The sequence below is a fragment of the Candoia aspera genome, chromosome 8 (assembly GCF_035149785.1).
Source record: "Candoia aspera isolate rCanAsp1 chromosome 8, rCanAsp1.hap2, whole genome shotgun sequence".
In the NCBI taxonomy this organism is placed as follows: domain Eukaryota; kingdom Metazoa; phylum Chordata; class Lepidosauria; order Squamata; family Boidae; genus Candoia; species Candoia aspera.
In genome coordinates this window covers 29852901-29918274 of record NC_086160.1, presented here as the reverse complement: position 1 = coordinate 29918274, position 65374 = coordinate 29852901, and the positions used below count along the sequence as shown (strand labels likewise).

At 40.6% G+C, this 65374-nt stretch overlaps 1 protein-coding gene across 2 annotated transcripts; it reads right to left on the bottom strand.

Moving 5' to 3' along the window:
• Nucleotides 1–4764: 4764 nt before the first annotated feature.
• Nucleotides 4765–49083, bottom strand: AADAT (aminoadipate aminotransferase). 2 transcript variants are annotated; one of them, XM_063310302.1, is made up of 14 exons: nucleotides 48798–49083; nucleotides 35893–36009; nucleotides 34618–34786; nucleotides 33387–33519; nucleotides 32483–32557; nucleotides 14398–14607; nucleotides 12648–12713; nucleotides 11887–11969; nucleotides 11322–11418; nucleotides 10425–10486; nucleotides 8606–8670; nucleotides 6992–7098; nucleotides 6779–6880; nucleotides 4765–5608 (listed from the first exon to the last, which is right to left on the bottom strand). In XM_063310302.1, exons 2-14 carry the CDS (start codon nucleotides 35957–35959, stop codon nucleotides 5567–5569), a joined length of 1278 nt encoding a protein of 425 aa, XP_063166372.1. In that variant the 5' UTR covers nucleotides 35960–36009; nucleotides 48798–49083; the 3' UTR covers nucleotides 4765–5566. The 2 variants fall into 2 exon arrangements, with proteins under 2 accessions (XP_063166372.1, XP_063166373.1); XM_063310303.1 differs by having other exon boundaries at nucleotides 4766–5608; nucleotides 48938–49083.
• Between the last annotated feature and the right edge of the window lie 16291 nt (nucleotides 49084–65374).

Below are 65374 nucleotides of genomic sequence, written 5' to 3'. Positions count from 1 at the left end.
CCTTAGTATGGCTTTAATGAGTTGTTAGTAGCTATGAAGCCTGTGTCCAAACATAACATTAAACAAAATCATATAGAAGCTGCTGTGGAAAAGAAGTAAGAATAGGGGAGGAACAGGTTGGGGCTCAGCCACAAGTTGGAGGTGCTTTGGATTTGGAACTATTCAATTCCAGGAATATTCCATCTTTTGTTCTGGACAGGGTCATACTCTCATGTATCAAACTGGTTTGTAATCTAGTGGACCTATGAAGAGATGGCAGCTGTGGCCAGGAGGACCTTTGCAGATTTAATGTATGAACCAGTTATGACCTTTCCTAGAGTGAAGCCAAACCAGTGTCACTCATGTCTAATGTAAATCATTTTTAATTAGATCCTTGATACCAGAGACATCAAGGTAATATTTGTATATCAAAGTTTTGACATGATTAACACATTTCTTCAAGATCTTAATGGACAACATAGCATAAATATCAATACCCCAAACAATCCTGTGGCTGAGATTCAGCTTATTAAAATTTGATAATCTTTGGTTAAAGGAAGCTACATAACTTATTTGTTAAATTACATCTCGCATGATAGAGCCTGGATATATGCTTCTCTACTGTACTTCGTATTCTAATAAGTGCCAAGTGAAAGAGTCTGGGTCCAGGTGCAGTACTCTGTACCAATGTGTCAGATGAAAAGGCTATTGAGTTATTCTGGTATAAATAGGAGCTCTCCAAAGGTGACAACACAGTTCATAACTCTTTAGAGATGAGGTGGCATTAGGAGTCAGTGGCATTCATCGTAGCACTGTTATGTCTCTGATGCTGCCTTGATCTAAAAAACTAATTGCCCAGGTTAAGCCTTGATTGCTTAACCTGGGAAATTAGTTTTTTAGATCGAGAGCAAATGAGTATGGGACTACTTCCCAGGCTGACAACTTCTCACCTTCTAATCAGGTGGTTCTCTGAACTAGGGATTTCTATGCTAGGGATATTTTTAAAATAGTAGTTGCAAATGACGTTAAGGAAAAACTTTGTATCAAAGTATCTATAGCTAGCAGCTAGTAGATGTGGTTCAAGTTGGTGAAAGAGCATAGTGAATCCTGTGGGTTTTACAGAAAAAAGCCCTGCTGAGTATATAGGGAAAGAGGATTACATAGGTTTTGGGACCTGGAGGTGAAATGGAAATACTTTGGTTTGCTGTAAAACCGAGGCAAGTTTGCTGGAAAATGATCCTATAAAATCACATTAAAAGAAGCAGGAACTTCTGCAAAAAAAACATTAAGAGCTGTAGAGCTTCACGAGTTTACCAAGTCAAGATTTACCATTGCTGCCTTCTCCATGTATTGGATAACTATCATAATCTCATATATTTCTCTGTTATAGTTGCCCCTTCTGTTCCTTCTCATTAGCTATGATCTCCCTGCTGTTGTTGAAATTTAAATAGTGATTTTCTTAATGAAGTACTTACCTTGTTTGCTTATGTTAACTCTAAATGTACACTGGCAGTGATGTTTCAGAAAATCTAACCTACTTTTCCAAGATCTCCTTTTATAACTACACTGTGAAATTGGATATGAGTTTTACCTTTATCTTGTATATATACTGATAGTGGAGAATTGGACAATTAAGTCCACTGCAGGGGTAGATATATTGCTGACTATCAAAGTGTCTGTTTAATTAAGACATAGAAGTCTTGATTAAATTGAAAGACTTTAGTAGGTGGCAATATATTAAATAAATAGATGATACATAAAATACCCAGAGCGGTAATAGGGATCATGAGGTTGAAACACAGTTGTGTAAGGCCAGAACCAAAAGATACAAGCATCCATTATCTGCTGACTTTTCCTCTTTCTCTGATGTATCTCCCTCTCATGGCCTTTCTGATATTTTTTTATTTTTAATTTTTTTGGGTGCCTTTGAGTCAGTCTTGACTCCTGGCAACTGCGTAGGCAAATCCCTGGCAAGATTTTCGAAGTGGTTTCCATTGCCTCCTTCCTAGGGCTGAGAGAGAGGAACTGGCCTAAGGTCACCCAACTGGCTTCGTGCCTAAGGTGTGACTAGAACTTATAGTCTCCTGGTTTCTAGCCTGATGGGTTAAATACTACACCAAACTGGCTCTTTTCTGAATATTATCCTTTCTCAAATAGCAAGCTGGAGACAGCTATTTCATATTAAATATGCATCGCTTGCTGAAATCTTTTAAAGGTCACAAAAAACCAGATTGCCTATTTATGGTTTACAGCAGGGATGTCCAACCTGCAGCCTCCAGGCCGCATGCGGCCCTGAACAGCTAGTAATGCGCCCCCCAAACATCATCCCGTTTTAATGTAAATGTCCGTTTTGTCCCATTTTTAAAAAAACTGCCTATCAGTGTGCACATTAGGCAGCCTATCAGAGTGCCAGCATGGAGGGCAGAAAAAACAGCCCAGGAGCATGAGAGGCGATTGGCTTCCGCCCGGAAGTGGCAGGAGATTTGAGGCAATGAAAGGCACTCAGAAGAGCTGGTTGTCACAGACAACCATTCTATCAAGCTCCCAGAACTGCCTCAAGCCTCTGCTCTGGAATCGCCTCAGAAGTCCTGCCCTGCCAATGTGATGGACCCCAGCCCTTCACCCTGCCTCATCACGCCAGTAACTGCTGCTGACCTGCACCTCGCTGCTGCCACCACCAAGCCTGTCACCAGGTCTAGTCTTGCTGTCACTGCCCCCCGGCTTGCTGCTGGTGCTTGCCTCACTGTCACCATCTCTGAGTCTGCTGCTAGCTTGTATCCTGCTGTTGCTGCCTCTGAGACTGCCGCTGTGTGGAGTTCCGCTTCGGAGCCCAGCTGTAATTCCATACCAGTCCTAGTGCCTGCCTCTTGCCCTGCTATGCCAGGGAAACTTGGCTGCTGTGAGGTATCAGCCTTCCAGATCAGCCTTGCTCTGTCTTGCCTTGCTGCTGTGAGATCCCAGCCTGACTGCCCCTCACATGGGGAAACAATGCCACAGGGACTGATACAGAATATTACATAAGTTTAACCCCGTCCCGTTTTTGCATCCCAATGTCCCATTTTTGTCTCAAGGAAATATGGTCAACCTAATTTAGGGCCAATCCCTTTTGGCTAGAAAGGGATCGGCCCTCCTTTCCAGTGCTGCCCGCGCTGCAGCTGTCCAGGGAGGCGAAACCAGGGTGGGGGGCTGCCTGCCCAGCCCTCTCCTCCCAAAGGAGGGGTTTGGGAGACGCGGCACTGGAGGTCCCCTTCGGGGAGAAAGTGTGCATATCAAAAGTAGAAAAATGGGGAACTAAGCCACATTGCACTTGACAAATTTAGCTCCCCTATGTCCCTGACATCTTGTTTGGTGCTAGAAAACAGCTTTTGCTGGATCTTTAGCAGTCCAAGTCAAGAAGTTTCAAGGGGACCCAATGATGTCAATACTATGGGTCTGATGTTGAAGAAGGGCAATTACACAATAAACATTTATCTGAGAGCAGCTGAAGTCTACATTAATAGCAATAGTCTGTTTCTTTCAGTTCTCTTCCTGTTTTCCTCTACATTTCTCACCAGGCCTAACCAATTAATAGCTAAGTAATTTATGATTTGGTTGCAACTAATAAATCCAAGATCCAAGATGGCATGGATCATCAGGGCCCCCAGACTATGTCCATGGATCTCCAAAATAAAATAGGACATTGGTTTTCTTTTTTAAAATATTATTAAGAGGGAAAAATACCCCAGAATTCATGAAACTACCAAATCTCACATTTTGTATTCTGATATGGGGTTTTTTGAGATCTACCATGGCAGCAGTGAAATATAAATTTACTCCAACACTTTTTTGCTCAGATGATGGTGTTTCAGCTACAACTCGTTTGGATTACTGCAATGTGTTCTACATGGGGCTGCCCTTAAGGACCACCCACAAGTTACAACTGGTCCAGATTGCAGTCATGCATGTAGTGTTGGGTGCCCCTAAGTTCACCCATTTTACACGCTTATTAAACTTTGCTTTATTTGCCTACCTAACAATTTATGATGGGCTTGTTATTTCTTAAAAATATTTATTTATTTATTATTTATATTTATTCCTAAATAAATTTATTCCAGCATGGCTTCGTAGTTTCAACAGAAAACAGAATCCAAAAAAGAAAAGAAAAAAAGAAAAATCGCGGATGAAGGAAGAGTATTCAACGAAAAATGGACAGATGAGTACTTTTTTGTTGAGACAAATACTAAGGCACTATCTTAATTTGTAGGGAAAATGTGTCAGTTTTCAAAGACTACAATTTGAAACGGCATTATACAGAAAAACATGCGCCAAATTCGACGCGTAGCAAGGAATTTGTCGTAAAGATAAAGTAGTGGAACTGAAAAAAAATCTGTCTTAATATTTTTTTTAAAAAAGTCACAACTCAAAAAAGGACTCTATTATAAAAGCTAGTTATTTGGTAGCAAATCTAATTGAAAAAAATTCTAAACCATTTACCGATGGTGAGTTTATTAAGCAATGTATGGAAAGTGTGGCAGATACGATTTGTCCTGATAAAAAATGTGACAACTTAGCCAAATTTCACTCCCACTGGAGTAATGGGTCCTAGATTTTGGATGCATTCTGTAAATTAGCCCATTTGAGGTACCTTGGTTCACAAACTGTTGCCCTAAGATGCAACAGTTTAGCCCAACTGAAGTTTATAAAGAAACAGACACAAGGGTTTTAGTAGTATACTGTATAGATGCAGCTGTTAGTTCTAAACTAGAGGATAGGAATCATATTTGACTGCACAGAAGGAAGTTCAATAAGTGATATCATTTTTAAAAGGTATGTAAAATCCTGCTTTTACACATTAAAATCTATCTCAAAGAAGGTCTGCTTTCTTAATCCAAAGCTTTAAGTATAGGTGATCAGGATTTCCATGGAAAACTTGCTCTGAAGGAATCCATATGATGGCATCAAATACAGCTTTTAATCTATAAGAGACACAGCATTCTAGACTAGAATATTTAATTAAACAGGCCAAAAAATAAAACTGCCCATATTAGAGAATCTATTCTCAAACCCGCTTCTTCTTACCTGTAAAAATGCTGTTTCCTTGAGCTCAAGTTTCCATTTGCAGAAAACTTTTTTCCATTTAAGTTTGTTTGCTTTAAAAGTCAAAACAATATATTAAAACATACACTAGCTAATTTAGAGAATTTCTGAATGGACCATGAGTAGTATAGAAGATACACAAAAACATTAAAAGGAATAGAAATTAAACCAACACAAATAAGCCCAACTCTGAAATGCATAATGCTTAATTTCAAGGAGAATAACAAGAGACAAAAAAAGAGCAGCACTGTGATGTCTGAAAAGAATTAAAAACATTGCTGGCAAAAGATTTCATCCTCACTGAGTGTTTTCATGGCAATATAATTAATAGGTAAATTCTGCACCTATTCTTACAACTTTTTGAGATGTTAATGTACAGTTTTAAAACAGCATATAAATTCTATATATTCTGTAAAATAGTATGTTCTGTACAGCTGGAAAAACACATTTTATTAAAAATTGGTTTATCCTGAAATCCTCTAGCTTCTTAAGGAATTTTCATTTAGTAAAATCATACAGCTTCTTTAATAAGTTCAGCCAACCTTTGGAAACCCTGTAACAACAACAAAAGCAGCTATTAATATGATAGTTATTAATATGATATGAATCAATAAACAGATGTAGTGTATATAAGGCTGGTTTGCAAAAATAAAAAGTTGGAAAGGTATAATGAATGGTGGTGGTACTGCAAAGTAGATTTAGCTATATTTCCTTTTCTCTTACCTCATCCATTTAATTTCTGTAGCTTACTATTTTGTACTCCTTTTTATGTTTTGTATAATACTGCTTACGCCAAAAGGTAATAGTGTAATAAGTGGGTATATAATTATAGTAAGAATAGTATTAAGGATTATTAATATAGTATAATATAATATGGTTTTGAACCTTATTATAGTGCCTCAAGGAGGGCACTAGGTGTGCTTGTGAAAGACCTGCACTTTCTGTTATCCAATCTTCCTTTCTTTCCAATGTAATTTCATGAATACAATGCAGAAACTAGAGTTGGAATTCCAAGGTATGAGATAATACACGTTGCATATCTTAACCCAACCTTCCTTCCATTTACTGTGCATTTTTCTCATGTTCCAATGCCATATACAAACAGGTTTCCACACTGAATATGCACTGAAATGTTCCATATACTGCCTGTACATGTTCCTGTACATTTAGATTAAGAGAAATCAGACATCCTCTATGCACTGGCACTATTCATGAGTTTGAGTGGAAAGAAACCTTTGTGCTTTAATCCTAAATTAACTATATTATATAGTTAAATTATAACTATATATTAACTATATAACAATATTCCTAGGCCAATTGACTTGATAACAAGATGTCATGCCTACATATTTTATGCATATATCTAAAAATATATGTAGTGGTCACAAACTCGTACCAATATTCCATGTTAAATGGAGATGATTCTAATATTACATACAAACAGGATCCTATAATTATCTGTACCAATCCTATACTGCATAGGACTGCAGCCTGAATTAATTTTCTAGTCCTTAAAACTTTCCAGCAAGTAACCAAATCATCCAATCAACACACACATTGAAAGTAATGTTATGTACATGAAAGTTCCAAATTTGATAGCCCAAATTCAGTGTGTTTCTCATAGAAAGACGGAAAGACCAAAACTGAATATGAAGTAGCTTATCAACTATCAAATAACAATAGACAAAATGGTAGATGTGGAGGCAAGCCAAACTGCACTCACCTGATCAATTTGATTTGGAGAAGACAGAGAGAAGGAGGCTCTGACATAAGAGCTGGGATCGGAACTGTTAATGTTAAATGAACATCCAGGAACCAGCAACACCTAAAGCAGAACCTTCCTCAGTCAGTCATAAGCTTCTTATATTAGAAACTTAAAGATTTTATTAGCCCTCTCTTCCCATTTTGATTTAGGTCCAGTATATATTTCTCATACCTGTTTCTCCAAAGCCTTTTTCATGATCAGTTCTTGGGTATCAGGAACTCCCTTAATATTAATCCATAGAAACATTCCAGCAGCAGGGATATGCCAGTCTGCCAGGCCTTAAATGAAAGAAATGGAGTAGCAGAGTGGAAAACAGAGCACAAGACATACATCCCTACCACCAACTAACCTAAGGAATAACTTTAGAAATGCACTGAAGTGTAAGTCATGATTTACGACTGAACTGTGTGCTGACTTTATCCTATCAGTGGGCAGGAAGTAGACTGGGATCTATTATCAGAACAGCAAAAGTTTCTCCTTTTGTTGTAAGAGAACAGCAGTAATGAAAAAGCTTTCTCCTCAGCTCTTCTGAGCCTACAAGTTACACTGTGAGAAAGAACTGTTGGAGGAAAACTAAGAGTGGAGATTTTTTTAATGAAAGAGATGTGTTCTGGTTTTGACTACAAAATCCTGGGCTGGGCACAGACTAAATAATAGCTTGGTATATGTATGCATTTCATTTTAAATTACTGCTGGTAAAGAAAATGCAACTTATTCTTTTCATTACAGGTGGCTATATTGCAACTTTACTTGAAAATCTGTTCAAATGAACAAAACAGGCTTTACTTCTGAGTAAACTTGCACATATGGGGCTGAGCTTTAGCCTGGCTACCAGAGAGTAAGGAAGATGGCCTTGACGGAGATCTGCAGGATCTGTTGCTTAGGCAACAGGGCCTGAAGCATTTTTAAGTCCAGTACTTTAAAATGTACTATGAGAGTACTATAAGAGAACATTTAGAAGTGGCTCAGGCAGGGGCCTCCCTAATTCATTGAACTGTAAGATGGAGAAGGCACAGCACAATCAGACCTGCAAAATTCTGTTATTATAGCCAATCTCAATAAAGGTAGTTTTAGCCTTCCTGTGCAATTGAATTCCTGGTCTGGTCTACCTAGTGGGGCTGACACAGTGACATGCACCAGACACAGTCTGGTGCAATGACTATCAGTTATAACGGTTAGCTCCAATACATGCTTTGTTAAATAAGCAGCTATAGACAATTAGCAACACCATTAGCAGAATGTAGTAACAGAATGTGGGAAATATTACTGACTTGACAAATGATACATATATCCAAGGACAGGGTTGAGTTTTCCTGGCTAGTAATGATGCCAGTAAATAAGTATACAACTGGTAGAGGACAGTTTCTTTACGAATAGCAACCACAATTGGAAGTGTATAGTCTGGAACAGTTGTAGGGGCATAGACAATAGCAGGGATGAAACACAGGGATGAAATGCAATGTAATAGTGGGGCAAAAGGCAAGCGAAAAGTACCATACTATATTTTCACAGGTAAATCTTTACTGAGCATTGAATAACCTCCAATAGGACAAAGAAGATGGATTTCACTGAAATGCTGTTTCATAAGAGCTACTTTTAACTGCCTGCTATGCTTGCTTGTTTATATGAATTGTTTTTATTAAAAGTAACTCTAAAGTGGGACATATTAACTTTTCACACACTTCTAAATACAAAGGAAAAAGCTATAAATTTCCTCTTATTATCTTTCTGGTAGTACACTTCAGTCATACATTAATAGTTCAAATGTTCATTAATGACTCCAACCTTTTAGCCATTTGTCTGCTGCATTAAGCATTACATCTCGCTGTTTCTTGTAAAAATTCACCACACTAGCAGAAGATGGGAAAAAGAAAAGGAAGCATAATAATGAGCAGACTCTTCAAAATTACAATTCTGATGTCTAAAACAAGGAAAGTTCATTTAGGGGAAGGCTTTATTATGGAAACAGCAATCTGATATATTTATTTTATTTTATTTTTTATTTATTTATTTGTCTATTCCGCCTTTATTATTTTTATAAATAACTCAAGGCTGGGAACATACCAAATACTCCTTCCTCCTCCTATTTTTCCCACAATAACAACCCTGTGAGGTGAGTTGGGCTGAGAGAAAGTGACTGGCCCAAGGTCACCCAGCCAGCTTTCATGCCTAAGGCGGGACTAGAACTCTCAGTCTCCTGGTTTCTAGCCTGTTGCCTTAAGCATTAGACCAAACTGGCTCTCCAGTTTAAATAAAGATTGCTGTGCCCTAAATGACAGTTGTGTGGAGACTGATTCTTTGCCATGCAGCAAATCATTCATGTACAGTATGATATTCTCCAAAATTGAGACAAATTTTCCATTGCTATAAGCATTTTTTTAAATGAAAATCTGTCAGGAAGAATACTGTACCTACAATCACTGTAGAAAGAACATTAAACAGCCTTCCTCCACATGGCTGTTTTGTGTATATCTTTTTTGATGCATCCAAACTGTATTGATTTCAGAAGCACTAACGAGCAAAAAAAATGGTGTATCATTATTAGGAACATTTATTGTTCAGATGACAATAACGATACAAATGTAAATGTATTAGGACTAGATTTTCAGTGATTGCAGCACAAACCTGTATATATCTCTGTTTCTCAGCTCTTTTCTAGCATAAAATGATATTAACAGATGTATGTATAACTGGTGGAAGGTATACATAAATTTGAACATTTATGTTCAAATAATGTGGTCTATGGTATTCTCATATAAAACAACAGTGCTAACACATATAATAGACTTGCAGGCTAGAACTAAAAACTGTGACCCAAAAGGAAAAAAAGATGTGGTAGGAGGGGGAAAAACCCTCCAAATCAGACAGAAGCTTAATTTACAGTTCTAGCAACCATCATGAACGGAAATGTTTAGGTAGCAGAAATTTAAACAGAGTTGTCCTCTGAAAAGAGTTCATGAGAATGTATTCCTTTTTTCATCTCTTCCTTTCAAATGTACACGACAGATTTCAACTGATGCCACTATGCTGATTATGTGTTCTAGCCACTGTATACTAATTTCTTATGAAAACTATCCATCTGATATACACTATCCTAGAGTTCCCAGCTTTGCTTGCAATTTTCCTCAGTTTCCCCAATTTGTAATTAACTACTCAATGAATGGCTATTTCCACAATTTCAAAAGCCAGCATATAAAATGCAGAATCCTGCAGAAAATGTACAATAAGTCATTTAAGGTACTGTCAGAAATAGAAATTTCATTCTAAATATATTTACTTAGAAGTTAGCACCACTATGTTTAACAGGATATAAATTCACTTACTGCAGTTCCCAGATGTTTTAGATTACAATTCCCAGAATTCCCAGCAAGTATTTCAATGGGTAGCTGTCTGGCAATTAAATCTAAATCCTATACATTCAAATGAATGGACTTCAGCACAATAAATTGTGTCTATTACTGTAGCCATTACATAAGTGTGTGTGTGTGTATGTAAAATTATTTGTGATAGTGACATTAAAAGCAATATATATTTAAAACATATACAAGGGTATAATAAAAAACACACAATATACCAATGATGGAATATATTAAATATATATTACCTGTCTACATGGTCCAGGAAACCCTTTAGTCCCCATTGTTGAAGAAGCTGGGTTATCATAAGCTAGAGAAATAGTGGGGCTACAATCAGTATGTTATTTGCTTATCAAGAGATATTAATAAATAATCTAAAATGGCTTAATAGAGAACCAAGGCCATGTAACACAATCCTATGGATGGGAAGATTATTCTATAGTAAGCTATAGTGAAAGAGCCAGTTTGGAGTAGTGGTTAAGGGCAATATGTTAGAAATCAGGAGATGGTGAGTTTTAGTCCAGCCTTAGGCACAAAGCCAGCAGGGTGACTCTGGGCCAGTTCCTCTTTCTCAGCCATAGGAAGAAGGCAATGGGAAATCACTTCTGAAAATGTTGCCTAGAAAACTGCAGGGCCTTGTTCAGGGGTCCAGACTGACTCAAAGGATTAAAAAAGCTATATAGAACTGTAGCCTTGTAAAGCTGATTTATAAACAATAGTGTTTATAAATAGATATGCCTGGCACTGATAGTGTTCTGCTAATAGAAGTATTAATAGTAGTAGTAGTTTGGTCCTGCATAATTTTGGGTGATGTTCAAAGCATTGCTTAATTCAGGCTTGTTCACAGCCTTATTAATATACAGCTACAGAAGTGGAATAGAGAAAGGGCTCGCTATAGAAAATCTAAAACACATCAGAGCTTTCAAACACTCACAATTGTAAACAAGTTATAAAGTAGTTTTAATGTGCTACTAAATAAAAGCTGTAAGGAGAGAGTTTTCTTTTTAAAATGGTCTATATTTTCACCTGATGGTACTTGTTTTCCATAGAAAAACCTTAATTTTTATTAAAATTATGTGTCAAAAAGTGTATAAAAGTTAAGATAATATATCTTTATATATAGTTGGAACCATGGAAATTCTTACCTGGGTGAAGGTACTGGTGTGCATTGTGGAAACCTGTATATGTAGAATAACTCTATCAATTAATGGCTTGGGACCAGTTAGAAATCCAATTCTTAGCCTGTGCAAGAAAAAAAAATCTTAAAATATTTAATTACATATACATAAAATGCCATGCCAGTATCATGGAAGACATATCTTTACTCCTATACTGATTTTGAGGCAACAAAAGAGGATTATGAAAGTGGTAGGAAGAGAAAAAAAACCTCAATTTTACAAGTTAAGGAAGTAGGAATCTAAGTAACTATAGTTATGGAACCTGGACAACTTTAGACAAAGGAAGTATCTGATACTGTTTCAGGAAAAAAGATTAAAGTGTCAAGAAATTGAAGGATATAAGATGGACACATGGAACAGTATTCAACTGTTAAATCATGTAAGTCAATTTCAAGGAAGACTACAATAAGAATGTCTTTTTTCAAATTAAATTTATACCAGTAGCTTTAGGGACTTTCAAAGTTTGTGCCTGGCCAGCCCCCACATAATTGAATGTCCAACTATGGTATCTTCAAGGTGCAGTTGAATTTACCCAGACGAGAGGATCTTAGAAAAGGAGTCAGTCCTGATAACTCGCCCATCAGTGTCCATTGAAAGAAAGGTTGGTGCCCAAGGCTTCAGGAAAGAATGCAAAGGTTTGCTGTTAGTAACTAATCCTTGCACATGATGACTCATGACACATTGTGGAACTTTTAAAAAAAAACTTGTGCGCACATTGTGAAACCTATTCATGCAACAAAACTGGGCTGCATCCAATATTTCCATTCATGCAGCAGGACTTCCCATTACACTCCCACTCATCTCAGTATCTGCCCCAGATCTGCTTTGGAAGGTCCACCAATTGTTTAAAGTATAAGTACGTGTGTACAAGGAGTGGAGCATCTGCCAATGGACAAGCAGTATTATAAATGCTGCCTCTTGACAGTCATATATTATCAAGATATAGAAAGTTACAATCAGCAGTAGACTAAATAGAGTGTTTTGGTCTAGTGTTTTTTCTTAAATTGAAATATGTGTGTAGATGAAATCACAGGCATGCTATTTTTAACAACTGATAAAAATGGTGAGATTGCTTGGCATATAACAATATAAACATAATGGTACGCTGTCAGGGGTACTGCTGTGGCCTGAAATGTGTATGTATCAGATGTCTATGGTATACCTTCATGTCTGCAGCTTTGAAAACAGCATCACAATTAATGGAAAAAATATTCTACTGAGTGTGGAAACAGTAGTGACAATCATAACACTTCTAGTTCAAAAATGTGTGATCAGCGACTGACAATAACTCACCTTGTTAAATTGAAGGAAATAATATGGATCATCTTCTATTATAAGGAAATCATATTGCCTTGCAAGCTGAAAGAAACACACACCCATGTACATACACACAAACAAAATAATAAAATCAGAAAAATATTTTGTTTCATAATCATGTATTATTGTTACCAATGAGCTCTTTTCTATTGGTGAAACATTCAGTTATTTTCTGTTGGGAGAATTTTGAACTCTCTGTTTCAGTTTCCTTACTGGGATCAATATGGTTCCAAAAGTCTCAGTCAAGCATGCAATGGAAATTCCATAGAGATTCATACTAATGGCAAAGCATATTATTGTACAAACTAGAAAGCAAATACAAGTCCAAATTTAAATCAATTCAAGAACTGTTGAACCTAAGAGCTTTTGGAAAAGAAAATAGTATCAAATTACAAAAAGAAAGTACATTCTAATTAATATCAGGAAATGCTCTTGAACAATAGAAAGATGATATATGGCAAAACTGATGCAGTTAGGCAATGTTAGGCATAAAACCTATGTCTTTTTTTTTAGCCATTTACAAAATGTATTTCACTTTGAAAATCATATTCAAATTGCTTTACTTTTTAAGATGCTATGATAAGATGAAGAATCATGGAAGGAAAAATTATTTGAAGTGTAGAAAATGTCAGACATTAAAATCTTATTGTTTAAACTGAGGTAGGAACCTATGGCTCTCTAGATAAACTTTTATCATCCCTAATCCCTGATTATCCTAACTACTGTGACTGATTGGAACAAGATCTAGAGGAATAGGTTTCCCAGGCCTGATTTAAAAAAGGTTCTTATATACAACCTCAACCTTCAAAATCAGAAAGGAACATTGAAAAAGCCAATCTACACAAACAAAATAAAGCATAGGCAAATTAAATTTCCCCAGAGAAATTAATTTGGATCTGGATATACAAAATCTAGAAACATTTATAGAATCTTGGGCCCAAAAGGCTGATGGAACAGAGTGTACGGTACCATATTACAATTATGTGTTTAATTAACAACTGTTTTAGTTCCAAGTTTTAAAAAGGACAAACTGAACAAATAAACGATCCTATGGAATAGATTTCTCCTCTCCTTGAATACACAAATATGGAAAGAAACATTATTTTATATTTAATATTGACATCACAGATTGCCTTTGCCTTCTGAAATGTGTATATTTTATTTTACAGATTTCTATTCTGACTTTCAGAGCAAGGCTTTCCCATGTGGCTGATAATAAACCTGTTAAAAACGAAACTAAGTAAATGGGTCAACAATAAAGTCAATATAAATATTGTCAGTTTTCAGAGGGCTTTCCACAAGAATGGAGCCACTATGGAAACAGTTATGTTCTTGGTAGCTACCAAGCTCAAAGACCTTAGCAGCAGAGCAGAAGCAGAGTCTTTGAAGTTAGTTTCAGTACTACAGCAGGCTTTAACAGATGCAGTGGTTCCTACAAATCAACTGGTCCAGACTATTCAGAGCTTTAAAGAGAACCTGTGAACAATCTTCATACATTACCTAATTTTGTCCATATTACTTTGCTGATGTTCTAAAAACATAGCTGAATCATACTGGATGGCTAATAGAGTTAATGTACTAGTAACACTATCAATTTTTTTTTATCAGAAATCATATTCAACAAAATTGGGACAGTCACTTATTTTAGACTGAAGTCTAATTTCAACTTAGATTAAATGCGATAAAATTGTTTGCAGAGGCTGTACCATTTATCTGATGGTTATACCTGATAGATCTCTTTCTTGCGTTCTGTTGTTAATGAGGCTCCAGTTGGATTGCCACCATTAGGAATTGTGTACAGAAATTTTGGGGTATCATTCTTGAGCTTTTTTACATCTTCTGAATTCCACCTGGAAAGAACTTCTTTCAAGGCTGTTGGAATCATGCCATGTTGGTCACTGGGCACATTGATGATGTTACAACCCAGTGGTCGGAGCTATTTTAATAAAAGATAAGACAAAAGCATTTATTGTACATATGCAATCTATTCAGCTTTTGATAAGTTAATTTCTAAACTTGCTGAAATGTGCTCATTTTCCTGCAAATCAACTGTTTTTATTTCCCACATCTTATTGGTCATCTTGTGAGCAAAATATGTCTTAAAATAATAAATTAATTCTTCTTAAAATATGTTAGAAAGATTGGTCAGCTTTGATGTATATTTTTCCTACTGTGATTTGTCTTTCTTTTCTGTTGGGTTTCTCAGGGCTGGTTCACAAGATAGATCACAAGACAATATAGTGGAGGATCTGGAGTCTGAGTGGTGATGGTCTTTATGCAGGATGCGATTTATGTGGAGCAGTTCAGTTTTTTGATTCTGAGAATTTCATTACATACATACAGTGGTGTCTGCAGGGGGAGGTCAAAACAAACAAGATGGAGGTTGCACCACTGCAACTGAAATCTCCCTGGTTTTACTGGTGTGCAATGTCAACGTGATCTAGTCACACCACAATATCTGCTACTATAAGGTAGCTATTAATGTGTTAAATGGGTTGTCCATTTCCTACATCATATTGTTAAGTGTATACCTACAAACTTAGGCATATATTAACAAGATGTAATTGTGTAAATTACACAATTATGTGTATTGTATGAGATCATTAGAGAACCAGGATTGGATGCAGATTCCCCTGAGATGCACATTCAAGTTTGCTGCTTTGAAATGTATAGGAGAGCTCCTAGTCCAACTTTTCCCAGTCTGGTACTCTCCTGATATGCTCAGACTACAACGCACAGAATTCTCAGTTAAAATTTAGCTATACTGGTTGGAAGTAGTGGTAGTAGTATTAGGAAAGGCTATAACAATCTTTCTCTCATCCCTGATTGAGTGAAACATTCCAGCAACATGAAGAATTTACCACAATGAAAGAAATGACATCTGCCTCATATATATGATATTCAGCAATAAGATTGTAATTTCAATAATATTAATGGAGTGACTAGAGAAAATAAAATGTGTAAACAATTATAGCAAAAGTTTAAAAGCTGTTTTTTCTCTTTCTGTACTAAGAGTTCTCCATTTATTAACTTATAAATGAATTTTATATAAATTCAAGTTTTATACAGCCACCTTCAAATGTATAATGAAAAAATATTTCCAGTAATACACTGTCATGTAATAACTTATCCAGAAATCCTATTCAGAGACAGAAAATACTGAACTATGATTGGTAATATTGACACATCTAAGATTTATTGCAGCATTTATCTGGATGTATGCATTAGCATATTTCACAGGGCACATAAACAACAAGGGAATACTTTATTGTAAACCGCCCAGAGTCCCCCATTGGGGGAGACAGGCAGTGATATAAATTTAAATAATAAATAATAAATATTGATCTCTGATTCACAAAATCAGTATCAATCAAAAAGGATCCATGTGAAATACCAACTTTTACAAATTCTTATAAAAGTGCAAGAATTTCATCTCATGATTCTGTATGCTGCAATAAACACCTGTAACCACGTTATAACCAACAGCTGCACCTTACAGCCCTCATGGTTGGCAAACAATGTTTTGAATGTGTTTTTGCCTAAAGATCCTGCACAGTAAGTACAATGGAAAAATACTTTCTTAATTGTATTATTGTATATATGGCCATGTTTTACTATGTAGGTTGTTATTTTATCTCAAGTCAGCAATAATACGCCACTGAGAAATAAACAAAATGCTTCTGACTTGGCTAGAATTCCTGGATAATTTCTACAATAAATTAGCCTGCTCTTCTGTTTGAAGCTATTTACATGGATGGGATATTTATAGTTTGATTTCATGCCCATTTCATGCAGGTTTGAAGGACTGCTTTTGAAAAAGACATGAGTGCAAGATAGAATAGAAAGCCTTTACAGAAATTAGAACTATCACTGCATCTGAGTATTTTTTCTTTTGCTATTATGAGTTCCAACCTTCCTCTTTGTGTAAATTTATGTACTGTAGAGGTTAGCTCTATTAAGTACTTACAGTTTTGTAAGAATTCGTGTATAGTACAAGCTGGCATTTCAGTCTGATCCCTTTTAATTGATATATGCATATATGTAACAATACAGAAAACAGAGCTGCTTTTTGTAAATTGGCTATTCACTACCTCTAAACAGTCCCTTGCAGATATAGGAATGAATAGAGAAAACTCCAGATGTTAATCAAGCCTTTGGGTAACATCTCCAGTGTTGTTTTGATATAACAGCTAGGAGTGCAGAGACATGGTCCCATTATGGCAGCAATAAGAGCTTGCTTTCTTTGTGCTAATAACATTCATAGGGGACAGGAAGAATATCTGGGGGGACCACGACCAGGACTTTTCTCTGTAAATCTCAATTATATTGAAAGCTGCACTGATTGCCAGTTTGTTTCCAAGTGCAATTCAAAGAGCTGTTTGTCACCTTTAAAGCCCTTTATGTATCAGGACCTGGGTATCTACAGGACTGTCTTCTTTTAGCTCTCTGTCTGTTGAGGTCTGAAAGAAAAGGCTCCCTCTGGGTCCTGTCTTTTAGGACATATCTGTTGTAGGGATCCTGTGGTCAGGCCTTAACAACTGCTGACCCTCTTCTCTTGAACAGTGTATCATACACGTCCCAATCATGTTAACTTTCCACACAGCCATCATGATCTGGCTGTTTCAGCATGCCTTTCGGGACTAAGAGAGTCATTTTAATCTCTCCTGATTAAAATGGTTAAAGTTATGATTGCTTCTCAGCTCACAGGATGTTTTTTATTACATGTTATTATATTGCTAGAATATCCCTAAATTTGTATGCAATATTTTCTAATTTTTCCATGCTCTTTCTTATTACTAAACTGTTTTCCTAGTGTACTGTCAGGAATCACGCTGAGACGAGGAGTAGGTCTCTAGTGTTTATTACTGCTACATAAGACAGATTCCTAACAAACTGAAGAAGCGTGGGAAAACCCAGACAGATAAACCCCAAAAGTTAAGGCGGGTCTGATCTGTGTCTCTTTGAATGGCTGCTTAATTCCTCAGTACTACGCATGCGTTTTCCCCCCTGGATAGAGGCCCCCTCCTGCTCGCCATTAGTACTCATGACATCACCCTCCCCTCCAGATTCACATTCCATTTCAGCCCCCTCCCTTCCAGAGGTTTGATAAGAGTCTATGTCTCCTTCTAAGCTCCCATGGGAACTGGGAAACGATGGAAAGTCTTCAAAGGAAAACTCCTCCAAGGACGAATCAGTGCTGCTCTCCAGGTCTGATAACTCTTCTGGCCCGGGTGGCTGCTGCTGGAAAATAGCTAGATAATTAGAAGAGTTGTCCCCCCTCCTCCCTGGGAAATTCAAGCCCAAGGTGGAGGGCTGCGGTTCCCTCCCCCCCCCCCGTTACTGGTGTCAAGGCTTCAGGCGGGGGTGGAAACTGCAAACTTACGAACCCCTCTGCTTGGGATTCCTCTGTTTGCTCAGCCAAGTGAGGAATCTCCGGTAGAGTGCGAGGCTTGGGTTTGTGAGGGAAAAGCTGATGGAATCGATGAACCAGCGTTGGTGCATGCACATCTCTGGCATTCTCTCACGTGCGCTCTTCCTCAGGGTACCCTTTCCAATGTATGAAATATTGGATGCCCCTTCCCTTCCTCCTAGAGTCCAGAATTTCCTCGACTTCATATTCTTCCTCCCCTTCCACAATTACTGGAGGGGAGGTAGTTGCGATCGCAAGGTACTTGGGGGAGGGTCTTTGGCTAGCAAGGCTCTGTGAAAGACTGGATGGATTTTCATGGATGCTGGCAGCTTTAAGCGATAAGCCACTGGATTTATCTGCTGTACCACAGTGAAAGGGCCCACAAACTTAAGAGTCCAACTTCTTGGAGGGTCTGGTAGAGGTCAAAAACTTGGTAGAGAGCCACACTTTGTCTCCTACTGCAATCGCTGGCCCCTCTTGTCTGTGAGCATCTGCAGCTCTCTTGTAAGCACTCTTTGCCCTGTTCAGCTGCTCCTTTTAACAACTCCTGTGCGGCTTGTTGCTCTTTAAGAAAATCAGCCGTGGCTGGAACAGCTCCCTGCTGGGAGGAGGTGGGCAACACCCTAGTGTTAACCCCGTAGAGTGCTTGGAAAGAAGACATCTTGGTAGAGGACTGCACAGAATTATTATATGTAAATTCGGCCATGGGGAGTAGGGCTGGCCAATTGTCTTGCTGATAAGTGGTGTAACACCTGAGATACTGCTGTAACCATTGGTTAATTTTATCAGCTTGCCCGTTACTAGCCGGATGATGTGATGATGACAGGTGGATCTGGACCCCTAATGACTGGAAAAGCACCCTCCAGAACCTGGAAGTGAACTGAGGGCCTCTGTCACTCACCAAGTGATTTACCATGCCTCTATACCTAAAAACATGGTCCATGAACAACTGCACTGTGGCTTGTGCAGATGGGAGGCCTTGCAAGGAATAAAATGCACCATTTTAGTGAAAAGGTCCACCACCACTAATATGGAAGTCAGCCCCTGGACCAGGGGTAAATCAGTGATGAAATCCATGGAGATTATATCCCAAGGCCCCCTGGGGGTGGGTAGGGGTTGCAAGAGTCCTGTGGGCTTCCCTGGGAGAGGCTTGGCTTGGCTCGTCTACAGGTATGACAAGAAGCCACGTAGCCCTTTATGCTGCAGTCATCTTAGGCCACCAGTAGTCTGAGCTCTATGGAGAGTTTTGAAAACACCTCCGTGGCCTGCCGTTTGATGGTCATGGCAAAGTCTCAGTACTTCTTCCCTCAACGAGGGGGGAATGTATAATCGCCCGCTATGCCAGAGAATTCCTGCCTCCACATTGAATGTCGAGGCAGTGTCTTGCGGGCCCCTCTGGAGGTCATCCATCCTGGCCCTGGCATACGGGTCTTGTTGCTGCTGAGCTCTGACTCTTGTAAATAGGTCCTCTGCTTGTCTGCCTGCTGCTAAAATCTCTGTTTGGTTCCCCCTCATAGACTGATCAAAGTTGTGAGGTTGTAATATAGTAGCCTGTACCTCCTGGTGAGTGGCGGGGGTTGCCTGAATGGATTGAGACAGGGCATCTGCCAAATGGTCCTGCGCCCCGGGAACATAAGAAATAACAAAATTGAAATGGGAGAAAAAACTGGCTCCATCTGATTTGGCATGGGGTGAGGGATCTGGCGTTTTGTAGAAGCTGTAAATTCTTGTGATCGGTGCAAACTTTCACAGGAAAGGCTGCACCTTCTAGCCAGTGCCTCCACTCTTGGAATGCTGCTTTAATTGCTAGCAACTCCTTGTTAAAAACATCATAGTTTCTTTCTGCTGGTGAGAGCATGCGTGAAAAAAAGGCACAAGGAAGCAATGTATTCTCGGTTTTGTTTGTATATTGCAATAACACCGCCCCAATGGCAATATCAGAAGCATCTGCATTATGAATTGCTTCATGGGATCAGGGTGTTTTAACAGCGGCTGGGATGCAAAGAGTTGCTTGAATTCTCGGAATGCTGCTTGCTCCCTCTCCCCCCAAATGAATTTTGATCCTTTCTTCAAAAGCTGTGTGAGGGGTTTAGCCCTGTCACTAAATTTTTTTATGAACCTCCTGTAAAAATTGCAGAACCCTAGGAACCTTTGTACATCTTTCACATTTTGGGGGGGTTGCCAAGAGAGAATTGCCTGGACCTTAGAAGGATCCATGGATATGCCTTCTGTTGATACTTTATAGTCCAGGAAATGTAATTCAGTTAAATCGAAGGCACATTTCTCTAGCTTGGTGAACAGCTTGTTCTCTCAGTCTTTGCAAGACATTACGTACATGGGTTACATGAGTTGTAGCATCGTCAGAGAAAATTAATATGTCATCTAGATAAATGACCAGATACTTACCTAGTAAATCAGAGAAAATTTGATTCATAAATCAGGAAAATATGGCTCCTGCATTAGACAAGATATTCATGCCCCTCTTTCATCCGGATCAGACTGTAGGCATTCCTGAGGTCCAACCTAGTAAAAATGCGTGCTTTCTGTAAGCGATCCAGCAGATCAGATATTATCGGCATGGGATAATTTTCTTTTTTTGTGAGTTTATTGAGGGAACTGAAATCGTGTACCACGCTCATGGGTGCCTCCTGGTTTGCCGGTGCCAACGGGTCAGGCTTCTTTGGTACGAAGAAGGTAGGAACAGACGCTGGGGAAGTAGATGGTCGGATGAAACCCTTTTGGAGATTAGAATCCAAGTAATCCTTTAAGGTGGCTAGTTCCTTGGGGGACATGGGGTATTGTTTCCTTGCTGGAATCTTGGCTCCTGGTATCAACTCAATGGTGCAATCACAGTCCCTATGGGGGGGGTAGTGCTGTGACCTCTTGTTCGCTGAAAACGTCTGCGAAGTCTGTGTCATGAGTAAGGATGGCGAGCAGGGGGCTCCCTTCCAGACTGTTAAGCGCATGCGTAGCACTGAGGAATTGGTGAGCCATTCCAAGAGGCACAGATTGGGACCGCCTTAACCTGCGGGATTTATATGGCTGGGTTTTCCCACGTTTGTTCAGTTTGTTAGGATTACTGTTGTGTATTATCAATAAAACATTAGAGACCAGTTCCCTCTCTGAGTGTTTCCTGGGAGTCAGGACATCAATCCTAACAAACTCACACTCCCATCAAAAGAGGGAGGAACAAGGAATTAAGGAGAGATTTTTAGAAATGTCTGCAGAAAACCAAGAAATGCGGCTCGCCATCCAGCAATTGGTAGCAGCCCTACAACACCACCACCACCAAGTAGATCTCCAGATCAACACATTACAAGCTGCCATGCTACAGCAGTTACAACAACCAGCTCCGATTAACCCACAACTAGCAGCAGCAGCAGCAGCTCCACCAGTAATGTTGAGATCCCAGGGCAGACTACCAGAGAAATTTGGAGGAGAAGCAGGACAGCTGAGAATCTTTCTCACACAGTGTACTATGTTCTTCGATAGCAGACCCGCAGAGTTTCCCACAGACAGAACCAGAGTCACTTTCATCCTAGGCCTGCTAAAGGGACCAGCTGCCAAATGGGCTATTCCCACGGTGGAGAACAACGACCTGATTCTCAACGACTACCAAAACTTTTTGGCAGGGTTCCGAGCACACTTTGACGACCCGATCAGAGAAGCCACGGCCAGCCGGGAAATTCGGAAGCTCAAGCAAGGTAACAAGAGGGTGGGAATCTACATTGCGGATTTCAAGTTATTAGCAGGAGATCTGGACTGGAATGAGAGTGCATTAAAAGACCAATTCAAACAGGGGCTGGATGAAGAGATTAAGAATGAATTAGTGCGCCAGGGAACACCAGCTACCCTAGAAGCCTTATATCAGTTATCGGTGGTCATAGATGCCAGGCTAGAAGAGCTCAGGCAGATGCAACCGGGGAGAAACAGGACCCTCAGAGTGTTTTCAGGATTTCCAGCTCTCTCCGTAGCATCCTCTCACTCAGCACAAGAGGAGCCAATGCAGATTGGGGCAAGCAGGAGACTGATTTCCGAAGCTGAGAGGCAGAGAAGGAGAGAGAGAGCCCTTTGTTTCTACTGCGGAGCCCAGGGGCACACGGTGAGAGCTTGCCCAGCGAGAGGCCAAGCAGCCTTAGTAAGACCCCCAGGGCAGGCAGCTGAAACAAGACCCAATCCCCACCTCTGTTTCCAATCAGGGAAACTCTGTCGGTCTCCCTCCACAGAGCTCAGCAGGGAGACCATCAATCAATTAAGAAGGGCTCATTCCGAGGATTCCAGACAAGCCTTTTACCAGTAATAATCCATGTCAACCCAGAGCACCAGGTCAAGCTAGAGGCCCTCATGGATTCTGGAGCTTCAACTAATTTTACTGATGCGCAGACCGTACAAGACTGCAACATCCCGACCAGAGAATTACCATCCCCCATAGAAGTGGAGACCATTGACGGCCAGCCCCTCAAGGCAGGGCCGATTAGAAGGCTCACAGAACCGGTGCAACTGACAACAGGAGACCACACTGAGTGGATCCAGCTTTATGTTACTGCATCGCTTAATGTGCCGGTAATCCTAGGCACACCTTGGCTGAGGATCCACAACCCCTTGCTGAACTGGACTACAGGAGCAATCTCCTTCCCAGCTGAGGAATGCCAGCACCACAAGATTCAAGCCGCCCCATGCTCTCCAGCAACCAACACAGTCACTGAAGCAGGGGGGGTCCAGTTGCCAGCCAAGTATGCGGATTTTGCAGACGTTTTCAGCTAACAGGAGGCCCACAGGCCTGTTGCAACCCCTACCCACCCCCAGTCAGCCTTGGGATACTGTCTCCATGGATTTCATCACTGATTTACCACCGGTCCAAGGGCTGACTTCCATATTGGTGGTAGTGGACCTTTTCACAAAGATGGCACATTTTATTCCTTGCAAGGGCCTCCCATCTGCACCAGCCACAGCACAGTTGTTTATGGACCATGTCTTCAGGTATAGAGGCATGGTTAATCATGTGATGAGCGACCGAGGCCCACAGTTCTCTTCCAGGTTCTGGAGGGCCCTTTTCCAGTCATTAGGGGTCCAGATCCACCTGTCATCAGCGCATCATCCTGCCAGTAATGGGCAAGCAGAGAAAATTAACCAATGGTTACAGCAGTATCTCAGGTGTTACACCACTTATCGGCAAGACAATTGGCCAGCCCTGCTACCTGTAACGATTGCCTAAACCCAAATACTCAGTCTCACAAGCTCGGGCTTAAAGATAACTGATTTATTAAAGGAATAGTATGCAAATACAGAGAAAGCTGAGAATGAGCAAAAGCGCGCCAAATACAAACTTAAAAGCCTTGCTTGTAAGCAGGTCCCGCCCCGTCGCTCGTCAGGACGCTCCCCCTCCCAGGTGCTGGAAGCCGTTAGACGCGCCTGGGAAAGTAACCTTGAACAGGAGCGCAAACCCAAACATGCATTCCAAGCCCTCAAAACAAGGGAGGGCGAAAGAATGGAAAAACCCCGGGTGAAAGAACACGGAACAGAGAATGACATGTGAAACGTTACAATGTTAACCATACATTAGAATGAGAACATGACATATTGCCCCCCCAAAAGAAATTAGGGAGCCGGTTTGTCAGGATAGGCAGAGTGAAATTGGGCTACGAGACGAGGAGAATGCACGTCTGGAGCAGCAACCCATTCAGGATGAGGGAAATGTTTCCAGCGGATGAGGTATTGTAGAGTGGAGCGCTGGCGTCTGGAATCGAGGATAGATGCCACCTCGAAGTGTTGCTGGTTGTCAATCATGAGGGGAGGTGGAGGAATGGGTTGTGGATGCCAACGGTCCGACGACAGGCAGGGTTTGAGTAAACTACAATGGAAAACAGGATGCAAACGTTTAAGGTTGTGAGGTAAATCAAGTTTAAACGTAACAGGGTTGAGTTGAGCAACAATTGGAAAAGGACCGACAAATTTAGGACCAAGTTTTTTAGAGGGTTGTGGGGACTTGATAAACTTAGTTGACAAGTAGACTTTATCTCCGACCGCAAAAGATGGTTCCGGGGAACGCTTTGCATCGGCATGGCGTTTGTAGGTAGCCTGGGCATGTTGGAGAGCGAGTAGAATATTAGACCATGAGTCTTTGAGAGAGTCTGCCCAGCCAGCGAGGGTGGCTGGGAGCGGTTGAGGATGAGGAAGTTCAGGAATCGGAACGAATTCACGTCCAAAAACTGTTTTAAAGGGAACTTGACCAGTGGTTTGATGAATGGAATTGTTGTAAGCGACCTCAGCAAATGGGAGTAAATCGACCCAGTTGTCTTGCTGGTAGTTAACAAAAGCTCTGAGGTATTGTTCCAATGTAGAATTAACCGCCTCTGTAGATCCGTCCGTTTCCGGATGCCAGGCGGTAGAAAGCGATTGTTTTGTACCCAAAAGTTTCAAAAATGCCCGCCAAAATTGTGACGTAAATTGTGTGCCTCTGTCACTCACCAAACGGGCGGGGATACCGTGGAGGCGGTAGACGTGGATGAGGAAGAGGCGTGCCAGCTGTTGTGCGGTGGGGATAGAAGCGCATGGGATAAAGTGGGCTTGTTTGGAGAAAAAGTCTTTGACGACCCAAATGACAGTTTTGCGTTGACTAGGGGGTAGATCAACGATAAAATCCATGGAGATATCCTGCCAAGGGACAGATGGAGTGGCCACAGGTTGAAGGAGACCTTGGGGCTTGCCCGGTTTGCGCTTTATCGCCGCACATACAGGGCACGCAGTGACATATTCCTTCAAGTCTTTGAGTAAAGTTGGCCACCAGAATTGGCGGCGAACGAGGTGCAAAGTTTTCACGTAGCCGAAATGTCCAGCTAGCTTGTCATCGTGGCAGCGCTGGAGTATGGTTTTTCGCATTTCTTCGGGTACATAGAGACGATCGTTGCGCCAGGCAAGATCATCGGTGAAAGTTAAAATGTGTCTATTGGCTTGCAACCAAGTATCTGTTTTAAGGTGGGAGAGCAACTGTTGTTGCAAATCGGAGGGAATTGACAAGGGAGGCGGGCGGCTGGAAGGCGGAGCGGCTGGAGGCGGAGTTGATTGCGCTCGGGTCTGGCTGCGAGTCACCGCTGCCAAACCTAATTGTTTGTCGGTCCAGACGGTGCCTTGGACCGTTGGCCCTGGGCCAGCATCTTGGGGTCTGCGCGAGAGTGCATCAGCTAAGAAATTTTTCTTGCCTGGTATAAATTTAAGGGTGAAGTCAAAGCGGTTGAAAAACTCAGCCCAGCGCAGCTGTTTGGGACTGAGTTTCCGACTGGTGCTTAAAGCTTCCAGATTTTTATGGTCAGTCCAGACTTCAAAAGGGTTTGAAGTGCCTTCCAATAGGTGTCGCCACGTCTCTAACGCTGTTTTTACAGCAAAAGCCTCCTTTTCCCAAACATGCCATCTTCTCTCTGTTTCCGTGAATTTGCGAGAGAGGTAGGCACAGGGTTTTAAAGCGCCAGATTGGTCAGCTTGTAAGAGAATTGCTCCTATGGAAAAATCAGAAGCATCGACTTGTACCACGAAGGGTTTAGAGGGGTTTGGATGCTGTAAAATCGGTTCTGTGGTAAAGATTTGTTTTAGCGCTTCAAACGCTTGCTGACAGGCGGGAGTCCATTTAAGGAGCGCGCCTGGGTTCTTTGAACGTCGCGTATCCCCCTGTCCTTTAGTTTTTAACAGTTCAGTAAGGGGGAGGGCGATTTCCGCAAAATTTTGGGCGAATGTTCGATAGAAATTAGAGAATCCAAGGAAACTCTGTAATTGTCTCCTGGTACGGGGAGGTTCCCATGCCACGATGGCTTCTACTTTTGCAGGGTCCATTTCAATGCCCTGAGCTGAAATCCGGTACCCTAGGTAATCAATTTGCGACTGATGAAAGGCACATTTTGACAGTTTTGCATACAGCTGTGCTTTTTGCAATTTAGCTAGTACCTGACGCACCAGGTGGATATGTTCTGACATGGTTTCAGTATAAATCAATACATCATCCAAATATACCAGTACCCCCTTAAATAGGTGGTCATGCAAGACCTCATTGATTAGTTGCATAAAAACCCCAGGTGCCCCAGATAACCCGAATGGTAAGACTTTATATTGGAAAGCCCCAAGAGGACAGTTGAACGCTGTCTTCCACTCATCCCCTTCCCTTATGCGAATGCGAAAGTAGGCTTCTCTCAAATCCAGTTTTGAAAAGATTTTGCCTCTGGCCAGATGTGATAACATATCTTTGATCAGGGGCAAAGGATATTTATTTAATATTGAGACCGCATTGAGCCCGCGGAAATCGGTACAAAGCCTTAATGACCCATCCTTTTTTGGCCTGAATAGGACAGGCGCTCCTACCGGGGAATTTGCCGGCTCAATGAAACCTCTAGCTAGATTTTTGTCAATGAACTCCCTTAGCGTGGTAAGCTCTTTGGGAGACATGGGGTATATTTTTGGGTGAGGCAATTTTACATTTGGTAAAAACTCAATGGCACAGTCCGTTTTTCGGTGGGGTGGCAAGCGATCTGCTTCCTTTTCCCCAAATACTTCAGCAAAATCTTGGTACTGATTGGGTAGCCCCTCAAGAGGTTGAAGCGTTTGCACAGTGGTATACGCTACCCCACCACCCTCCATGTCCTCCAGTAGGTCCTTTTCGGGTACTTTGTAAAATCCATCTGCAAACGTCACAGTTCTATGCAGCCAGTTGATAAAAGGGTTTTGCTTCACAAACCAAGGCATCCCTAAGATTACCAGAGGACCCCCCACTGGAGCTACCACAAATGGCAGCTTTTCCTGATGGGAGCCCATCTGCAAGGCGACCAGTCCCGTGGAAAGATTGACTGCTTTCCCTCCCGCCATAGTTCCATCCAATTGGGTGAAAATCATGGGTCTTGGCAAAGGGAACGTGGGCAGTTCCAGAGCCGCTACGACATCAGGGTGCATCAGGGAACGGGAGCAACCCGAGTCTAGCATGGCCCACACTTCCACCGTTTTGGTTTTTGAGCTTAGTTTAACTTTAACAGTCAGTGTGGGGAAGTTTCCACTCACCGAATCATGGTTACGCCCGGTTTCTTCCACCTGCCCTAGGGCGCCCTTCAGGGCAGGTGGTAGGCTTTTCCCGCCGGCTGCTCGAATTGCAACTCTTCCTCCTCTTCACCGAAGGGAAGGTCTGGGGGGTCCAGTTCCGCGAGGGCTGCCTTCAGTTTTCGCGGTGGAGCAGGAGCAGGCGTCTTTACCGTGGGTTTCGTCTGTCGTTCCTCTGGACGGCGTCTTGGGCACGAAGTGGCTCGATGTCCTTCTTTCCCACATCTGAGGCACTGACCCTTGGAGAACCGTTGCTCCCTCTCTTCTTCCCAGGTTTTTGGTTTGGGGCGGCTGGCAAGTCCAGATGTGCGCGCTCCTCTAGCGAGACGTGTTTGTCTAAGCTCCTTGGTATGGGCATAGGTTCGTAGGGCATTTTCTGCGCTTCCCGCCAACTGAATCCACCCATATAGCGTTTTAGGGTCATCTCTACCCAGAGCCCATCGAAGGATTTCGGGTTCAAGCCCCTGCTTGAACAATTCGATGATTGTTGGCTCAGACCAGTCTTCCACTTTTCCTGCCAAAGCTTTAAACTCCAACGCATATTTGGCAACTGGGAGGGACCCTTGGTAAAGTTTCCGCAGGTCATTTTTGGCCGTTTCTTGAGCTAGGGGGTCTTCGAAATGCTCTTTAAGTGCCCACAAAAAGTCATCGAAGTCCTCTAACTCAGTTGCCTCAGCTTGGCATAGTTGCACATACCAATCCGCTGCCTTTCCTCTCAGCTTGTTGGCAATGAAATTGACCTTGCCATGTTCAGACCGAAAATTTCGACCCCAATCCTCTATGTAGTGCTTGGCATTAGTAATAAAGAAGGAGAGCGTGGTGGGATCCCCATCGAACTTCACTCCAAATGGTGGGAAGGATCTTGCCGGCTCAGCTGGCTGTGGCGGTGCCGCTAATGTCAGCGTGCGCCGAGCCCCCATGGGTGGTCGATCCCTAGGAGGTCTTGCCTCTCGCTCCCCCCCTTGACGGGCTGATCGAGTCTTGCTTCTCCCCCGGGTCACCATGGTACTATGCCTGGGGTACTGTGACGGCTCTTCCTCCCAATCCTCCGGGGTGGGCTCTGCCTCTCCGGGTAGATCCTCTTTGGGTAGATCCTTGAGGATCGTCACAATTAAATCCATTTTATCTTCTAATGCCCTCATACGGGCCGGAGTGACCGGCTCCTCCGAGGGTTGGTTGGTTACCACCACCCTCGGTGACAAGGGGACTTCGTGCTCCCAGGTCAATTGGGGAGACCCCCTCCCCTGTGCTCTTTCCATGACAGTTCTATGTTCACTCCTGAGACTCTCCTGCATGGATATCAGCAGCTCGTCCAATTGGATATCTCGCAACTCTCGACGGGCTGCTCTTTGCGCTCTCGAAGTTAGCACTGGCCGGCTTTTGACCGCCTCCCGCTCTTCTTCGCTTCCCTCACTTGCGCGCAGTTGAGGTTGAGGTTCTGTCATCGCTAGCGTTCCCTCTTATCCAATGATTGGATGGGGCTAGCGGAAAATGGGTAGAATGATTCTCAGCTTTATGTAACGATTGCCTAAACCCAAATACTCAGTCTCACAAGCTCGGGCTTAAAGATAACTGATTTATTAAAGGAATAGTATGCAAATACAGAGAAAGCTGAGAATGAGCAAAAGCGCGCCAAATACAAACTTAAAAGCCTTGCTTGTAAGCAGGTCCCGCCCCGTCGCTCGTCAGGACGCTCCCCCTCCCAGGTGCTGGAAGCCGTTAGACGCGCCTGGGAAAGTAACCTTGAACAGGAGCGCAAACCCAAACATGCATTCCAAGCCCTCAAAACAAGGGAGGGCAAAAGAATGGAAAAACCCCGGGTGAAAGAACACGGAACAGAGAATGACATGTGAAACGTTACAATGTTAACCATACATTAGAATGAGAACATGACAGAATTCTACCCATGGCAGAATTTACTTATGACAACTCTGTACAGTCATCTACCCAGATGTCTCCGTTCCAAGCACTCTACGGGGTTAACCCTCAGGTGTTGCCCACCTCCTCCCAGCAGGGAACTGTCCCAGCCGCGGCTGATTTTCTTAAAGAGCAACAAGCCGCACAGGAGTTGTTAAAGGAGCAGCTGAACAGGGCAAAGAGTGCTTACAAGAGAGCTGCAGATGCTCACAGACAGGAAGGGCCAGCGATTGCGGTAGGAGACAAGGTGTGGCTCTCTACCAAATTTTTGAAATCTACCAGACCCTCCAAGAAGTTGGACTCTAAGTTTGTGGGGCCTTTCACTGTAGTACAGCAGATAAATCCAGTGGCTTATCGTTTAGAGCTGCCAGCATCCATGAAAGTCCATCCAGTCTTTCACAGATCATTGCTAGCCAAGGACCCTCCCCCAAGTGCCTTACGATCGCAACTGCCCCCCCCACCTCCAGTAATTGTGCAGGGGGAGGAAGAATACGAGGTTGAGGACATTCTGGACTCTAGGAGGAGGGGAAGGGGCATCCAATATTCATACACTGGAAAGGGTACCCCAAGGAAGAGCGCACGTGGGAGAATGCCAGGGATGTACATGCTCCAGCACTGGTTCATTGTTTCCATCAGCTTTTCCCTCATAAACCCAAGCCTCGCATTTTACCCGAGATTCCTCTTTCGGCTGAGCAGGCCGAAGAAGCCCAAGCTGAGGAGTTTGTGAGTGTGTACCTCCCCCCCCCCCCCCGCCTGAAGCCTTGCCTCCAGTTACAGAGGAGGTGGGGGAACCACAGCCCTCCACCTCGGGCTTACAGTTCCCAGGGGGGAGGGGGGCTGACTTTTCTAACTCTCTAGATGTTTTTGCAGCAGCAGCCACCTGGCCCAGAGGCGTTATCTGACTTGGAGAGCAGTACTGCTTTGTCCTTGGAGGAGTTTTCCTTTGAAGACTTTCCATCGTTGCCCAGTTCCCATGGGACCTTAGAAGCAGACGGCGAATCTTATCAAGACTCTGGAGGGGAGGGAGCTGAAATGGAATGTGAATCTGGAGGGGAGGATGATGTCATGAGTAAGGATGGCGAGCAGGGGGCTCCCTTCCAGACTGTTGAGTGCATGCGTAGCACTGAGGAATTGGTGAGCCATTCCAAGAGGCACAGATTGGGACTGCCTTAACCTGCGGGGTTTATATGGCTGGGTTTTCCCACGTTTGTTCAGTTTGTTAGGATTACTGTTGTGTATTATCAATAAAACATTAGAAACCAGTTCCCTGTCTCAGAGTGTTTCCTGGGAGTCAGGACAGTCTGCATACTTGGCTGGCAACTGGACCCCCCCTGCTTCCGTGACTGCGTTGGTTGCTGGAGAGAGGAGAGCAGCTTGAATCTTGTGGTGCTGGCATTCCTTAGCTGGGAAGGAGATTGCCCCCGTAGTCCAGTTCAACAATGGGTTGTGGATCTTCAGCCAAGGTGTGCCCAGGACTATAGCCACATTAAGTGATGCCGTAACATAAAGTTGGATCCACTCAGTGTGGTCTCCCGTTGTTAGTTGCAAAGGTTCTGTGAACCCTCTGCCTTGAGGGGCTGGCCATCAATGGTCTCCACTTCTATGGGACGTGGCAATTCTATGGTCGGGATGTTGAAGTCTTGTATGGTCTGTACATCAATAAAATTGGTGGAAGCTCCGGAATCCACGAGGGCCTCTAGCTTGACCTGGTGCTCTGGGTTTACGTGCATTATTACTGGTAAGTAGTAAAAAGAGTGCCTGGAATCCTCGGAATGAGCCCTTCTTAATTGATTGATGGTCTCCCTGCTGAGCTCTGTGGAGGGAGACCGACGGAGTTTCCCTGGTTGGAAGTAGAGGCGGAGGTGGCTCTTGTTTCAGCTGCTTGCCCTGGGGCTCTTATGGAATTTGCTTGGCTTCTCGCTGGGCAAGCTCTCACCATGTGCCCCTGGACTCTGCAGTAGAAACAGAGGGCTCTCTCTCTCCTTCTCTGTCTCTCAGCCTCAGAAGTAAGCCTCCTGCTCGCCCCGATCTGCATCGGCTCCTCTGGTCCTGAGTAAGGAGATGCTGCGGAGAGAGCTGGAAATCCTGGAAGTGTCCTGAGGCCCCTGCCTCTCTCCGGCTGCATCTGTCTGAGCTCTTCTAGCCTGGCATCTATGACCACAGACAACTGATATAAGGCTTCTAGGGTAGCTGGTGTTCCCTGGCGCACTAATTCATTCTTAATTTCTTCATCCAGCCCGTTTGAATTGGTCTTTCAAGGCACTCTCATTCCAGTCCAGATCTCCTGCTAACAACTTGAATTCAGCGATGTAGATTCCCACTCTCTTGTTGCCTTGCTTGAGCTTCTGAATTTCCCGGCTGGCAGTGACCTCTCTGATCGGGTCGTCAAAGTGTGCTCGGAACCCTGCCAGAAAATTCTGGTAGTCGTTGAGAATTGGGTCATTGTTCTCCACCATGGGAATAGCCCATTTGGCTGCTGGTCCCTTTAGCAGACTTAGAATGAAGGTGACTCTGGTTCTGTCTGTGGGAAACTCTGCCGGTCTGCTGTTGAAAAATATTGTGCACTGTGTGAGAAAGGTTCTCAACTGTCCTGCTTCTCCTCCAAACTTCTCTGGTAGACTGCCCTGGGATCTCAAGACTACTGGTGGAGCTGCTGCTGCTGCTGGCACCAGTTATGGGTTAATCGGAGCTGGTTGTTGTAACTGCTGTAGCATGGCTGCTTGTAATGTGTTGATCTGGAGATCTACTTGTTGTTGGTGTTGTTGCAGGGCTGCTGCCAATTGTTGGATGGCTTGCTGAATTTCCTGGTTTTCTGAAGACATTTTCCAAATGTCTCTCCTTTATTTTTCTTTGTCCCTCCCTCTTTCAATGGGAGTAGGAGTTTCTTAGGATTGATGTCCTAACAGTCAGGAATCACGCTGAGATGAGGAGGTCTCTAGTGTTTATTACTGCTACATAAGACAGATTCCTAACAAACTGAAGAAGCGTGGGAAAACCCAGACAGATAAACCCCAAAAGTTAAGGCGGGTCTGATCTGTGTCTCTTTGAATGGCTGCTTAATTCCTCAGTACTACGCATGCGTTTTTCCCCCTGGATAGAGGCCCCCTCCTGCTTGCCATCAGTACTCATGACAGTATGTACCTTTGCATGGTTTTTTTTTTCTTAAAGGAACATGATTTAAAATCTGAAGAACTGCAAAAACTAAAGATAATTGTTCTCCTCTTTGCAGATTAGTTCAGCAAGTGCAAATCAGATTAGTTCATACTGAAAACAATTTTTGCCCCCTTCCCTCCTAGCTCAGCAAAAATTTTAAAAAAGGAAGCCCAGCATAAGCAGAAGCCAGATTCTAAATGTGTAGAAGGAAAATCATACCCTTTACCATCATGGTTTTCCAGATTTATGGAATACTCACAGCTGCTAATGTCCCAGGATAGGTGGGTGCATCCAAAAGAATGTTATCTCCAGGATTAATAAGCATTTCAAACACCTAGAAAAAACATAAACGACAGTAATTTTTCCTGCTGTTGACAAATATGGCCTTCGATGGTAACAACAGTAAAGAGAGTTGATTTTTTAAAAATCACAAAAAGTGAAAAAATATCTTTGGTGTACAGTAATAAAAAACACAGAGTAGAAGGTGAAGCAGAAAGTGGTTAGAAAACTTGTTTATTGCAATACATTTAAAAACCAAAGCCAATTCTGCACATAGCTAAGTTAAAGTACTTTTAAAAAATGGTTTCATCACAGTCCATTTTGCTTCTCTAAGAGTGTAAGCACCAAGACTTAACATCCAGCATGTGGCTTTGTAGTTGTTCTATTCAACTGCTTTCTTCATATGTTTTAAAAATTGTTTTATGGGATTACATGTAGTAAATTTTTATCTAAATAAAAAGAACAAGCAACACAAAGAGCCTCTGTGAGCTTCTGCACAAGCTCCAGTGAAAAGGATAATCTCTCTAAGGGAAGATCTCAGTGAAATAAGTAGGAGCTACAATGGCTTTACCAAAATAAGTCTCCCTTCTTACTACTTTATTCATTAGTATGTGAGCTGAGAAGGCAGGGATTAAACAGAGATATGTCCATAATGTTTATAGTAAATAATGGTGATACTTCTAATAGAAGAAAACAGGGCAACTTGGTACTAAAGACAAGCTATCTGCAAGGGTAAGCAATCTGATGTTCCCCAGATATTTAGGATTAGACTTGCATAATCCCTACAAGTCCAATTTATCTGGAAGACATAAAGCCACTGCAGCTTTTTAAAGGTACACAGTAGTTACATAATGTTCACTGTATATTATAGTTCTTTTTCTTACTTTACATAGCCCTTCTTGGCTCCCAGTAGTGATACACATCTCCATTTGTCCTTCCTGAGGACTATAGTCAGCTGTTGGAGGGTTATGGAAACTCTTCTGCAAATCCTTCATCCAGGACAACAGTTCTGGAATGCTAAATGTGATTACACCATTAAGACGTATCATGTATTTCTTCATAAGATTTTTGTTCTTTTTCATTAGACAAAACTGATCTACCTTTTAGTTCATTATGCAGTCACTAATCTGTGCAAATATCCTTTAGATCTTGGTTAAAACACTGACTTTTAATGCTTTAGTTTCTGTAATATAAAATACATCTTAGCTTAGACTTACTCTTACAATTATCATTTCCATTACCTTCATTACCCCTATTTCAGGGATAGGTAAACAAGAAAAATGAGGGTTAATAACAATCCAAGCTGCAGCTCTTAATTTCCAAATGTTTTTTTAAAGAGTCAAGTTTTTGCTGCTGTATGAAAAAAACAGGACTAGTGGGGCACTGTGGATTTCAGGAGAAGAACATTCTATTGGGACAGGACAACATTCAAAAAGGCTTGCTTTTGGAGCCATCCCTCCCTGATCTATTGAGGAGGAAGAATCAAGAGCATCCCCTTCTGGATTAATCAAATAGAATGGACAGATTGCCTCTGGGAGAGATGGCCCCATATATACCCTGAACCTAAGTAACCCTTGTAATGAATGCAGCTTCTGTAATATTGATGTAGCTCTGCTGTAGTGATTTTCACCTGCTACCATGTGGGCCATTGAATCTGTACCAGCTGAGTGGTCTTCAAGAGCAAATTCAAATAGAGTATGTTTCAACAGCAAGTTTGAAGTAACAAGGGAATGAATGACTAAGGCCTCCACTCTAAAAGGGTCTGTAACTGGTCTATTAGATGAAGCTGAGCAAATGCTGCCAAACTAAAGTTTCCACTTTGGTTTAGAAGGACCCCCAAGTTGTGGACCTGCTCCTTCAGGGAGAATGCAGTTTTGTCAAGAAGGGACCACAACAGAATCTGCTGCTTTTTGGACAAGCAAAAGATTCATTCTTGCCCTATTTCCTTCTTTTATATACATTAAATATTCCTTTTTGAGGGGGTCAACAATGGAAAAAAAGCTCTGAGGTAGATAAAGGAGACCATCTCTCCCTTCATCACATTTCTTTGGAAGTTTTTAAAAGGAGTTTGTTGCTTTAAAATCACAAGCTTTAACTTTGCTGCCATTAAAATACCCTGCTGAAGCAGAATACTGGAGAGCTCTCTTCATCAACTCTTCCTTGATTTCAACTCTTGTTTCATCTTTAATGATAATGGTAGCAGTTTTGAAAGGAAACGTGTTGGAATTTGGTGCTCCTCCAGCCAGAGAAATTAATGATGGGGGAGATTGCTGCATCAATTCAGCTACAGTAAAAGAATACACAAAAACAAAACTTAGATCACATATGACATTAGTGCTACCAGATCTGGGTTGCAAAAATCCAGGAGACTACTATGATAGCAACAAAAACCTAACCCTTTGTCTCCTCTAGGGGGTCACTGCAGCCCAGATCTGGTAGCCTTAGACAATACTGAAGATGTAAACTTTAGGCCTTCCTTAACTTAGAACATACCATTATGTGAAATTTAAACCTCATATTCCCCAATCACCAAAAGCTATGCTGTCTGGGAAATAACAGTATCACACAAAATGAACCCCAGCTTAGGGTAGGCTAGTACAATGCCTACTATGTGGACACTTTTTTCCCGGCGGTCTGTCATGAGCACTGATGGTGAGCAGGAAGGGGCTCCTATCCAGGGGGGAAAACGCATGCGTAGTAGTGAGGAATTGAGCAGTCATTCAAAGAGACACAGAACAGACTCGCCTTGACTTTTGGGGTTTATCTGTATGGGTTTTCTCACGCTTCTTCAGTTTGTTAGGATTTTCTATCTAATGTAGCAGTAATAAAACACTAGAGACTTATTCCTCGTCTCAGCGTGGTTTTTTGCTTGTTAGGACACGGTCTAGTTTTTCTGACTTTTCTATTATTAGAAAATATACTCATCTATTTATTTAACTAGGTTATGCTGGTCTTTGACGATCATAAAGATTTGATTTAACTAGGGGGCTGATATTATGTGAAGTGCCATCTTCCATGCCATATTTCCAATACCAGAAATACCAATTCTGTGCTCCATATGGAAGAGTTATTGGAACAGGAAACTCCAAAAACAAGATAGGTCTGGGGGACTCAGAGCTCACATAATTGTTTTCTATGTCATTTCTGAGCATTATTTTTCTTTTCCCCACCAATTTGTCTTCTGAGAAATAACTGGCAACAGACACTGTGGTACCTTTTCTTCTGAATGAGCAGCTCTCTCATGTCAGATATTCTGTGGAAATACCCACAACAGTTTATAAATCCCAGATGTGCCCACATATCATTTCTTCTTAACTACCATGTCTATGACAAACCCATAACTACAATCTGAGAAAAGTCTGAGGAACCAGTCACAAAGTATATACTTACTGAGGACTCTTATTGGAGATGCTTTTCTTGCTGCACTTACTGCAGTAATGAATCGTGAATAATTCATGCTTAATGCACCAAGTAACAAAGTCAATCTTTAAAATAAACTGGATATAGCTAAAATCAAGAGAAACAAACAAAGAAACATAATCATACAAAATATACTTTTAAAACACTACTATCTGAAACAAGCATTTAAAAAATCATAACATTCAAGAGAATGGGTCCCATCTATCACTTGAATTCTATTTGTTCAAAATATTTTCAACAGGAAATATTTATTTATTTATATTTCAAATTTCCATCATTGCCCATCTCCCCTGAAAAGGGGACTCTGGGCGATTTACAATCAAAATATTTTATTTTATTTAAAAATAAAAATATTCCTATTAGGGATATAATTTTGGAAAAATATTACCAAATATTCAATGTCAACAATAATATATACAGTATCAATATTTAATTATAATTTTCACCCCATCTGTCACAGAGTTGAAAACTTTATATTTACATTATCACCATTTTTGGTTCACCATTTGGGCTTTTGTATATAGAACTTTATTATTTTTTCAAGATATGGTTAAGGTAAAAACAAAAGGGAATTTCATTTTTTTCTATTACAAGCAAGTAGTCCAAAAGTGGTTGCCAAGTTGATATAAACACAGAAACAGAATGATTTCTTATTAAAGCTGTTAATTTAGCCATTTAAGCCAAGTCCATTAGTTTAACAATCCAATCTTCAACCGCAGGTATTTGTGGATCTTTCCATCATTGTGCGTATAACAATCTTGCATCCGTGATCATGTATAACAGCAACACTGCATATTGTTTCTCTAATTCCTTTTCCATCAATCCCAAAAGAAAAAGTTCTGGTTTTCTTTGTATATTTACTGTAAGAATCTTTTGAATAGTAATACATATTTGATCCCAGAACTTTTTAGCCTTCTCAAAAGTCCACCAAAGATGGTAAAAGGTTCCTTCGCCCTGTAAACATTTCCAACAGACGTTAGTTACACCATTATACATTTTTGACAACTTATCAGGAGTTAAATACCAACAATACATCATCTTATAGAAATTTTCTTTCCAATTATAATTCAATGTAAATTTCAAACCTTTCATCCACATATTCTCCCACTGATCCAACATATTGTATCCAAAATTCTTAGCCCATTTGGTCATGCAGTCCTTAACTTGTTCATCTTCCATATTCAGATGTATAACAAAATCTTATACATCTTAGTAATAACATGATCATCATTTATACAAAGGTCCATTTCAAACTGAGTTATTTCATTAACAATTTATAGTTCTTTTTTTCCAATTTAAAACGTTCTACCAGTTGCATATAGGTGAACCAATAACATGTAAATCCATCTAACTCTAACATTTCCTTTGTTTTAATTTTTGGTTCACCCTCCTCAAACTTTAACAAATCTTTATATTTTAACCAACTTATAGCTCCCACGTTTTCTCTTCTAACCAATGCTTCCTGAGGTGACAACCATAAAGGTACTTTTGGAGATAAGCTTATCTTATATTTGTTCCAGATTCTCAATATGTCATTCCTGATACAATGATTTTTTAAATCCTTGTTAACTTTAACTTTGTCATACCATAAATAAGCATGCCACCCGAATCTTAATTCATGTCCTTTGAGCTATAGTAGTTTCTTGTTCTCCAAGGTAATCTATTCCTTCATCCAAAGCAAACAACAGGTATCAAAGTACAATTTCAAATTAGGCAGACCCAAACCTCCTTGTTCTTTGGCATCTTGTAACGGTTTATGGTACAGTCGGTAAAAACAAGGCCTGGAGCTGACTGTAGTTCAGATCACGAACTTCTTCTTGCACAATTTAGGATCAGACTAAAGAGATTAGGGAAGACCCACAGATCAGCTAGATATGAGCTCACTAATATTCCTAAGGAATATGCAGTGGAGGTGAAGAATAGATTTAAGGGACTGGACTAAGTAGATAGGGTCCCAGAAGAACTCTGGACAGAAGTTGGCAGCATTGTTCAGGAGGCGGCAACAAAATACATCCCAAAGAAAGAGAAAACCAAGAAGGCAAAATGGCTGTCTGCTGAGACACTAGAAGTAGCCCAAGAAAGAAGGAAAGCAAAAGGCAACAGTGATAGGGGGAGATATGCCCAATTAAATGCAAAATTCCAGAGGTTAGCCAGAAGAGATAAGGAATTATTTTTAAACAAGCAATGCGCGGAAGTGGAAGAAGACAATAGAATAGGAAGGACAAGAGACCTCTTCCAGAAAATTAGAAACATTGGAGGTAAATTCCAGGCAAAAATGGGTATGATCAAAAACAAAGATGGCAAGGACCTAACAGAAGAACAAGAGATCAAGAAAAGGTGGCAAGAATATACAGGAAACCTGTATAGGAAGGATAACAATATCGGGGATAGCTTTGACGGTGTGGTCGGTGAGCTAGAGCCAGACATCCTGAAGAGTGAGGTTGAGTGGGCCTTAAGAAGCATTGCTAATAACAAGGCAACAGGAGACGACGGCATCCCAGCTGAACTGTTCAAAATCTTGCAAGATGATGCTGTCAAGGTAATGCATGCTATATGCCAGCAAATTTGGAAAACACAAGAATGGCCATCAGACTGGAAAAAATCAACTTATATCCCCATACCAAAAAAGGGAAACACTAAAGAATGTTCAAACTATCGAACAGTGGCACTCATTTCACACGCCAGTAAGGTAATGCTCAAGATCCTGCAAGGTAGACTTCAGCAGTTCATGGAGTGAGAATTGCCAGATGTACAAGCTGGGTTTAGAAAAGGCAGAGGAACTAGAGACCAAATTGCCAATATCCGCTGGATAATGGAAAAAGCCAGGGAGTTTCAGAAAAACATCTATTTCTGTTTTATTGACTATTCTAAAGCCTTTGACTGTGTGGACCATAACAAATTGTGGCAAGTTCTTAGTGGTATGGGGATACCAAGTCATCTTGTATGCCTCCTGAAGAATCTGTATAACGACCAAGTAGCAACAGTAAGAACAGACCATGGAACAACAGACTGGTTTAAGATTGGGAAAGGAGTACGGCAGGGCTGTATACTTTCACCCTACCTATTCAACTTGTATGCAGAACACATCATGCGACAAGCTGGCCTTGAGGAATCCAAGGCTGGAGTTAAAATCTCTGGAAGAAACATTAACAATCTCAGATATGCAGATGATACCACTTTGATGGCTGAAAGTGAAGAGGACCTGAGGAGCCTTATGATGAAGGTGAAAGAAGAAAGTGCAAAAGCTGGTTTGCAGCTAAACCTCAAAAAAACCAAGATTATGGCAACCAGCTTGATTGATAACTGGCAAATAGAGGGAGAAAATGTAGAAGCAGTGAAAGACTTTGTATTCCTAGGTGCAAAGATTACTGCAGATGCTGACTGCAGCCAGGAAATCAGAAGACGCTTAATCCTTGGAAGAAGAGCAATGACAAATCTCGATAAAATAGTTAAGAGCAGAGACATCACACTGACAACAAAGGCCCGCATAGTTAAAGCAATGGTGTTCCCTGTAGTAACATATGGCTGCGAGAGCTGGACCATAAGGAAGGCTGAGCGAAGGAAGATCGATGCTTTTGAACTGTGGTGTTGGAGGAAAATTCTGAGAGTGCCTTGGACTGCAAGAAGATCAAACCAGTCCATCCTCCAGGAAATAAAGCCAGACTGCTCACTTGAGGGAATGATATTAAAGGCAAAACTGAAATACTTTGGCCACATCATGAGAAGACAGGACACCCTGGAGAAGATGCTGATGCTAGGGAGAGTGGAAGGCAAAAGGAAGAGGGGCCGACCAAGGGCAAGATGGATGGATGGTATTCTAGAGGTGATGGACTCGTCCCTGGGGGAGCTGGGGGTGTTGACGACCGACAGGAAGCTCTGGCGTGGGCTGGTCCATGAAGTCACGAAGAGTCGGAAGCGACTAAACGAATAAACAACAACAAATGGTTTATGTTTAATTCTTGGTTTCTTGCCTTGCCAAATAAATTTGGAAATATCTCTCTGCCATTCTTTAAATAGTAAATCTGTTGACAAAACTGGTAAAGTCTGGAAAAGAAACAGCATCCTAGGCAAAACATTCATCTTAATCACAGATATTCTTCCCAAGAGACACAACTGCAATTTCCCCCATCTTATCGATTTTTTTTCACATCATTCCAAATTTTAACATATTTTGAAATAACATACTATTTTTAATTGACAAAATTATCCCCAGATATATGTCCTTTTTTTCAATCTGAAATCCTGTCTTACCCATCAATAAGTCTTGATTGGACAGGGTCATGTTTTTAGTTAACATTTTAGTTTTTTGTTTATTTACTTTAAGACCTGTCAATCACCCAAATTCTTTCAGTTTCTTCATCAGATGTTCTTCAGTTTCAAGGGAATCCTGTAATATCAAAACTAAATCATCAGCAAAAGCTCTTAATTTAAATTCCTCTTAATTTTTAGTCCCTTTATACGTTCATCACTTCTAATCTCTCTGTTTAAAACTTCCAGTACTAAGATAAATAACAAAGTTCATAGAGGACATCCTTGTCTTGTTCCTTTTTGTCAGAACCAAGCCCGCCTCTGGCTCGGAAAGTGAAACTATTTCTGAGTCAGATGAGGAATTGGAAACTTACTGGGCTGAAACCAGGAAAATGAAACTTCAGGATGAGTCAGCAGTGCGGGAAGAACCCAGGGCGCTGATTGGCCAGGATTTGGAGGAGGATTTGAATCTCCCAATCAGTGTGCACCAATGACGAGCTGAGAAGCGTGCCAAGGAGAAAGCAGCCCGATTGGCTACAGGAGACTCCAAGTGTGCCAGAGACCAGAAGAAAAGGCAGCCGCGTGAAGAGCGAGCTGCTGAAGTCTACCAATCTTCCCAGCCTGCAGTAGAGTCCTTACCTGCGTCAGAGACAGCGTCTGTAACCGAAGAGGAACCAGCACCTTTGCTCCACTCCAAGGAAGGATTGAAGTCCGCTTCTGCTGCCACCGAGGAATCTGCGTCAGCCACACCCAGCAGCCTTTGCCTTGCATCCAGCCTAGAAACTCTGCGATTTTCCCCGCAGCGTTGTCGTGTCTTGAAGCCTCAGCACAGCCGTTTGCCTTCCATCTTGTGCAGCTGTGCCTCATACGCTCAGTCACATTTTGGAATTTCACACCTATCTTGTTCAGGATCTGGATTCCAGTCCAGTTCGGGGCTTCCAGCAGAGTCCAGCCTTGTTCTGAGTTCTAAGACTTGCTCCATGTGCCCAGTCCAGAGACTCCAGCTGAGTTCGAGGCTTCCAGCCGAGTCCAGTCTTACTCTGAGTTCCCAGCCTTGCTCCAAGTCTCTAGTCCAGAGAATCCAGCCTAGTCCGCAGCTTCCAGTCAAGTCCAGCCTTGCTCTGAGTTCCCAGCCTTGCTCCTAGTCTCTAGTCCAGAGAATCCAGCCGAGTCTGGGGCTTCCAGCCGAGTCCAGCCTTGTTCCGAGTTTCCACCCTTGCCCCAAGTTCCAGTCCTACCTCAAGCCACAATCTAGTCCAGAGACCCTAGTCAAGTCCAGTCTTGCTCCAAGTTCCAGTTCTGCATCAAGTCTCACTCTAGTCCAGAGTTCCTAGCCAAGATCAGCCTTGTGTTCAGTTTGCAGTCCTGCTTCATGACCCAGTATTGTTCCAGTATGAGAACTGTTGCTTCCAGTTCATAGTACTTCAAGGACTTCTTTATTGTAAATAGTTATTTAATAAAGAGTATTTTTGATATTAATCTGCCTGGTTGCATAGTCTGAACAGGACACTTTTTGTATCTGACATAGTTCAGTTAGTTCATCATTTACAATGATAATTGCTTTTTGCCTTGATTCCTTGAATAAGATATTCTCCAAAGTCCATTATTTCCAAAACGTTAAACATAAAACTCCAGTTCAAGTTATCAAAGGCTTTTTTCTGCATCTAGAAAGATAAGAGCTGCTTGGCATTCATTATGGTATTGCAGATATGCTATAACATCCAAGGCCTCTCTTACATTGTCTTTCAAGTGTCTTTTTGGTAAAAATCCACATTGATCCTGATGAATAATTTCTTGTAAAACTTTTTTTCATTCTTTCTGCCAACACTGATGCAAATATTTTGTAGCCATTATTCAACAATGATGTTGGTCTATAATTTTTTACTAGGCAAGGATCTTGTCCTTTCTTTGGTATTAAGGCAGTATTAGCCTCTTTCCATGAGTCCAGCATTAAAGATCCTGCCAGAATAGAATTCATCAACGTTTTAAAAGGTAACAAAATCTGGTCTTCAAAATATCTGTAATATAATGCAGATAAATGATCAGGTCCTGGTGCTTTTCCCAACTTTTGTTTTTTTTAAATAGCTTCAACTATTTCAAAAGGAGTTATAGGATCATTCAATATTCATTTCTGTGACTGTGTAAGTTTAGCTAAATTTTGTCTATTCAAGTACTCATCCATCTTTTCCAGAGAGATTTCTTGTTCTTTATACAAGTTAGAGAAAAAGTTATGAAATACTTTTTTAATCTTTTCATTATCCAAAATTCCACATCTCCTTCCTGGATCTTTAATATCATTTCTCTTTCTTTCCTTAATTTATATGCTAACCATCTTCCTGGTTTATTAGCAAATTCAAAATGTCTCCATTTAGCATATTTCAACTTGGTTTCAATTTCTTTCACAGTCAGCATTGACACTTGTAGATGTAAGTTGATATAAAATATTGTTATCTGATGGTTTTTTCTGTAACTCTATTTCTTTCAATTTAATCTGGTCCAGGACCTTCTGTAATTTTTGTTGAGTTTTTTTTTTAAAGAATAGAGTTATGGTAAATAAAATGTCCCCTCATAACAGCTTTACTAGTGTCCCACAGTTTTCAATTCTCTTTGTTTAAATTAATTTCAAAAAAATCTTTTAATTTTTTCTTACAGTCATTCACAACCTCCACTTTTTGCAAAATAGATTCATTCAGTCTCCATCTATATGTTCTACAAATTTGTTTTATTGACATCTTAACCAGATGATGGTCAGAAAAAATCCTTGGTAAAATATCCACTTTAGAAATTTTATTCACCAACTCTTTCAAAACCCATATGTCAATTCTAGAAAAAGGTTTATGTCTCTCTGAGTAAAAAGTATATTCTTTTGCCAAGCTATTTTTATATCTCTATGAATCCACCAAAGCCAAATTGTCAATCAAATCAAAAAAAGGTATTGGTAATCACCTTGTTTTATTTTGTTTTTCCAATGTTCTGTCAATTAATGGTAACATAACTCCATTCCAGTCCCCCATTAAGCACCAACTTTGATATGAAAAAGTTGACAAATCACTCAAAAGCTGTGTAAAAAATTTACTCTTGTCTTCATTTGGTGCATAAAGTCCCACAATAATTGTTTTTATCCCATAGTTCAATTTCAACTGCTACATATCTACCATGCTCATCAGTTAATAACAGACGTGGTTTCTAATATGGTTTAATATATAATACAAGTCCATTAATCTTCTTTGTATTTGCTGAAATAAAGTCTTGACCCAAATTCTTATTAAATATTTTGTATCTTTTTTCTTTACATGTGTTTCTTGTAGGCATATCACATCATATTTCAATTTATTCAAATAATGAAAAAAAAATCTTTTTTGATGAGCATTTGCCCTATTTATATTCCAAGTAAGACAATTTAGAGCCATCTTTATAATTTCAACTCACCACAGTCTTTAGATGTAGCAGCGGTCTCTTCTTCTTGAAGTATAGGACCTCTGTTGTAGTTCAGATATTTGCTGGTCCAACTTAGCTCTGTATTTGGTCAAAAATTCCTTAGCCTTGAAGGTTGAAGCTAATCTAAACTTGAAGGTAAAACTAACCCCTTCCAATTTCTCCCAGCGGAAAGGAATCTTTTTTTTTTCCAGAACATCTGTCAGGAAAGTATATTCTTTTCTCTTCCTCAATATTCTCACAGGAATTTCTTTCAGCACTGTTAAATCTACATTTTCAATATTGAGTTTAGTATCAAAATGAGCTTGAAGAACCAAATCCCTCGTTTTTCTCCTAGCGAACTGAACCAATACATCTCTTGGTTTATTTTAATATCTGAATTAATCCAAAAGACTTTTTCCATCTCCTCTATCATTTTATCTTCCTCCCAGTCAATTAAATCTGCCAAGGCCTGTGCAATTTTATCTTTAAGATTTTCCTCTCTTTCTTCAGGAATCCCCCTAAGTCTTAAGCAAAATTCCTTCTCTCTCAGTTCTAATAATGCAATTCTGTCCAAATCATTTTCTCTTGCTCTCTCCAATGCATCAACTCTATTGTCAACCTTTTAATTCCTCCCTCAAATTTCATTTCCACTTTTTCCAATTTCTGATCAAGTCTTTTCTCAAATTCAGCAAATCTTTTATCAACTTGTTCTTTCATATTTTGAAAAGACTGGGCGATGGATTGTGTGATTTTTAATGTAAATTCTTCAAATAACATTTTCATATAGTCCAAATCAGCAGGTCCCCCAGACCCACATCTTACTTGCTTTCTAATGGTCATAATTTCTCCTTTACTTTAATATTAAAAAAGAATGTATGTATGTATGTATGTAAAAATTATATGGTTTCAGTCTTCCAATATTCTAAAAAAAATCCCAATAGTTTATACTTTAATATTATTTAATATACTTTAATATTCTAGTGACCAAACGTTGTAATTACAGGACGGAAGAAATCTATACTTAATAAGTAAAAAAAATTATCTAATCGCAAACTTTGGATTGAAACTTGAGCTTCCTAGTGTCAATATTTAAAACACAGGCTTTCCAACGTTTATATTTTGAAACAGTATCCAATCACAGCTTAAAAAGCTAGCCACAACAAAACTTTCTCGTATAGTCTAAAAATAGTTTCAGTCTCAGATCCAACAAAATCTGTTAAGTAAAAAATCTTTTGTATAAAAATATAAAAAATAATAGAAATCAGAGAACAATTTTATCCCCCTAGAAAGAAAATAAAAAATTCTCAGTAAAAACAGTACATCTTTTAGATTCCTTGCTCGACTTACAATCCATAAAATAGGTAAATCTCAATTAAAAATAATTCACAAAAAATAATGATAAATCCCCCAAGAGAAATAGTATTTCTGTATCAGAAATAGCCTCTTAAGATCCAATAAGTAAAGTACAAAGTGAATTAAGAAGTGGGATGGTCGGAATTAGTGTCCCTTTAAGGGCTTCAAAAACGCGGTTTGGACAAGATGATTCTCCCGCTTCTCAGCTTCAAATCCACAACCCTCCAGCAAGCTGCAGCTGCCCAGAAGACCTTGGGAGTGATTCCAAGCTTTCCTCCTTCCTGGGGAATGATTCAGGGCTCAGAATCTTGCCTCAGCCACCAGTTAAACACCACACTGCAGATCTAGCTGAGAGAGCCAGCTAGAAACTATCTTCTGCCATTACTCCCCCACTGGAACCCTCTCACCATTTGAGCTTTTCTTAAGGGTATATAGGACTTTCTAGGACTACCAAACAAAATACATTGTCTGATTTTTTTTAAACAGATTATCTGGGCAGTTAAAAATCCTCTAAAGTAGTATGGTGTTTGTTTGTTTATCATATTTTTATTACCGCCCATCTCCCCCATACTTCCAAAAGTGGCCTTACATAACTCTGGTAAGAAATTGTGAAAAAGACAATAAAATAATAGATGGAATGTATAATTGTACAGATTACAAAATGTGTCACAACATAATCAGAATGGATATATAAAACTACCCTACAAAATGTTTCAAACTGATTTTTCTATTCCTTGGTTCCTTGTTCCTTAAATACATAAAAAAGCCATCTTCTGAAATATTTTATTTAATTTTTGAAGAGAGCTTTTGGAAAATTGAACTAGAATCTGCTGAGTTACTATATAAAACAGGGGTACATAACTGGAGATCCCAGAATCCCATACAGAACCTCAAATTCTTAGATCAGGCCCTGAACTCCCTCCCAAAGTTGCCATGACTTTAATGTGACAGAAGGCATATATGAGGAGGAATCATATTAGAGACATTAATTTTAATGTAGAATAAATTCAGGGTTTGTCCTAGACTTCTTTGTTCTGCTCCTGCCCACTTTTTGCCAGTCAGAAATCAAGTGTCATCCCTAGCCAAAAAGATACTATGCATCCCTGACATAAACATGTTTAAGCACAAGTGCTCATACATTTCTGGAGAGAATTAAAAGGCTGGAAAAGTACAAAGACTTTAGCATTTCACACTAAATTTTTAGATTTAGGAGTTACCAATTATTGTATGTGTCCTTCCTCAACATCCTTCTTTGTATGTAAAATTGTTTTATATACTGATGTGGGATAGGAGAAAAATAACTTATTCACTATATAATTTATTTATTACTTATTTGCCAGCAGGAAAAAAAAATCTCCTAATGGTAAAAATTACTCAGTTGCAACAGGGAGCAATCATGTTCCCCCTGCTTCTCTCTCATAATTCAAGATTTCTGGCAAACGGAAAAGAAGATAGTTGGAGGTTATGTACATGTGTTTGTCTAGGATTGGCACAGGAAAAATTATCCAGATAAAACACAAGACTAACTGTGACTGTCTTGGGATTGAGAACTCCAGAGAGAGTGGGGATACATTCCAAGAACAGAAATATTGCTGTGTTTCATTTGGGAAAATCATTGTTCCAGCTGGATAGATATGGCACCTGCATATTATCTGGGATTATCTACACCTTCTTTCAAGGCTTCCTGTTTTCCAAAACAGAATTAATCTAACTGCTACTTAAAAGGTTCTCCAAAGAATTTGTGTGTGTGGCAAGAGGATACAAAGGTGGTACAGAGACTGTTGTATTTTTTTATCATTTTATCATTAGGGTTATTCCTTAATTATATGTACCTGCATTGCATATGTGCAAGATAAATATAGTATATTATACCATGAGGCTTTGGGGATTCTGCTAAAACAGTAAGTGCATCTGGTATCTTGAAAATGTTGCAGGCAGATAGAAAATAAAAGGTAACTTACATAGGAATATGATTCCATGTATACCCAGCTGTAATGATTACCCCAGCCCAAATACTCAGACTCACAAGAGGCTGCTATATGAAATCTGATTTATTAAGGAACTTAGGGCAAATACAGAGAAAGCTGAGAATGAGCAAAAGCGCGCCAAATACAAACTTAAACCTTTGGTGCAAACGTATCCCGCCTCCCTCGTAACAGCCCCGCCCATCACAGGTGCTAGCAATCGTCAAAGCTGCTAGCCTGGGAAAGTAACCTTGAACGCAGTAGATAATGCAAATACATTCCAGAGCAAAGCCAAAAGATAAATACTCCCATCCTCCCGAGAAAGATGAAACACGCATCCAGCTAATGACATGCGAAACGTTACGATGTATCAAAGACATTGAAACGGCGAACATGACACCAGCCCTTTCCATTTTTTGTTCTAATTGTGGGCTCTTGAACAGATGTACTAACTAGCTGCTGTCTAATCTTTTTCAGCTTGGAATTCCAAGACTGCCTTTTCTACTCTGGTAAGTAAAGGTTGAAAAACATTTTTTCAAGGGATTGTATGTAAAATATATCTTTATGAAATGTATTTTTTCCAATAAGCAACAACCACTCCCTTCTTATTAACAGCTGCAATAAACATGCAAGCCCACTGATAGACTGGATATGTTTTTACTACGCACTTCCCAGCTGCTATTTATCAAATGCTGGGGAACAGAATTTTAATTATTTTCTCTTGTTCCTATTATAATCTGTCTAGAAATACATTTCAGGGCACCACCATTCTGGAAAAATTCAGCTGCATGACTCAAAGAGATACCTTCAACCAGAACTGACCTGTCAGATATGCTCCTCCAACAAGTTGTTAGTTGTCCCCCACTTATATAAATGAGGAAGTACTGAGGCCAGCATTCATTGTTCTTCATTATGGCTCCAGTCTTATAGAACAAGCTTCAACATCTGTAATTTCTTTCCACAAGTTTATTACTGTGGTCATAATTTTATCTATTTTGATATGGATACAGTCTATTTTGTGGATCTTTCAAAACTACCACGGGCATGGTATTAATTGTATTGAGTATTCTTAACTGGATGTTTAAAATTAGCAGTTGATACTGTTGTTAACCACTGAGAGTCCTCAACAGTATGCAAATGCAACAAAATAAATGAATTCATTAAAAATATAAAGCACCAAGCCAGGATTTCTTTAGCCACAAATTACAATGGTTGGGTTTATATATTAGGCAAAAATTAGGCCAATCACATTATGGCTTAGTACAATGTGTGAAACAAGGTAAGGCAATTATGCCTAATATGAATTTTGACTATTTATTCCAGGCATCTCTATCTACCCTGTCTGCCTGAAACTTCCGGATGACCACTAAATGGCAACAAAGAGTATTTTCTGTATTTCTATGCTACCATCTAGTGGTTGTTCAGTTTTTTTTATACAGTAATCCATATATGGTGGCCCATACATCAGGGGAGAAGGACTTCTCTCCTATGCATACCCTTAATGCTAGTCTTCTTTAACAGGCGCTGAATGTTTCTTTTCACCCATTTTACACCTCACTCTCTGTCAGTCTCTGTGCTAGAATAGCCACACAGAGATAGGAGGCTATTCTAAAAACCGACAGCAACTATTAGGGTACTGTTCCTGTGCAGAGTGAATAGCTTTTCCTGCCTGCTTCTCCAACCGCAAATTGCGAGGCGGACAGCTACTGATCTGGAAAGAGGGACAGACAGGATGAAAAGGATTAAGCAAGGCCACGCTTCCTCTACTCCACTGCATTTCGCTCAAAGACAAAACAAAAAGCCAGGCGATCGAATGGAAAAGCCTCCGCGAAACATCTCCCTACCTGTCTGGACAAGGCCGGCCCAAGAAAGACGTAGGAAGGGAACACGTACCGAGGGCGCCAGCGGCCGGTCAGCTTTCAAGCGTTATGGCCGGCGGCGAAAGTTGGATTCTAGCGAGGCGCGGCGACTGCGGGGCCTGGGTGTTGCTGCTGCTGCTGCTGCTCAGAACGAGCCTCCGGAATAATCCCAACCTTTTCCTTAATCCCGCTGCTGCGAGCCGATCCTCAGACTCGGGGCTGTAGAAGTCGCTTCTCTGCTCAGCGTTTATGGCTCTTCTGCCTGCCCGCAACTCGGGAATCGGTTTTGGGCTCGCAGAAAGGCTGATCTCCTTGCCTAGCTACATTGCTTGATTCCGTTCTGGGCATGTGCGCGCGCGCGCGCGTGTGTGTGTACACGTTCACGTGCGTTTCGGCTCCCGGGTAGCTGTGTGCAAACAAATGCGTGAACCGTGTGGAATTTTATTTATTTTTTATTTTATTCTCTGCTCCACCCCCGTCCTATTCAGTAGTTGGAACATGTTTGTAACACTTTTCCCTAAGAAATGGTCAAAACGAATTCAACAACTAAAATAAAACAAACATTAACAGTAGTGTAATACTAGTCGCTGCGCTTCAGTCCAAGACATGTAGTAATTAGTTTAAGGCAGTGTTTCTCAACCTTGGCTGCTTGAAGATGTGTGGACTTCAAGTCAGCTTCAACCAACCTTGCTGGCTGGGGAATTCTGGGAGTTGAAGTCCACACATCTTCAAGTTGCCAAGGTTGAGAAACACTGGTTTTAGGTAAACTTTCCCTGGGCAGTTTAAACCCTCAAAGAGTGCACAGCTCTGAAACTTACAAAGTAATACTAAAGGCATATTACTGAACATGTACAGAGTGTTGCCTTACATCCACACTGAACCATATCTCATCTTAAAACAGCCTGGAGCAAGCTTTCCTCCTATTAGTTCCTGTCTTTCCTCACTGTTCTTGTGTTCACCGCCCACAGTGCCCATTGTTAGCACTTGTGCAGATATTTTGTACACTTCTACATGCCCTTTAAAAAACAGTAAAATCCAGAGTACCTCATTTTATAGTATAGGTACCTTTTACTAGATTTTTAGCTTTTATTTGCTAATAGTGGCATTCATGAGATCAGCTAATTTTTTCTAAAGAATTTGTCCTTAGGGAGCAGGGATATCTGCTTTACATCCTTCTTTCTTCAGCATCAGCATGCATATGCTGGAAAGATAAGCTCCTTTGCAGGTAAATCATTCATAGTAGAGGGGAAATGTCAAAGTAAAAGGCAAATGTATTTATTCTGTTTTGCTTTCTGGAACTCAATATATAGTGTTCCTGTTTCTGTTTTTCTCCTGAGTGTAAGCACCTTGTGAAGTATGTTGGGTTCAGTAATAGTGATGACTCTTAAGTAATCAACTGAGCTTCCATAGGTAGGGTGAATTTTTACCTTGGTCTCATCAGTTTTCATTTTTCTAGTGGTATGCAGAGATGTCCAAAAAGCACCATTAATGCTCTGAAAACTGGTATAGTTTGCATACTTATGCAAAACTCCTGCATGTATGGTTGCAGCAGCTGTTCAGGGAATAAACAGAGGAAGAAAGGGAAGGGTAGATGGGCATTTCTGCAGATATTGAAGCTCCTGCCATCTACCCACCCAAACATTTATGAGCCTGAAACAAAATAGAATATCCATACTTTTGGAGAATCATGTTTCTGTTCCATGTACTTTGACTAAAGGGATTATTCCCACTAAGAAAAAAATAACATGAAAAACATTAACACATAGATCAGTAATTGAAGGATAACTCCCCTATGAAATATATGTAATGAAGATTAAAATATGCTCTTGGAAGAAGCTTTAGTTGTTCTTAGGATTTGTCCTACATGCTTACAGGGTCTACTTTTTTGCACTGCACTCACCTGATTCTTACCAGGAAGCTAACGAATGCATGATGCCACCAGGTTTTATTTATCAGTCAGCTTGTCACAGGATCTGTTGGTGTTCAGGGCTTTGAGGGAGTGGCTGGGCCAAGATCACCCAGCTGGCTTCTGTATCTGAGGCTGACTAGAAGCTGGGTCTCCCTGCTCCTAGTGTAGCACTTTAACCACTACATCATGCTGCCTTTCTGCAGGACACTTCACTAAACCCATTAAAATCAGTGGGGCCTTAGTTTATCTAGTTTCATTGATGTTGATGTGTCTATACAATTCTACGGGCATTATTAAATATATCCACAGATGTTTAAATATTATGTAATATGTTATTGAATAATTATTGTTTTTATGGCATCTTGCTTCATCTACAAAATAGAATACATAGTCTTCCTCATCCAGTTTTATTCTGTTGGAATATTTTCCTTGATGTTTACAGTAAGTTTAAATTAAGAAAGATTGTATAGGCAGTAGTAATGCTTGGCTCCTGTCATTATAAAAGAGACATCATGTAGCAAAACCCATGTAAAGGAAGAAATATATCTTATGCATAGAAAAACATACGGGTAGTCATTGCTTAACAATGGTAATTGGGACTGGAATTTCCATCGCTAAGCAATATGGTCGTAAAGCGAGACATCATGTGACTGCATCGCTTAGCAATGACAATCCCAGCAATTCCCCTTGCCATGATTAAGTGAATTTTAGTGGTTGTTAGCCAAGCACCCACCCTAATCCAAGCTGTTCCAGGCTTGGTCCCTTCCAGCCCTGAGCCTCAGTAAGGTAAGGGACTGCCTCCAACTCCCCTCACCCTCCTATCTCCCCCCATCTCTGCCCTTTTGGCTGCCCTACATCCTGCCTTGTGGGGCAGCAAGCAACCCCAGAACCGCATGGCTCTGAGGCTACTTGCCATACCCCAGGAAGCCGCAGTTGCCTCAGCCCATTCCCAGCCACAATCACCCTCGCCACTCTGCACTCCACCATCCTAGCTGACCTTGCCATCTTCTTGCATCCAGTGCTGACGAGGTGTGCCTGGCCTGGCAGCTGGGCTGGGCTGGCTTCAGGTGTGGAAAAAGAAAAAAAATGGTAAAGGAAGCCCCTTTGCAAAGAGCTCTTGGGTGGGGCTGAGCCAGCTTCCCGTTCCAAAAAGGAAAAAAGGCCCCTGAGGTTGTAAGTGTGGGCCAGCTGCCAAGCACCTGAATTCTGATCATGTGACTGCAGGGTGCTGCAACAGCCATAACTTCAGGCACCAGTCATAAGTCACTTTTTCAATGCATTTGTAACTTCAAACAGTTGCTGAATGAATGGTCATTAAGGACTAGCTGTATCTGTTTTAGTTCTAGATAAAGAGACATCTGTTTTAACTATAAATAAGAAGGTATCTACTTTCACCCTAAGACAAGGAAACATTTGATTGTATAAGCTAACACATTCCATTCCATTGATAATGATTGGCTTAATCTTTAAACTAAAAGACCTGTAAAAAGGAAGATGGAGAGGCAGTCCATTGTGGCCTCCCATCCAAATGTACTTGCTAATTTTGGATTGAATAAATATATTTTCTTTGATCTCCACTGAACGTCTGGTGTGTATTGTTAGAATTCCCAGCTTGGAAATGAACCAAGGAAAAAGGAGGCTGATCCTTCTGGCAATTTATGGTGAGCCAGCCAGGAGTCCCAAGCAAATTAGGTCAGTGGTGCGGGGATTTGAGGATGCATAGCTGGCATGGGGCTATTTTTGCTTTGGTGCCTCCAGTTTATCCCTGCTGTTTCTCACTGGGGAGTAAAGGGACTCTTGGCTTTGCCAACCGATCAGGTGGACTGTCAAAGCTTCCTATTGGTAAGTACCTTTTAAAATTCTTTTATTGTAATTTCAGCATGAATATTTGGTCATTCTGCACCACAAATTTTTGAAAAGATTTTGTGGGTTGAACATGTTACGTTTTAAAGGAGTTGGACTTCCTTGGGGGGTCTCAGGGTCTCCTGGAAGGAACCTAAAACCCACTGGACACACGTGTCAGCTTTAAAATAGGGACATAGATTGGGGGACAGCAAAACCCCTAAGGATTCACCCTAGCTAAGCTCCTTACTCATTGGAGTAAAGGAAAGCTTCCTGTTCAACCTGGTATGCCAAAAATGTGCACTAGGATTTTGCATTGCAAGTGGACCAAATATTTAGACAATTGTGGCAGGTAGATTTGGCCAAACATTTTGTATGTTTTAATATTGTCAGTTTTAACTATTCTGGTGCTGTCTTAAGGACCTGGTGTCCCAGCAGATTGAGTACTGATATCTCTGGGCTAACTTGTCAGATGGGAATTGCCCACACAGTCCCAAGATCCTTGTCTTCCTCCACCAGATGAAATCTCAGGCAACCCTCCACCATATCACCCCAAGAAATCAGCCTCTACAAAACCCCAGGTGATAGCACCCCTTTGAATGCAGCCAACTGGAACTGTGGGGGAAGAAGGGAAAAGTTGTGACTGTTGGAATTCACACCCCATTTCCCCCTTCTGATTTGGTAACTTGGCAACGGCATATCCCTTTGTTCTGAAAGGATCCTTTAGCTGTCACAAAAAGGTTTCATACTATTTTAAAGTCTCATCAACCCACTTGGGCTGATGTCCAGGAATTAATGGATGTTCTGTTGACCCCAGATGAGAGATTAAAATTGGCTGAAAAATGCATAGAAATAGAAAAAATGTGATTGCCTAGTTGTCCCAGTTCCGGGACAAGCAGCTCCTGAACCCAAGGTGGGCTGGCCCCACTGGATCCCCAGTGGGATTATAATGTTGATGATCATTGGGCAATATACAATTGGGCACTTACTAATTTATTGCAAGCCCTAGAGGAAAAGGCTAAAAGACCTCTGAACTGGCCAGAATTTCAGAGTACTCAGCAAAGGGCTGATAAAAACCCTGATGCTTATCGTGTCAAGCTTGTAGAATCTGCTCAGGCGTATGCTCAAATCAACTCAGCAAATGAAAGGGATTGGAGGTTTACAAATGTTGCTTTTGTAAATCAGGCAGCACCTAATATCAGGAAAACATTTTTTTTAACAGTTGTATCTAACTGGCAGATACAGCAAAGGATTGTTACTTTGTCATGGTGCTGCAGCTTGAGCACCTCAATGACACCATGAGCTAAACTGTGAAGAGCCACCCAAGACGGGAAGGTCATGACAGAGAGGTCAGACACAATCTCTGGGGAAGGTAACGGCAGCCCACCCCAGTATTCTTCCTGTGAAAACTAAATGGATCAATACAACCAGAGATATGTCGGTATACCATCGGAAGATGAGACTCCCAGGTTGGAAGATGATCAAAATGCTACTGGGGAGGAACAGAGGATACATTCAACTAGCCCCAGATGTGATGACACAGCTAGCTCAAAGCCGAAAGGACGGCTAGTGGCCGACGGTGCTGGTCGTGAATGGTGATTCTGATGTTCTAAGGATCAACGCACCATTGGAACCTGGAATGTAAGATCTATGAGCCAGGGCAAATTGGATGTGGTTATTGGTGAGATGTCAAGATTAAAGATAGACATTTTGGGCGTCAGTGAACTGAAATGGACTGGAATGGGCCACTTCACATCAAATGACCACCAGATCTACTACTGTAGACAAGAGGACCACAGAAGAAATGGAGTAGCCTTCATAATTAATAGTAAAGTGGCTAAAGCAGTGCTTGGATACAATTCAAAAAACGATAGAATGATCTCAATGATCTCAATTCGAATTCAGGGCAAGCCATCTAACATCACAGTGATCCAAATATAGGCCCCAACCACAGATGCTGAAGAAGCTGAAGTAGATCAGTTCTGTGAGGATCTGCAGCACCTACTGGACAAGATGCCTAAAAGAGACGTTATTTTCATCACAGGAGACTGTGTCCTAACAGTCAGGAATCACGCTGAGACGAGGAGTAGGTCTCTAGTGTTTATTACTGCTACATAAGACAGAATCCTAACAAACTGAAGAAGCGTGGGAAAACCCAGACAGATAAACCCCAAAAGTTAAGGCGGGTCTGATCTGTGTCTCTTTGAATGGCTGCTTAATTCCTCAGTACTACGCATGCGTTTTCCCCCCTGGATAGAGGCCCCCTCCTGCTCGCCATCAGTACTCATGACAGACTGGAATGCTAAGGTGGGCAGTCAGATGACACCTGGAATTACAGGTAAGCATGGCCTGGGAGAAAAAAATGAAGCAGGACATAGGCTGATAGAATTTTGCCAAGACAACTCACTCTGCATAACAAACACTCTCTTCCAACAACCTAAGAGACGGCTTTATACATGGACTTCCCCAGATGGACAACACCGAAATCAGATTGACTACATCCTTTGCAGCCAAAGGTGGCGGACATCTATACAGTCGGTAAAAACAAGACCTGGAGCTGACTGTAGTTCCGATCATGAACTTCTTATTGCACAATTTAGGATCAAACTAAAGAGATTAGGGAAGACCCACAGATCAGCTAGATATGAGCTCACTAATATTCCTAAGGAATATGAGTGGAAGTGAAGAATAGATTTAAGGGACTGGACTTAGTACATAGGGTCCCGGAAGAACTATGGACAGAAGTTCGCAACATTGTTTAGGAGGCGGCAACAAAATACATCCCCAAGAAAGAGAAAACCAAGAAGGCAAAATGGCTGTCTGCTGAGACACTAGAAGTAGCCCAAGAAAGAAGGAAAGCAAAAGCAACAGTGACAGGGGGAGATATGCCCAATTAAATGCAAAATTCCAGAGGTTAGCCAGAAGAGATAAGGAATTATTCTTAAACAAGCAATGCGCAGAAGTGGAAGAAGACAATAGAACAGGAAGGGCAAGAGACCTCTTCCAGAAAATTAGAAACATTGGAGATAAATTCCAGGCAAAAATGGGTATGATCAAAAACAAAGATGGCAAGGACCGAACAGAAGAAGAAGAGATCAAGAAAAGGTGGCAAGAATATATGGAAGATCTGTATAGGAAGGATAACAATATCGGGGGTAGCTGTGACGGTGTGGTAATTGAGTTAGAGCCAGACATCCTGAAGAGTGAGGTTGATTGGGCCTTAAGAAGCATTGCTAATAACAAGGCAGCAGGAGATGACGGTATCCCAGCTAAACTGTTCAAAATCTTGCATGATGCTGCTGCAAGGTGATGCATGCCATATGCCAGCAAATTTGGAAGATACAAGAATGGCCATCAGATTGGAAAAAATTGACTTATATCCCCATACCAAAAAAAGGGAAACTCTAAAGAATGCTCAAACTATCAAACAGTGGTACTTATTTCACCTGCCAGTAAGGTAATGCTCAAGATCCTGCAGGGTAGACTCCAGCAATTCATGGAGCGAGAATTGCCTGATGTACAAGCTGGGTTTAGGAAAGACAGAGGAACTAGGGACCAAATTGCCAATATCTGCTGGATAATGGAAAAAGCCAGGGAGTTTCAGAAAAACATCTATTTCTGTTTTATTGACTATTCTAAAGCCTTTGACTGTGTGGACCATAACAAATTGTGGCAAGTTCTTAGTGGTATGGGGATACCAAGTCATCTTGTCTCCCTCCTGAGGAATCTGTATAACGACCAAGTAGCAACAGTAAGAACAGACCACAGAACAATGGACTGGTTTAAGATTGGGAAAGGAGTGCAGCAGGGTTGTATACTCTCACCCTACCTATTCAACTTGTACGCAGAACACATCATGCGACATGCTGGGCTGGATGAATCCAAGGCTGGCGTTAAAATCGCTTGAAGAAACATTAACAATCTCAGATATGCAGATGACACCACTTTGATGGCTGAAAGTGAGGAGGAACTGAAGAGCCTCATGATGAAGGTGAAAGAAGAAAGTGCAAAAGCTGGGTTGCAGTTAAACCTCAAAAAAAACAAGATTATGGCAACCAGCTTGACTGATAACTGGCAAATAGAGGGAGAAAATGTAGAGGCAGTGACAGACTTCGTATTTCTAGGTGCAAAGATTACTGCAGACGCTAACTGTAGTCAGGAAATCAGAAGACATTTAATCCTTGGGAGGAGAGCAATGACAAATCTTGATAAAATAGTTAAGAGCAGAGATCTCACACTGGCAACAAAGGTCCGCATAGTTAAAGCAATGGTATTCCCCGTAGTAACATATGGCCGCAACAGCTGGACCATAAGGAAGGCTGAGAGAAGGAAGATAGATGCTTTGGAACTGTGGTGTTGGAGGAAAATTCTGAGAGTGCCTTGGACTGCAAGAAGATCAAACCAGTCCATCCTCCAGGAAATAAAGCCAGACTGCTCGCTTAAGGGAATTATATTAAAGGAAAAACTGAAGTACTTTGGCCACATAATGAGAAGACAGGATACCCTGGAGAAGATGCTGATGCTAGGGAGAGTGGAGGGCAAAAGGAAGAGGGGCCAACCAAGGGCAAGGTGGATGGATGATATTCTAGAGGTGATAGACTCAACCTTGGGGGAGCTGGGTGTGGCAACAACTGACAGGAAGCTCTGGCGTGGGCTGATCCATGAAGTCATGAAGAGTTGGAACTGACTGAATGAATAAACAACAAAATCTAAATGGCCAAGGTTGGATACTGTGGAATTGCACTGAATAGCTAATTTTATTTTTGATCAAAGAAAAACAAAGAAAGAGAGAGGGATATTACATTGTCAGTGTTAATATTGATAGAAACAAGGAACCAGTATTTCTGTTTGTAAGCATTTGTCTCTGTAGATTTGTGTGTCTATGTGTATAAAAAAGTGTCAGGTTGAGAAACTTCTGAGTTGTGGAGAGAAAGTTTAAAAATTATGTGAGTCTGTTTCTTTAAAAGCTGAATGTCTCTGTAGTAATAAAAGAATGCTTGAAAAGTGAATGCAGGTTGTGGTCACATCTGCATCCATCATTCATTCTTGTGTATGTAAGTCTTATGTATATTTTGTGCATTGTGATTTGTGTAAGTTGAGTGCACGTTAGAAGAAAGTTAGGAGGTTTTCCTTGTTTGTTGTCTGCCATTTACTTTACACTGTTTGAAGTGTGTGTGTTGTTTTCATGCCATACTGAACAACTTCACTTCTCTGCCACCCTAAAAAAGCTGTGTGAGAAGCTCTCACCTCTGATGGTCAGGGTGGTTTGTCTGATTTCCTAGCTGCATGGAAGGAATGAAGACTGCACATGCCCCATGGGCTGTGCTTGTTGGGACCTGGGTAAAAGTGTGTGTGTTCTAATTAACCTGGGATTCTCTCTCTCCTTCTTTTTCCCTTTGTTACTGAATATGTTAGGAAAACAATGGGTAAAGCATGTTGCTGTTGAATTGCATGAAACTATTGAATGTCATGGAAAACATGTGTGTGCTCCTTAGGAAAGTGTGTTTAGGAAAGTATGTGAACTAATTGGTTGCAACCTTGAAAAGTGTGGGAAGTCCTGTGCTCTGTTGGGATGTGTGGCTCATGAGTAAGTGACTAGGTGACTGCTGACTCTCCAGAACAGCTTCAGCTGTGAGCACTGAATTTGTTGCTGGCATTTGGCTTCATGCTCCATGTTTTCCTGCCCCCAACTCCAAGCTGAGGCTTTTTGCTCCATCCTATGTCTCCACTTCATCCTTTTCCTGTGTTTCTCCTGTTTGCCTCAGCTTCTCCCAAGGTCAAGCATTACTTCCCTTCAGACTCTGCAAGATTTGCTCTCACTATGACGAACTCTTGCCTGCTTGTTACATGGTTGAAAGTCAGAACAAAATGACTTTTGTTGGTAATGCAACTGATTGTGTAAGTCCCTGCTGCCCTAAAATCCAGAACAGTCCCACAGTCTGAGTGGTTTTGGATATGTGGAAAGATAGCATATAAACTTTACCTTCGACATGGTATGGAACTTGCACTCTAGGGGCCTTGGTTCGGGCTGTCCATATATGGCCCTCTTCCCATTTTTCAGGTTGGCACCATAACTGCCCATTCCGCCTTTCCTGTACCATACTTAATCCTTTAGTGGAATGGCAATCTCCTTTATACTCTTTACTTTGATGGTTTATGCCCCCACTAGGGATTGCTGAGTTGGAATTTGCCATCTTTAATATATTAGCGTCTTTCGAGATTTATGCTAATGGTACAACAGACACAATTGGCAGGCTACAAGTAGAAGTTACTTCAATTTCACAAGTAGCCATCCAGAACTGTAAGGCTCTGGATTTTTTATTAGCTAGTCAAGGAGGTGTTTGTGCTTTTATCAACTTTAGCTGTTGTACTTATGTAGACCAACAAAGCAAAGTCCTTACTGATGTTCAGGTTATTCTAGAACAGTCTGCCAACTTTCATGCCATTGCACAGAGTGATGTTTCTTTACCTTCCTTCTCTATTCTCTGGCTGTCCCTCATTCCTTGGCTACCTAACCTTGGGTGGTTGAAATCTCTCTCTGTGTCTGTCTTTTTTGTTACCTGTTTTATGTTAATACTTCCATGTAGTTTTTATTGCTTGAACAGCCTATATTCTGTGTGCCCTCCTGCCTACAAAATTTTGTTTTCCCATTGTGCTACAATGCTACAGTGAGCATCACTCACTGCTGTGGAAATAACAGCCATGAGGGCTGAACTGGACCACAAATTCAAAGGGGAACAACCCCACCAAGAGCTAATGAGCCCTTAGAGACTCTGTCTCTATCAGGCTGAAAGGGGGTGGTGCTGGAATATTTTCCATACATATTTACAATAAGTTTAAATTAAGGAAAGATTGTATAAGCAGTAGTAATGCCTGGTTCCTATGATTATAAACAAAAGAGATACCACATAGCAAAACCCATGTAAAGGAAGTCATATCTTATGCATAGAAAAACATATCTGCTTTAGTTCTAGACAAAGACATCTGTTTAACTCTAAATAAGAAGGCATCTGCTTTCGCCCTAAGACAAGGAAACATTTATAATAAGCTAACACATTCCATTCCATTGATAATGATTGGCTAAATCTTTAAAAGATCTATAAAAAGGAAGACAGAGAGGCAGTCCATTGTGTCCACCTATTCAAAGCTACTTGCCAACTTTAGATTGAATAAATACATTTTCTTTGATCTCCACTGATTGTCTGGTGTGTATTATTAGAATTCCTGGCTTGGAAATGAGCCAGGGAAAAAGAAGGAGTCTGATCCTTCTGGCAATTCTTACCATAATTCTAGTGAATCCTTTAAGAAAGATAATGCATTAATCTCTCATAAACTGAATAACAATTGAACTTAAAATTAGTAGATTTGTCTTCTTCAGAACTACCTTCTTGGAGCAAATGAAACCTAGAAGGATAAAAATAAGAATGCCTAATATGCATATGGTTATATGTTTCCCTTAAAAATTGTCACCTTGGCTTTTGTTTTGACATAATAAAGAAATGATTATTGACACCATTACTGTATGCAAAGGGATTTCTCAAACACTTTTAGGGTTTAATGCCAGTGCCATTTCAGCCCTTAGTCAATCCTACAATTGAATAAGGTTTTTTAAAGCCTGGTTTTCTATGACCCACAGGGTTATATGATTTTCTATAACGCACAGGGTTAATTGAAAATATATGAATAATTTCTTAACTGATGTTATTCAAAGGAAAATTTCAGGCTATTTTTTTATTCTGTTTTTGCAGTCTTTTAATTAAAGGAAGAAGGTTACTTAACTATATATGGCGCCTTTGTGGTCTGATCATTATTTCCATTTTACCACAAGATGTCATCTACGTACTTTTGTAAATGTAAACCAGGAAGAAAATACAGTTCCAAGCAGAACTGCATTAGCTTATAACTTTTTATAGTAATTGCTTCACTCCAGGCAGTTTGTGAAACTGGAAAAAATGAGTCCTGCCTGAGCCATTGCCAACTTAAATTTTACTGGAAGAGTTAATTCCAGTCAGGACCATTAACAGTTAGTGACATTATAAAGAAAGTGTAGAAAGTGATATGATTTAATTAACTTTACAAGTGCATATACATGTAATGTTCGCTTTGATATAACAACAAAAAGTTATTAATGGTTGGAAAAGGTGCTTTTATATTATAAAGTTAAATGCATTCTAAAATTACAGGACTGCTGTTGCCATTAAATATTTATTCCATTTTCAGCAGCATACCAGGCTCCATCCAGCACCCAGATGCTATCTTTGTTAAATAGGATAACACTTGTATAGTCAGTCATCTTTGATTTTTTTTAGCCACCTGTTTTCATTTTCATAGTTTCTAAAGGAAAGGATATGAGTTTGACAAAGCTTCTACAATGTGATTTGTTACTAAAAATAGTATTTTATGTCCTTAGATCAGGACAGCATTAGAAGTTCTTTTCCATGCCTGATTATGCATACTATATTAAAATCAGTAATTTACGTTTTGTTTTTAAAAAGTAAAGAAGGATTTTCTGTATCTTAAAAATGCTCAGTCTTGACTGTGAGTTGTATTTATTTTTCCTAAACTTTCATCTGAAAATGCTGATGTAGTTTGGTATCTGTCTGTCTATGGCATGCAAATAGCCTAGCAATTTTGGGCTAGTCACTTATTCTCAGCCCTAGACTGAAGTCAAAAAACATCTACCAACAAGTGGACCAGCATGGTAGATTACAGTTCATAGGAGTTCACCTGCATGCAGCATCCAGGATTGATTTAGGGATGGATGGATGGATGGATAGAAAGATAGATTTATGCATTATATTCCATGGACTATGTTGCAAAGTCTTGTTCTTTGACCCAGTTACAAGCACAATATTCAATGTACCAACATGTTCTAGATTAAATCAATGAATCTTTTTCATAAAACAAATTATTAATTAAAAATCAAAAATTGAGCGAACAGTTCAAATCAAAGGTGTGTGACAATCTCTATATGAAAAACAATCTACTTGCATCTGGCATTTTAATATCAACAAATGATGGTGGTAAATAGGAAGGAGGGAAGGAAGTCAGGCTGGCTGGCTGGGTTGTGCTCCCAAATGGCCCTTCATTGGAATCTTCTTTGTTTACACAGACCAGTCTCATAGGAAATGGTATTATATCATGATTTAGCACTGTCTGCTTTGGTTCAATTTCTCCCAGATTTAAAAAGGAGCACTGTTGAGAACTGTGTATGTTCATGTGTATACGTGTACTTTTAAAATTATTTTCTATCTCTGAAAGTTGCCCTACCCACATTTGCAGAGAATAAAAAGTCTCACCAAAAATATGTGATGATATTTGGCCTGTTTGCTTTACTTAAAATGTCTTGTACAAAATGCCACCCACAATTCACACTTACTACACACCAACTTATTTTGGCATGTAATCTGACTTATCCAATGTTGCAGGTATTTATGTGTGCTTTTTAAAAATTTGGGCTGAAGTTTTTTTGGTCACCTTGACATTTTTTAAAACTTCAACTTCTAAAAATTATATATTGAGAATGATATAAATGATGGAGTTTTTAAATGTTAATAAAAGAACTCCAAGCAGCTAACAGCAATCTTGCAGAGTAGAAGCGTGGACCAAAAAGAGAACTTGCACATCAAGCTTAATTATGTTCAGAAATAAGTTCAGTCTTCACACAGCAGTTAGAAGAAAAGTAGAGGTAGCTTACTTTATTCAGCAGATCGGGATACAGGTAGGTTCATAGCAGAAAGACACTTCATCATTATTCTTTGTAGATACTTTCTATGTGAAATAGAAAGTCTGTGTGCAAGCAAGATGGTAGGGGGAAGGCTGCAAGCCTGCAGCCCTCCCTGCTTGCATGTCTGCCCACGAGGTAAAGATGGAGACTATGAATCTCCCAGACTCAAGGAGGAGGAGAAAGAGGAAATCATGTGACCCATGTGAATTCCCACAAGCACAATAGAGACACGTCTACCAGACAAACCCTCTTATTATGCTTGTGAGACAATGCTGAGTTGACCCCTGATAATTCCAACAATAAAATCCCTGGAATGACCCATATTTAAATTTTCAGCCCGTTTTCATTTTATGGGGTGTTCTGCCAAGTGTCCAAGCAGTGATCAGGTGCCCAGACAATTGGTTCTTTTAGATCCAGAGACAATAAGCACACCAGTGAATAAAGATATTTTAAGCTTTATTATTAACAGATTTAAACATAAACTCAGTTTAGGCAGATTAAACAGAAGTATAAACAGCATAACATAAAGAAAAATCATAACATACCAAGCAAGATGATACCCAATCTCCCATAGGCTGTCAGGAGCCCAGTAATAGCAACAGCAGAGATACCCAGGGCGGTTCAATTTCCATAGCATCCAGCGCTCAGGTCTGTGCAGAAGCTCCCAGCGAAGTTACCCCAGGGTGGCTCTGTTTCCAGAGTACTCAGCCCTAAGTCTGAGGGGAAGCTTCCCAAGCCCATTTTGCACACAGCACCCAGTACCAGGGTCTGTGGCCAAGCTCCCAAACTCAAAAGGCAATTCCAAGGCTTTTATCAAAGTCTGTCCCTAAAATCTTGAGACCCTGTTTCCATGATACAGAGACTGCAGGATTTGACCTTGACCGGATAGTTCCCAGGATCTGAGCAGCTGTTTAATTCCAAGAGCCTGGGAAACTATAGAGATAAACTAGTGCCTAACAAAAACAGTCTTGGGATTGTCTCTCCCCCCACCCCCATTTTCAAACAGAAATAAAAAACAAAGCCAGCTAAACATTAGTATAACTCAAAGTCTAAGCTTCTTCATGTGTAGGAGAAAATCAAAATATGTCACTTAAACTCCTCAAAACTGAAGCCAATTTTAGTGGCCTGCTAGAACCACTGAAATGGAGCAGAGCTTATAACACAGCTGAGAAGCTGGCACAGAAAAAGAAAATTATCTTAAAATAGCTTTAATGAGCACATCAGAGAAACACAGGTTATTGAGCTTACACATTCAGCTCTCCCAAGTATAAAGACTCACACGCTTAGACAGATTAGGTTAAGATAAGTAAAATAATTCTTACTGACTTTATTGTTGCTTCTGTAACATCCATCTTGGTGGAAATGATGAAGTTCCTTTGTTCTTCTCTTCTTTCTAAATACTTAGTTTTGCCCTAAACTCTCAGCCCTACAGCTGCCAAGAGCTGTGTGGAAGAAAGGGGAATTCCAGGCCCACCACATGGTGTCCAGAATGGAGGAGAACAGCACACATCCATGTGCTTGCTTCTGGTGGAGAAGAAGGAAGAGAGAAAGAGGAAGTGAGAGTGGCAACAAACAGCTTCCTCAGAGTTGCATTGTGGGACAACTCAATTTACTTGCTAATTCACTTGCTAATGAGGCATGCTGGATTTGCCAGGACTTCCAACAGAAATAACAATGGTCTTCCGTGTTGCCACTACACATGGTCTGGAGGAGAATGGGACATTCCGTTCTCAGATGGGTGAAGTGTGCACATGCCTGCTTTGAAAGAACTTGTCTGATCCAATGCATTTTTGTTGAATTAAGTACCACTGAGCTTTTAGATGATATGTATAAGATTATAATTGTGGACATTTTATCTCTGTATTTTTCATGTACAACCCCACAGGACAGCTAAATGAGCTTTGGAGATAGCTTGTTGTAGCAAAGGGTGATGAACAAATGTTGGGTTGTCACAGAGATCAAAATGTAATGTGATAGTCCCTGGGTTAGGCCAAGACATTATTGTTCAGAGTACCATGTCCTTGCTCCCAAATCAAAGTGCATAGTCCCATAGTCTGCCAAGAATGTTGGCATATGAAACAGTACATTTCATAACACTTACTCCTCTGTTACAGTATAATAATGAAAATTAAATGGCTAAAAATATGCTGTCCCTTCAGGATATAAAACTCCACTTCCTTATTCTGCCTAATGAAAGGACCAATCTGATGCACACATACGTTGTTCCTAAATGTCTTCTAAGTTTTGTGGGGGACAATGGAAATGCATTTCAATAATATCATAGTACATTAAGAAAATAAAACTGAGAAAATGAGGACTTAGCCAGTATGTGTAATAATTTACCCATGCTGTTTTATTCTTAGAAAGAGAAAACTTAATTTATGAGGCCAGGCTCTATTTGTCTAAAAGATATAAAAAGTACCTATGGTTTTACTTGTGTAAAAGGAAATATTTTTGATGCCTTTAATAATACCATCAATCATTCATGGGGAATAAGAACATTCATTTATAAAATCATTCACTAAGAAAATGAAACTGAGAAAATGAGGACTAAGCCAGTATTTGGGACACCTACGTTACTGTTAGCTAATAAAGAGAGGGTTGTATTTGGGAGCCAGATACAGTATAAGCCATAGGCCATCATTTTAACTTTTAGGGGCTGGCATAGTCATCGCCATTATCTGCTTAAAATTAAGAAAATTTGTGAAACTTGTAATAATTTACCTATGGTGTTTTATTCTAAGAAAGAGAAAAGTTAATTTATGAGGCCAGGCACCATGGTCTATTTTTCTAAAAGAAGTAAAAAATACCTATGGTTTTAGTTTTGTAAAATGAAATAATATTTTTATGCCTTAAATAATAAATGCTTCACTATTTCATTCTTTGAAAAACAAAAGTTAATCGCTTAATATCATGGTGTCTTTTTAATATATAAAAAAGTAAATTTTTTGGACTGGTATTTATTTATTTATTTATTTATTTATTTATTATTCAAATTTAATTGCCGCTCATCTCCCCAAAAGAGGGACTCTGGGCGGTAATCATACTCTTGTGTGCTATTTATGTAACGCAAAAGTTGTGCCACCTAAAATAATTTAAGACATTGCCTATTATTCCTAGGGCAAAACAAAAT

Excerpts from the sequence above, each read along its gene's own strand:
- AADAT (XM_063310302.1), bottom strand. The coding sequence starts at position 35,959 with ATGAATTATTCACGATTCATTACTGCAGTAAGTGCAGCAAGAAAAGCA. Across the intron at positions 12,714-14,397 it reads GCAAGAAAGAGATCTATCAG|CTTGCAAGGCAATATGATTT; the intron begins GTATAACCATCA and ends TGTTTCTTTCAG. Across the intron at positions 5,609-6,778 it reads CTCCAAATCAAATTGATCAG|GGTTTCCAAAGGTTGGCTGA; the intron begins GTGAGTGCAGTT and ends TTGTTGTTACAG.